This window comes from Triturus cristatus, chromosome 2_2, assembly GCF_964204655.1.
Source record: "Triturus cristatus chromosome 2_2, aTriCri1.1, whole genome shotgun sequence".
NCBI classification, from domain to species: domain Eukaryota; kingdom Metazoa; phylum Chordata; class Amphibia; order Caudata; family Salamandridae; genus Triturus; species Triturus cristatus.
Window position 1 is genome coordinate 193221231 of NC_140582.1, and position 72089 is coordinate 193293319.

Genomic DNA, 72089 nt, shown 5'->3' on the forward strand with positions numbered 1-72089 from the left:
GCGATTGATGGCTAAAAATGGAACTTGTGTGTATTACACGAGAACAAGACAGTTTGAAAAACATGTAGCAAGCATAAATTCTGATTCTCGTCACTGGAAGATGTATATGAAAGATACAAGAACACCAAAATGAATACTTGTGTTGCAGGGTGAGCCTCGCCATGTTGTGTAGTATTATGCTTAACTATAAACAAGTCCCCGCGATTATCTGGTTAAATCCGATATCACTTTACTCAATGTTATCCCAGAATGAATTGACCACTATATTAACTGGGGCCACCTGAATCTGACTATGATCAAAAAAAAGTGCTTGTGCTAATGTGTTTTATGAAAAAAGGGATTGGTGGAGGGGCAACGGTGAAGGATGACAATTAAAAACAGAAGGAGACGAAAAATGATATATATATATTTAGGACCGTGTTTCCATAGGAAATCCGCAACATTCTATTTTGAATAACTTTGGCGCCGATTGACGAATCCTCGCAAAATTTTCAAAATAGGTGGGGCGCTCCGCTCAGCTCCTATCCTGAAAGTCTCGGGGGGATTCGTGAAGCGGGGGCTGAGAAAAAGGGGGGTCCCAAAACATGTTTTCCCCATGCATTTCTCCATAGGACCTTTAGTCCAAGCTACAGCCCGAACGGCTGAACAGAATTGGTTGAAATTTGGCAGAGAGGTAGTCCTCAGGTCAGGGATGTGCCTTCTGCAGGTCTGGTGTCAATCTGTTCAGTATTTCCTGAGAAAATAGCATTTAAATCTATATATATATCTATAAGCGCGCTCCGAGCGCGTACGGTAAGCTTACCGTACGCGCACGGCAAAGGTGGAGAACGTGAAAAGGGGGCATATATATATATATATATATATATATATATATATATATATATATATATATATATATATATATATATTTATTTATTTTTTTTTTCCTCCAAGGTTACACCAATGCTACGCCGCACTGCTTCCTGGATGGGTGCCGCCAGATACGAAGGTGTATTCGTCAATAGATTTCTTCAAACGTTTCCTCGTCAAGGACACAAGAACGTGGCGCACACTCTCGATGGTATTCAAAATTTCTTATTTATTCCGTTTCAAGGCAGACAAACGCGTTTCGGCCATGCTGGCCTTTGTCATTGTCAACGCACACTCTGTTTGCACGGTTTAAATAATCGTTATTCAACCTACGACATTTTAGGTTACAATAGAAAGAGGACTGTCACGTTTATAGAACACTCCAAAAGGCAGATCTAATTGGCGGCCATTTTGGGCTAGTACAGAGATGTTTGTTCCTATACCTGAGTTCCACAATTAATCCATATGTACATATATACATAGCAAACATTATACTTTCATCTCCAGGTAAATCCAAAATTTATCGGAATACCGTTACTTAATGTTTTGTTACGCCCTGGATGGGCAAAGACATATGCAAGCAGTAATAGACATCATAAATTACTTCATTCATGTTCCATCTCGCCCTGGATGGGCCATTGTCTTTACTGAATCACAATTCCTATCAATCCATCTGTAGGTTTGAATATATTTACAAATAAAATCAATCAAAATTCTTTACAAAATATAATTCCTTTTAGGAGGGAGAAGTTTACTTCGAAAAATATATTTATAAGAGTGTATAACTTTTTCTCAGCAACATACCCTTAATTCATTGGGGTGCTCTAGTTTCACCATACCATATAACCTTATTGTTCTTTTCAATAATGATTCCTTATTTTCTCATTTATCACCATCAGCTTTTATCCCACGCATTGATATTTCAGCATTATCACCTGATATTATAATATCCTCTTATATCACAGTTATTTCAAGCAGTTTCACATTTCCCTTTGACTGGCGAGATGGAACATGAATGAAGTAATTTATGATGTCTATTACTGCTTGCATATGTCTTTGCCCATCCAGGGCGTAACAAAACATTAAGTAACGGTATTCCGATAAATTTTGGATTTACCTGGAGATGAAAGTATAATGTTTGCTATGTATATATGTACATATGGATTAATTGTGGAACTCAGGTATAGGAACAAACATCTCTGTACTAGCCCAAAATGGCCGCCAATTAGATCTGCCTTTTGGAGTGTTCTATAAACGTGACAGTCCTCTTTCTATTGTAACCTAAAATGTCGTATGTTGAATAACGATTATTTAAACCGTGCAAACAGAGTGTGCGTTGACATTGACAAAGGCCAGCATGGCCGAAACGCGTTTGTCTGCCTTGAAACGGAATAAATAAGAAATTTTGAATACCATCGAGAGTGTGCGCCACGTTCTTGTGTCCTTGACGAGGAAACGTTTGAAGAAATATATATATATATATATATATATATATATATATATATATATATATATATATATATATATATATATATATATATATATATATATATATGAAACACCTACTGGCTATAATTAGGATAAACATTTCCATAGGACAAGCGTTTTATGTTTTGTCAGTAACTCTGGTGCCGCTTAATGCATCTCCACACAATTTTCACGAAACGTTCCCTTTTTGATTCAGCTGCTGTGTTGTTTTGGGGTGATTCGTCAAGCAGGGACCGATAAAAAAGGGGGGTCCCAAATTGCATTTTCCCCATTTTAAGTCTATGGGAGTTTTTCATTTATTGAACACAACTACAGCCCGAACTGCTGAACGGAATTGCACCTAATTTGGCAGAAAGCTAGATGTTAGTATAGAAAGCATGCTATCTGTGATTTGTTGTAAATCTGCTCAGTAGGGTTTGAGATATCTATCTTTAAAAAAAAATAGATGTCTGGGGGTTCGAGTCCTTGTAGTGGATTCGCGAATCCTACAAAACTTTGATTGGCTATCAACACTTCAACCAGAAATTGTTGGCTGTCATCTTGGGACTGGGCTTGAAGCCGGGACACAGAAAAAAAGAAACAAATGAAGAAAAGGGGGTAGGGTAGGAATACCCTGACCCCCAGATATGGTGGGGGGGATCCACAGGGACCCCAGCTGAGTTTAAAAGCTTTTTGTTTAAATTTGCCTCAGACTCGCAGGTGAATTTGTGATTCTTAAGCAAAATGGTTAAAAAAGACACACAGGAGGATACTGGAGGTAACAGGAGAGGTAGTTGGCCCCCAAGGACATCATTCGGGGCCAGCTACACTTCCTGTTACCTCCAGTAAGCCCTACACAGTGGGATTGCTAAGAGGTCTCTGGAGGCCAAGCCCTCTTTCTCCACCACTCTGCAAACATGGCTCGTGGTGCACTTCTGGTTAGGGATGAAGTCCACTGTACTCCTGAGGGACCTTGAGAGTCATGAAGCCCTCCTGGTACCTCCTGTCCTACACAGCGGGATTCATGAGAGCTGGTCGGAGTCCCAGACCACTTTCTCCACCGCTTGCAAAAGCGATTACTAGTTAAAAGACAATTGAAATTTACTGAAAAAACAAAAGGTTCCAGAGATGTTAAAGTTAGGAATTCGCTTTTAAAAAACCCTACACATTCACTGAAAAAAAACAAAGGTTACAGGTACGTAGTAGTTAGCAAATAAAATTAAAGAAATCTTAGAAATTCACTGAAAAAACAAAGGTTACAGGAACATATAATTAAGGGCAGATTTCACATGTACAAAACCAGTGAAATTTGGCAGTTATAGTTACACCCCGCAATGCACTGCTTATGACTTCACATATTACATCACTCATGACATGGTCAGTGACATCACTGATAACATCACTATTGACATCACTGATGACACCATCCGGTGAGTGTAAGTATTTTGTAAGAGTTTATGATTGTTAAACATATATATACTAAGGTACTACAAAACTTAAAGTTGTATACTAGGTTTACTACTAATGAGTGATACTACTTTTATTATACATCATGTGATTGGCTGTGTGACTGTATGTATCATGTGCCTATGGGTCTGTGAGTGGCTGTATGGGTGTATAAGTGATTGTGTAAGTAGCTGTGTGGGTGAATGAGATGATGTGTGAGTGGCTGTATTGGTGAGTGAGTGGGTGTATCAGTGGATGTATGGGTGGGTGATTTACAGTGTAAGTGGCTCTATCAGTTGGTGAGTGCATAGTGACTGTATGGGTTAGTGAGTTTGTGTCTTAATGGCTTATGAGTAAGTGTCTGGGTGTGTCGAGTGAGTGACTGTTTGAGTAGGTGTTTCATTAAGTAACTTTGTGTGTGAGTGACAGTATTGGACAGTGAGTGTCTGTGTGAATGGCTGTATGGGTTAATACAGGAATGTGTGAGTGCTATTATGGATGTGTGAATGGGTATGTAAGTGGATGTGTGAGTGAGTGAAAGAGGGCTTCTGTGGGTGGGTGATTGAGTGAGTGGCTGCGTTGAGAGGCTGATTGGGTGAGTGAGTGAGTGAGTGAGTGAGTGAGTGAGTGAGTGAGTGAGTGAGTGAGTGAGTGAGTGAGTGAGTGTGTGAGTTTGTAGGTAAATAAATGGGTGTGTGAGTAGCTGTATGGGTGTGTGTGGTTATGTGGTTGGCTGTATTGGTGAGTGAATGGTTGTGAGTGCATGTAAGAATGAGTGAGTGGGTGGCTCTATGGAGGTGTGATCAGGTGTGTGAGTACTGGTATAGGTTTGTGAATGGGTATGTCAGAGGTTGTATGGGTGTGTGAGTGGGTATACACAAGGTAGCATGGGGGTGTGAGTAGGTATGTGAGTGGTTCTGTGGATGTTGTCATCAGTGATGGCATTTAAGATGTAATCAGTGATGTTATCAGTGATTTTGTACAAGTGAAATCTGACCCTAAATATAACGTCCCTGTAACCTTTGTTTTTTCAGTGAATATATATATATATATATATATATATATATTCACTGAAAAAACCATAGGTTTCACACATGTTATAGTTAGCGGAAATTTTACTGATAAAAAACCAATGAAATTCCCCCGTTATAGTTAGTGCAGGCAACTATAACTCACGCGACCGCAATCCTCTGCTGATGCTAATACTGTATTTAGACACTTATTTGCCCATGTCTTCTTCCATACATTTTTAGCTATACATATATTACAAATATTTTTTTTTCATAAAGACACATATGTCATCAGCAGAAGATTGCGGTCGCGTGAGTTATAGTTGCCTGCACTAACTATAACGGGGGAATTTCATTGGTTTTTTATCAGTAAAATTTCCGCTAACTATAACAAGTGTGAAACCTATGGTTTTTTCAGTGAATTTGCAAGGTTTTTTAAATGCTAATTCCTAACTATAACGTGTGTGAAACCTATGGTTTTTTCAGTGAATTTGTACGGTTTTTTAAATGCTAAGTTACTTTACGCCATTCGTGGCGTGCGCGCCCACTTAACGCAGTTCGTTCCGTGCGCGCACGGTGCGCGAAGCGCACCGTGCGCACATGGAGGACATATGATGCACTTCGTTTTGAAAGGTAATATTTTAATTTTTCGTATGTTTTATAAGCCATGCACAAATGGTGCCCTTCGGGCACCATTTGCACACGGGGTGGAGAGAGTGTGGATAATTTTTTTTTTTTTTTTTTTTTTAATATTTTAGTTTATCTCATGTGTAATAAGCGATGCACAATTGGTGCCCTTCGAGCACCAATTGCACACAGGGAGGAGAAAGTGTGGATAATTTTTTTTTTTTTTAAATTTTTTACCGTACGCGTACGGTAAGCGTAATCGGCGAAATTACCGAAAAAATAAAAATTCAGTTTTTGGCCTTGGGGGATCTTTGGGGACTCCCTCAACATGGCTATGTGTGTGGGAGCTGTCTAAACAGCCCCTTTACATGTTTTTGGGCTTTATATTTTAAAAATCACTCTCAGTGCGAGAGAGAAAATGGCGGCCGCCGCTTCCTGGTTTCGGCCGATTCGAATGTTTACTAAGATCTAAGAGCCAATCAGAATCGCGCTCGCGCACGCCACCGTACGCGTACGGTAAGCGTACCGTAAGCGCACCGTAAGCTGGCTCAGATATATATATTGATTTAAAGGCTATTTTCTCAGAATCTACTGAACAGATTTACACCAAACCTACAAAAGGCACTTCCTTGACCTGAGGACTACCTCTCTGCCAAATTTCTAGTAATTCTGTTCAGCCGTTCGGGCTGTAGCCCTGTCTAAAGGTCCTATGGAAAAATGCATGGGAAAAATGCATTTTGGGACCCCCCTTTTATCTCAGCCCCCGCTTGACGAATCCCCCCGAGACTTTCAGGGTAGGAGCGGAGCGTAGCGCCCCACCTATTTTGAAAAATTCGCGAGGATTCGTTGACCGGCGCCAAAGTTATTCAAAATAGAATGTTGCGGATTTCCTATGGAAACGTGGTCCTAACTATAACTACCTACTGGCGACCGCCAGTAGGTAATATATATATATATATATATATAAATGAAGTTCGCCACCGACACCAGTCTTCCAAGGACCAAAGGACGAAAAGCGGACCACAAAAGTCTGTGAAATTTCCAATTTTATTCCAAGCCAAGCAAATCCGCCATTACGCGTTTCAACCCCCACTCGGGTCTTGATCACATGACGAATTGCGTAATCAAATCATGACATTTAAAGGGAAAGGTGCGTAGATATGACGACACAAGATCAAAGTGCAAGTGCATGGTAACTGAAAAGTTACTACCAGCAGCAATTGTTATTAAACACGCATGAAAACACAATCAATGGATAAAGTGCATTGTGAATAAATATATAAATATGTAAATAAATATATATACACACACGCTGTTAAATACTTAAAAACATTTGCTGATAAAATCACAATATGTTAAAAAAGCGAGAAAGAACAGCTGTATAAGTAAATAAAGTTGGTTGAGAAATTGAAAAATCCTTACACATTTGTGACTGGAAGACAAAACATATGCAATTGAAATCTCTTAAAATGTTACCAATTGGTTTTCAATAGAGTTAAAATTGCTAGCTTACTAATTTTGTAAGAACATATCGTTGTGTCTTAATTCGTCTCAACCAACTATTAATGCGTGTAATACAATTCTGCTGTTTTAATGCTGCAAAAAATAATGCCCGAGTGGGCTTTTTAGGTAAGTGTGTGTCATATAATATCACAATATATCTAATCCCTCAAGTCAAATTTGAATAAATACAAACATATGAATAATGATGTGCAAAACAAAGATTGTTTAAACAAAAAAATGTTTAAAAAAATATTTAAAAGAGAATCAGTCTTACAGTTGCGATGTTTGATGCCTAAAAGTTTTTCTATCATTATGTATACGATTAATCATAGATATTATTAATCACTGCTGTACATGTAATCAAGCCCACATTTTAAATTACAGTTTCATGCTGAGATTGACCTTCAGAGACATGTATAAAAATCTTCACTAGCATTCAATCCCGAAGGTTGTTTAGTATCTAATTCCAATATATACCGGGTTTCCAGCAAGCGTAATTTAGCCTCTCGATTCCCCCCACGTTTCAGTGATAAGATGGTATCAATTACATAGTATTGAAGAAACAAGGGATTGCTATTATGATGTTGTTCAAAATGTCTGGCGACAGGGTATGCCTGATCTTTGCATTTGATTGCTCTTATCTGCTGGAGTACCCGCTTGTGGGCTGGAAGTTTGGTACTTCCAATATATTTGAGCCCACAGGGACACTCCAGCACATAAATCGCAAATTCTGTTTTGCAAGTTAGCCTCTTGTTTTTTGCAATGGGATTTTGTCTGAATGGGCTATTGTATTGGGTTTTATTGCAACCAAACTGACAAGCTTTGCAATTAGAGCATTTTCTGAAACCCTTGCATTGTGATAACCAGGTATTGGAGGCTATCACTTCAGGACTATTACTCACCAGAGAACTGTTCATTGATGGTGCCTTTCTGAAAGTCAACGCGGGCTTAGTTGGAACTATTTTGCCTATAACCGGATCACCTTGTATCAGGTTCCAGTTTCTGTAAAAGATTTTTCTTAGTTTTTGATGTTGTTTGTTAAATGTCAAAATAATTCTAGGTTGCAATGATAATTCTGTTGGCTCTCTTTCAACCTTATTGACTTTTGGGGTGAGTGCCTCTTTTCTAGACAAATTTTTGACTTTGTTAATGGCCGCATCAATTATTGTCTTCGCATAGCCCCTTATATATATATATCTATCAAAAGAAGCGACAAGCGTTCCCCTGTTACGTGAGCTTCTGGCCCTTCAGGGTGGCCTCACAGAAATGGGTACAGGGAACCCATCAACACCTTCCTGGCAAAAACAAACAAGGTGAGGCCCAATACGGTTGCAATGGCTTTATTTCCAGAGTCTCAAAAGCGCCTGTTCCATGCGTTTAACGTTTCGGCTCCTGCCTTGCTCACAAACTGGAACACAAGCGCCCAGGTGCGCTCAAGCGTTATTTAATTCGGTGCACCACGTGACTGAAGTCATGAACTACTTCTCCCAAGGTGCATTGTGCATATTTCAATACTGGCAATAGTTCCATCTTTTGCATAAGCACGATGTCAATAGAATTTCGTTTCAAACAGTCAGTTAAGTGCAATATTACCGCTGCTCTTGTTTGTAATCTTTGACTCTGGAGTGGCCATTAACTCACTGCACGATCATGACAGGGTGTCCCCCTGCCTGAATCCCTTCCACACGCGGACCTTTTTGCTAGAGTAGCAATCCTTCGTAGGTTGGGAGGCGCGAGTGAGCCCAGCTCCTCATTAACATACCAAAAGAAGCGACAAGCGTTCCCCTGTTACGTGAGCTTCTGGCCCTTCAGGGTGGCCTCACAGAAATGGGTACAGGGAACCCATCAACACCTTCCTGGCAAAAACAAACAAGGTGAGGCCCAATACGGTTGCAATGGCTTTATTTCCAGAGTCTCAAAAGCGCCTGTTCCATGCGTTTAACGTTTCGGCTCCTGCCTTGCTCACAAACTGGAACACAAGAGCCCAGGTGCGCTCGAGCGTTATTTAATTCGGTGCACCACGTGACTGAAGTCATGAACTACTTCTCCCAAGGTGCATTGTGCATATTTCAATACTGGCAATAGTTCCATCTTTTGCATAAGCACAATGTCATATATATATATATATATATATATATATATATATTCACTGAAAAAACCATAGGTTTCAGACATGTTATAGTTAGCGGAAATTTTACTGATAAAAAACCAATGAAATTCCCCCGTTATAGTTAGTGCAGGCAACTATAACTCACGCGACCGCAATCCTCTGCTGATGCTAATACTGTATTTAGACACTTATTTGCCCATGTCTTCTTCCATAAATTTTTAGCTATACATATATTAGAAATATTTTTTTTTCATAAAGACACATATGTCATCAGCAGAAGATTGCGGTCGCGTGAGTTATAGTTGCCTGCACTAACTATAACGGGGGAATTTCATTGGTTTTTTATCAGTAAAATTTCCGCTAACTATAACATGTCTGAAACCTATGGTTTTTTCAGTGAATTTGCAAGGTTTTTTAAATGCTAATTCCTAACTATAACGTGTGTGAAACCTATGGTTTTTTCAGTGAATTTGTACGTTTTTTTAAATGCTAAGTTACTTTACGCCATTCGTGGCGTGCACGCCCACTTAACGCAGTTCGTTCCGTGCGCGCACTTTACGCAGTTAGTGCCGTACACGCAAGGTGTTTTGAAAATGTCTATCTTTCCTAAATTGCTGTATCTGTTTCGGGCCATCCCTATCCTCTTTCCAAAAGAATTATTTGACAGAATAGAACGGATGTGTTCACGATTTCTTTGGGGATACCACCGCTCTAGAAGGGCAATTAAATGGCTTTACTTGCCATCGGAACGTGGAGGTCTGGCACTCCCAAATTTGTATTTGTATTATTCAGCCTCGCTGTTTCAATTAATGGGTGTTTTGATTTGGGGCAGGATGACGGTGTTGGATCCTGCTTTCTCTCCATCTATTTATGAGTGGTGTTTGGGAAATTCAGCACAAGGGTTACTTTTAAAAGTATTAGAGCCAAGCTACTACAAAAAGACAAGGTTTAAAATCATTCAGGCGGCCTATGTAGTTTAGAAGAGACTTTGCAAACTGTTTTCTATTCCTTGTATTACACGGTATACACCGTTAGACTCGTCAGTCTTATCCTATGTGGTGTTTCAGGACTCCGTTATGCGTAGGTGGTCACAGCTTGGTATTAGGTTAGTAGGTGATTTGCTGGAGCAGGGCGAGATCGTATCTTTCTCAACTTTACAAAGCAGATGCGGGGTTGGAAAGGCGGATTTCTTTAAGTATTTGCAATTAAGAAGTGCCTTACAGGCCGCAATTGTGGGGAGAAAATGTTACCCATTACAAATCCGTGTCTTGGATTTAATAAAAGGAAAATGTAAAATAGGGCAATTATATGCAGAGCTTATGCTAATACAAACTGATGACTTAGGAAGGCAGGAGGCAATATGGGAGGAGAAAGCGTCGATAGTTAATTTGGACTTACAATTAGTAATGCGAACGGCTAGCTCTATCTTGCTTTCTGGTAGTCTTAGAAGTCAATCATATATGGCCACGTTTAATTTATATTATACGCCAGGAAGGATAGCAAAGTGGAAGGCTGGTAAGGGGGCTAATTGTTCAAGGTGTGGACTTTATGCAGCAGACTCACTGCACATGTTTTACTCCTGTCCTGCCTTACAGCCACTCCTGCTGGATATTGAACGGTTCCTGTCACAATCTCTGGGAATACCAATATCTGTCACGGCCTCTTTGGTTTTGTTTGGAATAGAATTCAGTACAGATATGGGTAGGCAGTCGTTATCCGATAGAGGATTTAAATTTATCTGTATGTCAGTTTTGCAGTCTTGTATAACATCTCAGTGGCTGGATTCTGAGCCTCCTGCCTTCACAAGCTGGAGAGCAAAACTTATTGCTATATATAATATGGAATGGGCATTATATAAATTGAAAGGGATTGCAAAGAAAAAGATGGGGGCGGCCATTTGGGAACCGATCAGAATTTGGATACAGCAATGATATATTTAATAATGCATTTTTGGTTTGATTGCTTTGTTTTTTCTGTCTCTATGTACGGGCTTTGTTTATTTCTTTGTTACAAATAATGGTCTGTAAATAATGAATTGTGCTGCTGAATCGAGAAAAAAAAAAAAAAACGAAATGACTGCCACACCTGTAAATGGATTTAGTAAATCCATGAACACTTTTAAGCAGTCGCAAAACCTCTGATTTAGTGAGTCAGAGGGTTAGCGAGGCATGAGGCACAGGTTCAAGATTGATTTGCATATAGCTGGGTCTGAACTGAGGTGGCGTAGTGAGCTAAAGAATGATGATGGATTCAACCCAGATCTGTGACTGGGGGTGCGTGTCTGAAAAGTTTCAGTGCTCCGTCCATCATCTCCTTGTGTTTGCTTTGTTCACCCTAAGCTGGCAGGGTATGCCCAGACGTGGGTTGCTTGCTTACTTTACCACTGGATTCAAGCTAGCCTGGCTGATGAAGGGCGTTACCGAGAAACCGGTCCCAGAATGCTTGTTTCCAGTTCAGGGAAGACCTGGCTTGGCAGTTCGGGCTGGACTGTTTCCATGAGGCACAGGGTCAAGATTGATTTGCATATAGCTGGGTCTGAAGTGAGGTGGCGAAGTTAGCTAAAGAATGATGATGGCTTCAACTCAGATCTGGGACTGGGGGTGAGTGTCTGAAAAGTTTAGGCACTCCGTCCATCATCTCCTTGTGTTTGGTTTGCGATCATTAAAACATTTTGTACATTTGGCCCAAAATGTATAATGTTGTTCAAATTGCTGTAAAAATGTCCTCATTAAGAAGACCTAAGGTTTAATGGGAAGAATTGTTTTATGAAGACCGAAGAAGTTGCACATCATTGATTTCATTGATATTTGCTAAAGCTCTTCTTTTTTTTAAAATAATAATGTTTTAAAGTTCACATTTGAGTTTCAATGAACACTTGGAGGCTAAGGGCCTTCTTAGAAGTTTGTCTCTCCTCCCGTCGGCTGCCAATGCCGCTCCGACAGGAGGACCACCATGCCCATAGTGCGCTGGCCCAAGAAATTACGAGTGCAATCCATGGCAGATGTGCGGTGTTGCGGTGGTGCTGCAGGCGTTGGGCTGTAAGGCTCATAGGAGAGTCTAACATGCAGCCCGCTGCTGTGACAGCGCCTGCAACACGTTCCTATGTGATGTGGTATGAATGCCACACCATGCAGGAACGGGGTGCAATTACAGGGACAGGCACACATCTGTCTCGGGGCCCTATTAAGACCAACTTAATTGCCTCTCTACCACCCTTTTAATGGCTGGCTTACTGCAGTGAAAAGGCAACTCGTAATATGCTCAGCAGTGACAGCAGCGGCACCACCAGCATATTCAGGTCGGTTGCAGACCACCTGCCGTCTCGTGACAGTCAAACTGCCAAACTCATAATACTGTGGTCGGGCTGCCACCCCAAGTATGGCGGTCTAGCTAGGAGCACCGTACTCATAATAAGGCCCTAATTATCTGAAAGTTATTGCCAGGACTATGCTTTCAAGATGGGGTTAATATTTTTAAATATGCACCTCAGCAATACTGAGAACCAGTGTTAGGTTGACTAAAGACAACTGGCACACAAGGAAATAAAAAGGTAAGCAAAAGTTATCCGATACCCTCTCCAGCAAGCAAGGTCTAAAATCCCATATTATTATATGGTTATGAAAATATTAGTCATGAGCAGTTGAGATTTAGTTAACTGGAACTGGTCATTCACTGATATCTTTTGTAAATACACAGGTCACCAGCAAGAGTTCAAACTGCGATGGCACGAGATACATACAAATTTAATAGTGTATATAGGCCCTCCTAAAGAGTGGCCTTTTATGTTCCCAACCCCTGTTTGCATAGAGATCGAAATGACAAGTTTTGCGGTGAATAATCAGTACATGCCAGTATACATGCAGTTTTTGGTGTGGGAAGCACAAACCTCCACACAGAATTTCCCACCTTGCAGTGGGAATTTTGTAATAAGTGATATTATTATAGGGCCCAGGGTGCCTGTGTAAAAATTGTTTTGGGCACCTCATTTGCACAGCTGCAATCACGTTCCTGTGATTTATGCACCTAATCACCTGTTTGGGCGCTTGCCATCTTTTGTAATTAGCCCAGATGTGCAAACTGTATTTTTTATTGGCTAGTACGCATTTTATGAAGTTGTTCCAAATTGAGAATATGAAAACGAAATTACATAGTGCATTTTGGTCTCCCAGAGGTCGCTGTGAAAAAGGCCTCAAATGGCAAGAAAACAGGAAGGGATGTGGGTTTGCTTGTACTACCATTCAGACTGGACGCGGCCATGGTTTGACTGGAGGGTCCCTGTGGAACAGGGACAAGATTGATTCCATAGAGTTGCCCATTATCTGCAATAGCACACAGACTAACTAGAAACGATGGCAGGGAGTTCTGCTTAGGGTAGTTATCAATAGCTGAGTTTGATTTGAGGAAATAGTCACTACTTAGTTCCATCATTTCAGTTTGGTAGATACACATGTTGAAATGATGCCCAGCACCTATTTTTCCAAATCCATTAATCTGTACACTTTCCATGAATCGATAAAACGTCTGTCAGCATGTGTCAGAACTTGGCCCACTTTCAACGATGAACGATTATCGAGTAACAAAATGTCCTTGAAAGCTGAGACACTGTTGCCTTTAGATCAATATTTCGTGTCATTTGGTATAGCTCAGTATGTTCACCCCCCTTCATTACTCTTACACATGCCTGCTTTATTTGAGCATATTTCGGGCATTATTCTTCGTATAAAAACAGATATTTTGCTTATTTCCTTTTTAGGGTTTGCTTGAAATATGAGAAGTAGCATCAAAAGTGGGTAAAGCTTAAGACTGGTCTTTGTATTCTATTGTATATTCTCCATCATGTCAATTACAGGGATTTTTTTATTTTTCTGTGTTCTTTTTTCGTTCAGATGTTTTTCTGCTTTGTTTGCCACGATGTTCTGCAGAACGTAGGGATCTATTCACAAAATCATTATGGAGAACTTAAAGTAGTTCCTCTGTAGTTCTCTTCTATATACTCTTAGATGATTTTAGGAATTGGTCTTAAAACATCTAAAATGAGAATGACGCCGGAGCAATTGGAATAATTTTAGTAATTCTGCATTATTCTTTGATGCATAATCTCCACCAATCATAAGATTTCTCCTGCTGGCATAATTTGGGGAAAACATCCTACTGCGAGAGCGCGAGAATCCACTCACGCTCACTAGTCATGTCCTGCTGCATTTAGCACAATTTATTAGCACAACAATGTATCCTGGCGTCCATTAATATGTAGGATGCATTTTGGGCTAAGAAAATGGCTCTAAATGCAGAGAGTAAGTTGGGGAAAAATCCTATCCTAAGAGCACATAGTGCGAGCGGTTACGTGTGCTCGCTATTCGTATTCTGTTGTATTTAGTCCTATTTCTTAGCGCAAAATGCATGCTTGCCTCTATTTTGGACACTAGGGGGCATTTTTGCACCAAGCAATAGCGCTAAATGAGGAATTACTCTTTTTGCATCACTCTGCATAATGTTGCAGATCTCTTAATAAATTCCACATGATTACGCCACACTCAATTACGTGAGTTATGCGCACCCCGAGAATGAGTGAACAAGTGTATGAAAGCATTTTATGGTAAAATATGCTGTGATTTGCAAAACCACTGGGTTCGCACCACAAAATGCCTATTCCAATGTGCTAAACCGGTTTTACAATTAGAGAAGAATTTCCGCCATGTAAAATAGGATGTGCAACCCATAGAGATTTGGTATTAGGAATGGGTGGAATAGTGGAATTCCCTTCTAATTGTGAGTCAATAATCATTATATCTATGGTTTGGTTTGGAAATACAGTTCTGGTCATAAACCATTGAACAGTTACCAACATTAAAAAAAAAGTGGTAAATGATCTCTAATCGGAAGGGATCTCCTTGGCACATCTGCCTCTCTTGGAATCACCTTAGCAGCCTTGTGGGTAGTAGGTTGTGGTCAAGGGGACCACTGCCTTTTCAACCTGATGTTCTCCCATACAGATAAGTTTTGTTTTTTAAAGCTGCACTTTTTCCTTTAAGGGGAAATGGTTGATTTAATATTAATTCATCAGTTGTTCTATAATTCCCTATAAATTGTGATTTTATGATGTGACCTCTTAGTACATAGGTCACTTCACAAAATCTAATCACAATACCAGGTGCACAATTTGGGGCCACCTTTTGCAACATAATCTCAGGAGGTCTAGCTCAAAATGGGAGTATACATATACAGCCAGCACAAATCAAATGGACTGTGCCTTCTTTGCACTTCTGCTAATAGGGAGGTGGACATTTAAAAAATAATCTAAGAGTATGTAGAATAGTACTCCAGTTGTACCACTTCCAGTACCCATAATTGCTTATGAGAATCAATGCAAAAGTCCAAATATTTCCCAGCTCCATTTGAAGCGAGTAGTAACAAGTGGTCCATCCATGGCAGCGTTAGACAGATTTTTGGGAGAATGCTAACTTCAAGAAATGTGCTTTAAAATGAGTCCGGAATCTGAAATGTATAGACTGCACCTACTGTGACTAGGAAAGTGCATTCTACAGAGTGGAGCCTATCCCCACCAGCCTTCAATCCACCCATCACCCCTTCCTTGATCTATGCACTGCCAGAAAGTGAGCTCACCATGACCTTGTGGGTCTAGTTAGCCTGTAGATGCTCAAGCAAGGTTTGTGGTAGCTGCTTCCCACAGACTGAAGTATGGATCCATCAAAGTTTACTCAAGTGGAAAATGGAAGGTAGTTGACACCATTGATTGATAATTGTATGTGTTAAATAGTCTTACCACTTCTTTTGGACAACTGGGAATACCCAGGTATTGTCCGGGGTGGGATTCCCCCAGTTGCAATCAGTGTTCATTTTTGGGGACGGACACTTACTTTTCCTCATCAGACATTTACAGAGAGTAAGGGAGGGAAAAGCACAGAAGGGGGAAGAAGCAAGAATGGAAAGATGGAAAAACCATCACAAAGGGACAAAACAGGAAACTGCAAGAATAAAATAAAGGTGCAGGGAGTGCTTGGTAGTTAGTAATAGAGGCATGTAGTAGATTCAAGACTGCCAGCTATAGTATTTAGCATGCTTACATTTAATACCATCTGCCGAAGACTTCGGAGCAGAGCTTTGGGCACCAGCACTCACACTTTTATAAAATTAAGCACTGGTTGCGGGACACTTCCTTTCCGGTAATAATATGTATGTGCAGCTTGGAATTTGCTGGTATTGGAGTGAGTTCAAAATTTGATTGAAAATAGTGAAGGAAATATTATCTAAATTAATTATGTGGAAGGCACAACAAAAAATAGCACTACACGTATATGTCTACTTGACAAGCGGAAGCTGTCCCTTGATCATACAAAATATGCCATCCCTTGCATCAAGACTCCTAAGAGTGGATATGGTTTATAATTAGGAAATAACATTTCATTTCCCTTCAAACAATTTCACACCAATTATTATGAGTTCTTTCAATCCACATGTGCAATATTTATTAGCGTTCTAAAATCTGTGGTGACATGATGAAAAACATGTTTTTCTTTTGATTGCCAAATGAAAAGTAAAAATAAGACCCACCTAGAAAGAAATATGAATATTGTAATATAATCAAGGCTCACAGTTTTCCATTTTTACAGATAAATGTAGACAGAAAGCCATCTATGTTCCTATCTGTATTTATTATTAAATATGGATTACTACATAAAATAGGTTTTCTTTTGGATGATTCTCACTACTGTCAATCATGAATGCTAGGTCAATAGCTGTGCAGGTTTACATGTAGGGGAGTAAAAAAAAAGATTTTCTAAAGAAGCATATATATGACTGTAAAAGTTCAGCCAGTGGCGTAACAATACTTGAGGGGACCTGCTGCAAAGTACACAAAGGGGGGACTCCTTCCCTTCCCACAAACTATCACTTTTGCAGAGCAGTCTCTTGGATCTCAAGGGCCCCCCCCTGCACCTTGGGGGATGCGGGGGCTTTTGTTACGCCCCAGAGTTCAGCTGTCTACTCTGTTCTTCAAGCAAATGCTTTCGTATCGTATTGTATTTTAATGTAAATGTCTAACACCCTTTAGACATTCAAACATGAGTAAACATTTGTTGGTAAAATAAATGTGGGGATATATCTATTGCACATTTGTTTTTTACACAAAAACATAAATTAAATATGGATGAATACAGATAAAATGAGTAAAACTAAATATTGATATAGACTGAAATGTAAAAAAAAAAAATACCATAAAGCCGGTAGCACTAATTATAATTCAGCACGTCTGAGCAAAAGGCATGGTATTATATAACTGAGTTTTGGGGCATGGTGAAAAACTGTCTTGCACCCCACATCATCCACCACCTGCTGATGCACCGAGTCCCAAAACACAAGAACTGCACCTCGGTGGTCCTCTTGGGCAAGGTGTGCAGGTGTATTGTCCCAAGGTGCTTATATGAAAAGCCATGCTTGCCTGACTTCATATTTCTAAGTCGGGGTTGACGTGGAGTTCATAATGGGCGAATTTGTCAATAAAGATGTGACTTCATTTTTATAGATGAATGGATCAGTATTCATACTGACATCAACTTTCTTTCATTTTAATATCTCTTATGCTCAATTCTATGTTTAATTGCATAACGATTATAATTGTTATTATTATTTATCATTTTTGTGTCTTTCTGTTCTGTTTTTGTATGCTGCAACAATTCTAAAATTCGAACATACCGAAGGATAGTTCAAAATAATAAAACTTTGTGAAGGTAACACTGGTGACATGGAAGAGTACAAATTGTCAAATTTGTTGGCATGTGATGGCTAATAGGAAATGATGACACTGACATTTTCAAGCTGTGGCAGAGTGTGCAAGCTGTATTGGCCTCCCGTGAAATACCTTGGACCAGGCCCTTTTTTTTTTTTTTTTTACAAATTTAGCACTGTGTATTCCCACTTTTGAAGGCTTTTGGGCCAGATGTACGATGTGCAAAATAGTGCCTCGCAAATTGCGACAAATTTGCGACTCACAATTTGCGAGCTGCTATTTGGCATTTACAACAGTGTGTTTAACACTGTTTGCGATTCCCAATGGGGTCGCAAATTGCGAGGCTCATGAATATTAATGAGCCTCTCGCAATTTGCGAGCCCATTGGGAATGGCAGGCCCTCCCAGGGGTGGTGGCCTGCTGGGCTCAGCAGACCTCCATGTCTGGGACTGCTCAATGCAATTGAAAAACAATTCATTTTTTAAGGGCAGGCACTGCCTGCCCTTAAAAAATATTTTTAGAGACAGTCGCAAAGTGGAGATACAGTCGCAAAGTGGAAGGGGTCCCCTGGGGACCCCTTCCTAATTGCGACTGCATTACCACCCTCTTGAAGAGGGTGGTAATTTACGAGTGTTTTGCGACTGCAATTCCCAGTTAGATCCCAGTGATTTGACATATTCAACACGTTGGGCACACATATGTATACATTGTCAGATAATATGAGATGCAGCTAGTAACCTTACATGGATGAGGTGGATGAATGTTGATGCTCAGACGTATCTCACATCCCATGCTTGAAGCATGCCTCAGGCATGTGAATGTTTTATATACTGCTGGGCATCATCATCTAAGGGCCCCTTGCACCATAACACAAAGGGAGAAAACCATTGGTTCTAGGCAGGGCAAAGTAGTGCTGGGATGGAAAAGAAGTATGTAAGAATATATGACGATACTTAGCATGCCATTACTACACATGCTTTTAGTGCGATGTTTTTACATCGCAAATGCCTTTACTTTGCATATTTTTGATGCGCAATCCATTACTTCGCAAATGCATTTATAATATATTAATTTACTTTTACAGTGCATATCCTTACTACGCATACCACTACTTCGCGCACATTGTCAATTTTTAATATTTTAAATTTTAATTAACTTACTCCCTGGGACGGGATTTTTTGGAAATAGGGGTTTTGTGTGGGGGAGTAATTTAAAATATATTTAAAAATTAAATACTCGTGTATGAAATTAAATATACAGCTTTTTTTTAACATTGCATTCTTTCTTTTTTTAAAACACCCCAACACCTAGAAACGTAATAAAATATTTTTCAAACATTAAATAAATAAATAAACACCCCAACACTACGCAAAATATTAAATGCAAATTCACTACACTACACAACACAAACTTCACAACACTACTCTAATCCCTTCAACACTACCCCCAGCACAACCCTACCCTGTGCCCCAGTCCTGCCCCTACACGCAAACACTTCCCTACACGACCCCCTGACACTACCCTAAACCCTAAAACACTACTGTACAGTACATAAATACTACAACACTACCCTAAACCCTAAAACACTACCCCCAGCATGACCCTACCCCTACCCTCAGTCCGTCCCCTACACTGAACCACTACCCTACACAACCCCCTGACACTACCCTAAACCCTAAAACACTACCCTAAACCCTAAAACACTACCCCCTGCACTACCCAACACCTACCCCCAGTCCGTTCCCCACACTGAACCACTACCCTGCACAACCCCCGACACTACCCTAAACCCTAAAACACTCTCCCTACACTACACAAACACTACAACACTACCCTAAACCCTAAAACACTACCCCCACCACGACCCTGCCCCTACTCCAAATCCGTCCCCTACACTGAAACATTACCCTACACGAGCCCCCAACACTACCCTAAACCCTAAAACACTACCCTACACTACGCAAACACTACAACACTACTCTAAACCCTAAAACACTACCCCAAGCACGACCCTGCCCCTACTCCCAGTCCGCTCCCTACACTTAAACACTACCCTGCACGACCTCCCGACACTACCCTAAACCCTAAAACACTACCCCAAGCACGACACTGCCCCTACTCCCAGTCCGCTCCCTACACTGAAACACTACCCTGCACAACCCCCCTACACTACTCTTCAATACACAAACACCACAACACTACCCTAATCCCTAAAACACTAACCCCTGCACAACCCTCCCCATCCCCATTCCTGTCCCTTCACACAAACACTACCCTGCACAACCTATAACACTACCCTTAAACTAAAAACACTACTCTTAAAACAGAAACCCTTCAAAAATACACAGTCCCTCTTACCTCTCCCTCCTCAGTGCACGTCCTTTGTCCTCATCTGAGATGATTGTGGGAGTGCCCTTTGCCCCTCGTGCCCCTGCTTCGATACTGTTCTCACCAGGTCTCCTTCCACCATGCCGTCTTGCTGGCTACCACGTCACTGCAATTCCGTGCGTGCCTCCTCCTAACTCCAACAGCTGCCGTCATCCATACACACATTACAACGCATGCATTGTAACAGCGCATGCGAAGTAATAACATACGTAGTAAAGGCTACGCGTTATTACAGCGCATGCGTTGTAATGCTTGCGTAGTAATGGTACGCAGTGTAATGACCGTGTGCAAATGGATGTTTACCGTATGTAAGATTGTAAGGGCCATATCAGACTATTCATGTCACTGGTGCACAGAGTGCTGACTAGCAGAAAGCATGCTGCCTTGGAACATGGTGTAAGGCAGCATGCCTTGGAAGACGGTATACATTTTTGTCCTGAAAGGGCTGCCTTCCTGAACAAATACAATTGCCTGGGGCATGTTAATCTGCCTACATGTGGTAAATAATGCAGCACACATAAGAAGGTTAACATAATAGGAGATTGAACTTTACATTCCTCCTTACACAACACTTGTGCCAGGTTTAAAAATGTTGGAATCATGCCCTGCAGGCACACTTATGTGAAATCAGGTCATGTTTCAAAATACAAGCATATATTTTGTAAATAATAAACCCACATAACCTAGAACAGGCCCATGGGGCAGGGAAACAATTTCACAGATTTACACTCGATTTGTTCCAACACGACATTGAATGATCAGGCCCTTACAAGTTTACAATTTTTTAAACTGTGATAGTTACACAACTACAAGCGCAGGTACATACATATATATCTAGGTTGCCACCAATTTCCACTTCAAGCTGGGGTACCAGAGCTGCCTTTTGGGACACCAGATCAGCCCATCAATGCTTCAGCTGGTGGACGGTGGCCTCTACCCCAAACACCTTGCCATGCGCCACCGCACCCATTGCCAGCGCTCCTTCCTTTCCTTGGTGGGGCATCCCTGTCTGACTCTACCCCCCCGATGCAATCATTTTCAGTATGTAATGGGCCAGCAGCCATAGCAGGCCCCCAAACTCTTGCTCTTTAAAGTTTTTTGCTCTACCCTTTCACGACATGGCCAAACCAACTCTACACCCCCTAAACCCCCAACAAACACCCCTTAACTTAACCCCTGAAAAATAGAAAATAGTAAAACGTAAATAAACAAACACCTGACAAAACAATGACAATAAAAATACAAACTACAACAATACACAATCAACACAATTTGCAAAAGAGGACTGAGCAGACACTGACAAGGCCAAAACTCACACCAATCCACCAGACACTCTCCAAAAACACCTCCAACTCCCAGCACAAACTAACAGACTATAAGAAAAGTGAAACTAACTTTCACACGTCCTAGTTGGCAGCCTGCCACACCAATTGCGTCATTCCCTGTGTGTATCCCTCCCGTTTCTGACATTTGCGTTGTTTTTTTATGCTGGATCACTACTTAAATGGCCACAGTGTGATGCCTGCACTGCACAATGGCACTTCTGCTGTCAGTTCCATGCATTGGCTTAAATGCACAGCTTCCTACCAATGCAAGTGTTGCAATGCACTGCACTATAGGGACAATGCGCAGATTGTGACCTACACAACTGGCCTAATGTGTTGGATCAACTGTAGAAGTCTGTGTGATGCTGGATCACACACCTTGGCCACACTTCCATTGGGATAAGACTGGGGTGTCGACACTTGGCAGGTCTGTGAGACACAGGGTAGGGTCCAGGTGGTGAATCTGGGTAGTTACTCTGTCATATACCTGTAACTTCATGACAGGTGGCACAGCAGATACAGGTGGCACAGCAAGTTGCCCATGGAGTCAGCCTGGGTCCAATGACTGCATGTGGAGTCCCTATCACCATGTTATGGGAAATAGTAGGCAGCATGGCAGCAAAGCAATGAGACATTATGAGCTATAGGATCACACATCAGTTGTCACAGCCACTACCAAGGGTACACACCAGGATGTCCTCCACAGTCATATGTGCATGTAAAGATGGCTCCTGTGATCTATGTGCCATGCTATTGTATTTCATATTCTGACTATGCTCTCTATTCATGCAATGTGTGGGGAATCCATCATTGTGATGGGTCACAGATGCAACACATACTTAGGGAAACACAAAGACAGGCTGACTTACCAATACTACAGTGTATGTCCCACCCATCTTGCACATTTCCAGGATTTTAAAACATCAGTAGGTGCAATTTCAAATTGCAATATGTTTTGGGAGTGGACCATGTCTTACGCACAAAGCTAGTCAAGGTCCTCCATGTAATGTAGTGGTGCAGGCACTTCAGCACCCAGGAGTTTATATAGTACCTGAGTTGTGTGGTGATTGCACAATGCAACATGATACATGTGCAATGCACATCTAATATGATCTATTCACTCCAAAACAAGTGCACCTTCCGTAGCCCCGTGAGAGGTCATTCATCCTGTGTAATGCAATGCAATGCAACACAACACACTGTTTTGCCTTACTAAGCACCAGAGAGAGGTTCCATGACTGTTGCATGGGTGTACCCATACATTTTTCTGTGACTTTTGACATGGACACTTCATGCGTTTGCCATCTCTGTATTCTTCAGGTTATGTCATGTTTGCAAGGGCATCTCCATTGTCTTACTTCTCTGAGTAATGCCACATGTTGCAAGGTCATCTGTTCATAGTGTTGTGTTACAGACCTTTGGACCCTCATTGCATTGCTGTGCAATGCATGAAAAATGTGTATTTTGTAAACCTTGATCTGATGTGGTATATAATAATCTGGCCAGAAATTGAGTCAAGTGTGTAGTGTTTTGAGGATCCCCACACATGCATGTATGCCTTCTTTACAAATAAACATTTTACATGTGCAGATGTTGCTTGGCCTTTGCCCATGACAACGGTCACTCATGATCTGTGATGGTATCTGCAATTAGATTTGCTCATGCAAAGTGCTGCCATTCGGTGAGAAACACTACAATGAGGGATTTGCCTCAGGTATGGACATATTGGGTGAATTGTGTTCCAACACAGTACACTGCATCTCATTGCATTGCCGAGTTGATTGATTAGTTATGTGGAGCCATGGCCCCATGTTGCTCACCTGTTCTGACACCATGATTGTTGCATGTTGAGGCCTATTTCTATTTGAGAAGATGTGAGGATTGACTTGATGTTTACATTGACTGTGAAATAAAGACAGCACAATGAATGAGTTCAAACATTTATTCTCATGTTGAAAATTTCAGACAATTGCAGACAGTTTGTCCATCAAGTCAATTATTATTTAAAAAAAGAATTGGCCACAATGTTGTCACATCGCCGCAGACCAGCCACTGTGTGGTGGATTTATCCTCCGTCATCATTCTCCATTTGCTCAGTCTCTTCAATCTCTGAGTCCCACAGGACATTTGTTCTTACACATACATTGTGGAGAATCGCACAGACAAGTATGATTTTGCACACCACAGGGGGGAGTATAGCAATCTTGTCTCAGTCATGTCCAGGCATCGGAACCTGGACTTCAGTACTCCAGATGTCCGTTAAACCACATTCCTTGTCTTGATCCGCGTCTGGTTGTACCGTTTATGTGGCAGCGTCGGGGATGCACAATTGGGGTCATGACAGTTTTACAAAGGTTACCATGACACACAATTGTGCACTTAACGTGCAAGTGGCGGTGAACGGCGCATTGACACAAGGGTGAAAAAAACAGTGTGAACGGCGAAAAACAACTGATACAAATGATTGAGTGGTCAATAATACAAAGCAGATATACACAAGTTAGGTATTTCGATTTGGACTGAGTTGGTTGACCACTTTAGCACCACAGTTTGCGCTGAATAGTCAACGGCATTTCGACCTGTTCAATTCCAGGTCATCATCATAACAATGGTTACTGATTTCAAAATAGTGCTGTACATAAAGGAGAGAGGAAAAAGGAAATGAGGCCCTAGTTGCAGGTAAGTAAAAGATCAATGAGCGGTTCACGCAGTTTTTTCACCCTTGTGTCACTGCGCCATTCACCGTCACATGCACATTCAGTGCACAATTGTGTGCCATGGTTACCTTTGTAAAATTGTACTGTAGTGCTGATATAACTACGTGCATATAATAATCTACACTCTATGAAATGTTCTCGTGGTCTCCATTTCTTCTCCTTTCAGTGATTTATACAGCCCATGTAATTATCCTCGCTAATGATTACCGGTTGAGACATTGTTGTTTTCTTATAGTTTCAGAGAGTGCGCAGTGGATTGAGCCCAGGTGTCGATGTCCAGGTGAGGAGACTGTGAGACCGGGGGTGGAGGAGGCCTGGTGTTCGTGTTGGGCCCAGGCCTAGTGCCTGTGGGTGGTGCACACCATGCCATGAGCAATCCCTGCACTGCGGAGGACCCACATCACCATGTCTGGTAGGGGACTCCACTAACTGGCTCAAGTCACTGATACCTGCCGTTGGTGGTAGCGGGTGCCAGGGGCATGGGGGTTGTTTTGGCACCAGGCCCTTGAGCACAGAGCTTTATCCGCTGTTACTCGCTGGGGCACTGGGGAACACGGGATCTGGTCACAACTGTTAAATCGGAGGAGGCGGCTGGGTGGTGCTGCCTTTCCTCACCCCCTGTTAGTGCACTTTTGGGTGTATGGGGGACTATCCCTTAGTGAACTTGGTCCTTCCACAGTGCAGCGCCGTCTGGTAGCTGCTGCTGCTGTCCCCATCTGCTGCTGCTGGTTCCCCTGACCCAGAGGTCAGGAGTTCAAGGTCATCCTCCACCCACAGGCTCCTGCCTATGCCTCATCCCTGGTGGTCCAGTGGTAGAGTGTCACTGCTCTGCTGATGACTGCCCTCCTGTCCCACTTTTCTGCTATTTCTGTCCCTCTTTCTGCTCTTCTCTGTTGCTTTTCTAACTCTGCCTTTGTTTTCTTTGTTTGGCTTTGTTTTTTCTGTCCTTTTTTCAGTTCCCTTTTCCCTGCCCTCTCCCTTGTTGCTGCGGGAATCCCCTGTGGCCCTGGCACCCTCCAATGTCCTTTCATGCTCCCCACGTTTCCCACCTCCCAGCTGTGCAGCCCCCCCGCAGTACTACTGAATGGCGGCCACTGTGGGGGCGCATGCAGCATGCGCTGTGCAGGTGCACCAATGGCAAGCCCGTTTGCATCTGTCCGTGCCTGGACCGCACCCAGCGCCAGGGACTCTGCCTCTAGAACACACCACCGCTACAACGCCAGCACCATCCTCACCCTCAACCCTAGACGTCACACTGTCTGCCATCTAGCGTCACCAAAGAATACCCTTCGACCTTTTTACTGCCGAAACTGCAACTGCACTTTCTGCGATGCCAGCAAAACAGCTCCTCTCGCCGCACAGCCGACCAACAGCACACCCGACCGGCTCAAGTGCATCCTCCTCAATTTGCAGTCCCTCCAAAAACACGCTACAGAAAGCAAGGACCTCCTTAACACCACCTCATCAGACATCGCCTTCTTCACAGAAACCTGGACCAACCCCTGCTCCGAACCAGACATCGCCATTGTCATCCCAGATGGCTACAAAACCATTCGCATGGACTACCCCAACCGCACAGGAGGAGGCATCGCCATCGTCCACAAAAGCCCAGTCTGACTGACCATGCACTCTAATGACCCAACAGCAACTATGGAACACCTCCACTTCCAGATCCGGACCAACCCCAACACCACCCTCCACTGCACCCTCGTCTACAGGCCTCACCGTCCCTGACCCCCTTCACCGATGCCATCATAGACCTCATCATATTTATTTCTTTTATTTTGAAGGTTTTGTATAGCGCGATCAAGACCCTTGCGGGTATCAGAGCGCTTTACAGGCAGATGTAAGTGATAGAAACACGTATAGAGAGAAAAAAATTTAAATAAAAATATATAGTTTAGACTAATACAATAATAGTAGCTAAAATAGATTGGCAAATATATACAAGGATATACAAAATGTTCAGGTGAATTTGGAAAATGCAGTGGAAGGGTTGTGTCTCGTTTCTGGGGGCAAGGCATTCCAAACCCTGGGAACCATTCCAGAGAAGGTCTGGTTGTATGTTTTCTTCAAATCGTTGTGGTTTCAGTAGAAGATTTGAGCTCCTAGAGGCTCTGTTACCACAAGAGAGTACCAGCTTGTCAGCTAGGTAACTTGGTGTTTTGTGATGTAATGCCATGTGTGTCATGCAAGTGATTTCCAGATTAATTCTAGCCTCGAAAGGTAGCCAGTTGAGAACACGAAGGTCAGGGGAGATGTGACAATTTTTTTGGAGCCTGTGATGAGTCTAGCAGCTGAGTTAATTGAGGCTCTTATAGGGACTGTAATTGATCTTGGAAGGTCGCAGAGAGCGACACTCTCATAATCCAATTTAGGGATTACTAGCGCTTGAACTGCCTGGTTGAAGTCATTTGCGGGCAGGAAGGGTTTGAGTTTTCTCAAGGGTGTTCATTTGAAAATGTGCTCCTTTTGTGGAAGCGCTGATGTGTTTCTGCATATTTAGCTTACTGTCCAAAGTTACACCCAGCGATTTCGCTGAGTCCATAATGAGAGGTTGACAGTTGAGTGCTGTTAGGTGTTTCATCCACTCGAGGATGATGATCGATTGGCTGGGGTGAGCAATTAAGAGGAATTCAGTTTTGAGGGTGTTTAGTTTCAGATGGTTTTTGGTCAACCAGTTCTGCATTTTTTGTAGCGTTAATCCACCAACTACATCCTACTCAGAGACTGTTGTGTAGATCCTATATTACTCTTACAGGACCTGCGCGTTCGGATAACATAAACTGTAGGATTGGTGGCAGACTAACTCTGAGCACCCCCACCGGATTTGTTAGCCTGTTTTGCAAATATCTAGCTCACAGTGTCTCCTCTTATTGGAAAGAAAATAGTTTCTGGCAACCTTAGACCATGACAACCCTGATCCACCAGGATCGTGGAAACAATGTACTACTTTTCACTCAGTCACTTGTGCTCACTTAGTTTGTCTCTGAGATACACAGAATAAACAGTCTGGGCATTTCAATAAGGATTTCTTAAACAGTTGTTATTCTTGTGTAGATATATGAGCTGTAACAACCATTAGACAGTAGAAGAGATATATGATTAGCAGTGCAGTGAATAAAAAAGGATAGTACAGTTCTACCATCTTGCAATACGCATGAATAAATATATGAATATAAAATACAGGCTAAAAGTGTGCATACTTCTACGATGCCTAACTAGATGTATCTAAGTGTACCTAGCATGTGAGTAGGTGTAAAGCCAAGAATCCCTCTAGGTTTAGTCTAACCCCATTACCTGAAGCAAGAGAGTGTGGGACCCAGTCCTGGTCTCGAGTTGGACACCCTGCAAGGGATGTTTAGACTGCTGTCAGCTGGAGCGTCTGCACTCAGGAGCCTCAGCGTCTCTGGTCAGTGTGTCGGCCTGGAAGTCTCAGTTCCCTCTAACTAATGCTAGCAAGAGGTAATGTATTTATACAGAAAGTATCTAAGGTTCCTTTGTCCCTTGTTCTTTGTGTTAGCCATTATTCGAAAGAGCATGACGTATGGGATGAACCTTGTACGTAGATATTATGCAGGTGGATTATAGCCCCTGCCTGGTTTCCAAGAACACTCATGAATATTCATTCATACTGTGTCCGTCTAAAGATGAAGTCATACAACACTATTGTTAAGGGAAACCCTTCGTCTGCACCCAGGATTAGAACTAGGTAAAGGTTCAATCCTAAAAAGGCTCATTACTGTGTAGTATAGGGGAGGTGATGTAGGTGAAAGGGTATGATGTTACCCGGGCCTATATTAGGGGACCTATATGAAACATAACACCCACTCCACTTCCGAATAGTCAACAAAAATAAAATGCTAGCAAACCATAAATTTATACTAGGTAGCAGCACATAAAATTATCAGTGAGCCATTTAAAAACAATAAAAAAAAATAGTAAAAAGGGGAAAAACGTTTTCTGAAAATTAGTTCTTTGGAATTATTCCTTAAGTCATAGTCCTAAATAGGTTTGTTTATACAATTCAAAACACTACAAGCTTTTTAGAAGGCCATGCCTTTCCAGCGAAAGTGTCAATTTTAGGAAATGTTCCAATTTTAGTTGAGTTTGAAATGAAAAGGAAAATCTGAATTCTTTCCTAGCACACGATGAGCCAATTATAGATTAAGTGTCCTGGCTGGGAGACGCAACATCGTCATTGCTTGCTGCTGCAGTGAACAGACCTTGTAACACCTCGCAGAGTACGTCAATGGAGCATAGATGAAATTCAGTGCTGTCAATAGCTGGTGTAGAGGCAGCCGGTGCTGTAGTCGATACCTGGATGCTAGTGGTGCTTTTGGTGGAGCTGAAGCTCACCCCAGTTGTAAAAGGCACCTGCGGGTTCTCGAGGAATGCAGTCGTCAAGATAGGAATGCGCTTAAAAAAATTCCAAGACTAGCACTCAGCACTTTATATCTTCCAACAACGCAAGGAGGACTGTCCCTCCCAAATATTAGAGACGATTATTTTGCTACTTTTGCACACCACAGTTTCAGATTTTTTTTTCTAAATGACTATGTGGCAGATCATTTTTTTATGAAGAGGATGCTGCTGGAATCTAAAATAATGGACCCTGTCAGAATTACGAAATATCCAAAGAAAGTCCGCTATAAGTTTCTTCAATGGCTATTTAAAATTAAAACCCAACTCCTGACATTCTATGGTATTTTTAACTTAAGCAGCTCAACTGTGTTAACTAATCTTAGTTTTGGCGAAGAGGGCTGCTTGGATATTAACATAGCGAGACTTTGGAGTGAGAATGGCTTTGAGACAATAGAGGACTTTCTTGTGGGAAATAGATGGAAAACGTGGGAAGAGGTTTTTAGACAAATCCATCATTCGAGCACAATCTTGCAATGGTCTTTTTGTATGCTACATGGGGAGCTTAGACAATGCGATAGAGCTAATTTATTTTACAAAAGAGATGTATTAACAGCATTAAACAATCCCTCATTAAAGAAAATTAGTATGTGGATTAAAGTATTAAAAGAGGATAATGCAATCGAGGTATTTGCTAAGGTCAGAGATAGGTGGAAAAAGAGGGAAGACATTGAAATTAGCAAATCGACATGGGATAAAATTAAAAAATCCTCCGCGGTGCGAACTTTCAACGTATGCAATTTTATAGTAAATGGCTTATTTATAGAACTCCCTCATTTCTCCATAATGTCTACCCCCTGGTTGAAGATAAGTGCTTCCGATGCGTAGAGAAGGGTACCTGGAGTCACATCATTTGGGAATGTCAGAAAATAACGGAATTTTGGGAAGAAATAGGAAACTACCTCTCTACTACGATCAAAGTCAATATCCCGATTGATACATCAATAGCGGGTTAGGCTGCTCTCCGAGCCCTACTCCATACGATGAGGCTTTGTTTATAGCATCCTTAATAGTTAGATCTCTAATCCTACAATCTTGGAAATCAGAGAAAACCCCAACTGTTCAAGCATGGAAGGCAAAACTACTTCGAATCCAGAGTAGGGAAAGAAAATATGCATTAAGAGCAGGAGCCCTTAGAAACTACCATAAGCATTGGAACGTGTTCGATAGCTAGATGGATTGACATTTTTTGTTACGAGATTGGCACTTTCCATACCATATGTTCAGACAGGTTTTATAAGAGGTGAAACCCACAGTAGAATCCCCTTTTTTATTTATTTATTTTTTTATTTATCTCACTTATCTCACCATGCGCTTTACTCACTAAAATGGCCGCTAATGTTTAATGTATTGCATATGTCGTATTTATATCGTTGCTATGTTACAATAAATTGCTTATAATGTACGTATGCATATCCATCACATTCCTAATTCTTGATGTTAAATCTTACGGCTGATGAGCCTTGTAATGTTTTTTTTGTGTCTATGAACTCTCAATAAAAATATATATTTAAAAAAAATAAATAAATAGGAATGCGCTGGGGATATTGCCAAATATGGGACCTCAAGGGCTCCAGCCTTGCGTTTAAGTCTGCAGGCGTGTCGGTCGTTAGTGTCAGATAGAGGTCCAAAACGAATACATCACCACAAAACAAGCATCGAAGCACAGGTAAGATGCAGTTCATCCAGACTGGTCTAAACGATAGGAACCAAGAGGCGCTCAGTTCCCGTGGGCGAGGCGTTCCCAGATGTTGTACCATGCATTCACAGTATTTCCGCTGCAGGAGAGCTTTTGCCATCTCGTTGGCGATTGGGCCGTCCATTGCGTAGCAGGTAAATGACAATCAGGATTCCAGCTATTGAGAGCAGGATCAGAGGTAGCCCTCCAAAAATGCTTCCAAATACTGAGTGTATAAAATTTGGAATAACTCCGAGGATAGTCTGAAAGGTGCTTAGAAATCCTGACCCTATGGTCTTAAATAGGTGTACAATACCACTCGTATCAGACATGTTAAAGCTATGACTCACCATTTCTGTGAAATGAAGGGGGCAGTTTGTACGTAAAATGGCCTGTATCTCGGGTCGAGGTCCTTGCGTTTTGAAGATCAAAGGACTCTCGAGCGGAGGTTAAGGGTACGGTTTACTGCAAAAGCATGGCTTTCAGTCTGCTCAAAGTATCAAACTGTATAAAAGAAACATTCAACGAAGGCCATAGCGGCGCCTCCCTGACTGTACTCGTTGGGGGTAACAATACTTGCATACAGCAAGTAACCCTGGAGTTCACAGTGACCAGATAGGCAATGCCCGGAAGCATACCGCAGCAACCTTGATCGTTCAGCATCAAGTAACTCTCATTCGAGAGCAACTCGAATAGTGTTGTAATCACAGCAGCTGGAGTCCCTTTCATGTGGCAAGACAAGTTTGCTACCGAACCATTACATTGTCCGTGCAATTGAATGTCCTGGCACATGAGAGAACCGCTTAAAGCGTTCTTGCAATTTATACCACCAAGAAACACTTCACAATCCCCACGCTGGCATCAAAATATATACAGTATTTCCCAGGATTCCTTACTGTATTCCTTACCCATTTTTTCATATCTGCCTGCCTGCCTGCCTCTGTTCAAGGCGATATTGAAACTGAAAAGTAGTAACCTGTAGAGTTATATGGCCATGGATTAGCCATTCAGTAGATGGTGATTCCGCCACTGTAAATGGTAGTCTATCCAGTTTTTCATTATGCAGCATTGTATATTTAGCTCCCCTTTGTGCCATTTCAACCTGTTTATCTGTTAGATTATATTCAGCAAACAGAGACCTAGGGGGTCATTACGATAGCGGGCGGATCACCACCGCATGTATGGCGGTGGCGATCCGCCCGCTAAAATCCACCGCCCGCATGACTTTTGCCCCCGCCACATTACGATGGTGGGGGGACCCCGGCTGACGGGAAGACCGTCCGCCGGTTTTCTGCCGGTAGGCAATCCGCCAGGAATATGGTGGCGGTGCCTGCAGGCACCGCCATCCATATTCTCATCGTGGCGGTGAACTGCCTTTCCATGGCGGAGACTCTGCCATGGAAAGGCAGGCGGTTTTGTCTTTGGGGGCCTGTTGCGGGCCCCCAGGGTGTTCGGGGGTGCACGGGGGGTACCTATGGTACCCCCTGCATTGTCATGGACATGGTGGCAGGCCCCTCGCGGTGCCTGTCACCTTGTGCATGACAATGCACACAGTGCATTCCCAGCATTGTGGCAGGTGAATGCTGGGAATGGAGGATGCCACCGCCACGGTGGCATCCTAATTGCAGGAGCGGGACCGCCGCACCACTGGCGGCCTGTCCCAGCACCGCTAGGGTGGCGGGCAGACTAAAGTTCGCCCGCCATCCTAATGGGCCCCATAGTGTTGAGAAAACGCTAAGGCACATAGCCTGCACGCAAAAATTGCAGCGTCCAGCTTAATAACATAATAGAACGTAACTGAGATTGCCCTTGTTGTAATATGGCCAAATCTTGTTCTAGTATATCTATCGCAGAAGGCACAATGTTGCCTAAAGAATAAATCCTGGAGGTCAAAGTTGTTAAACCATTATCTACTACAGCCAGAGATTTCTCTAAGTTGATAACGGTCTATTTCCTGTTTTCTCTCTGCGGCCTCATGTTGGGATATTTTACAGATTTCATTGTAGGTGGCATAGATGCCAGCATATATGAAATGTTTTTCAGGATGTTTCCTGGAACCTTGTAGAAAATCCCTAAGATCCATGTCCTGTGAGAGTAAGAATAAGTGAGTGAGTGTTGATGTTTCTAGCCAATCAAGGCACAACTTCCCAACACTATAGGATGTCACTACCCCTGGGTGTTCTCTTTTTACATAACGTGGGTCTGGCCTGTGGATACTAAACCCTTTGGTAATACCCCAGAATCTTTTATGACATATGTTTGTGTCTAAGGGCCAAACCACCCATTCTTTCCAATTAGAGTCTGTTCTATTGTACTGTATTATGTCATCTACTGTTGCCCCTTCCTGTGACGTTGAATTCTGCCACCATTCCATCTGTGATGGTGTTGGAAACCGAGGTGTGTTCATGTCCTTGTTCTTGGCTAGTCCAAGACAGTATGTCTGTTGCACAGTGTCATTTAGAAACATCATCTGCTGTGGAATGAGGCATGCTCTAAATAGCACTTCTGTTTCCTGGACTTGCCAGTCCCTAGAACCCCAGACCGATTTTAAGTCTATTGTGTCCTTCCATAAGTCAAAACCCTGTTCAGACAGTTGGGCAATAAAGGAAGCAGAGTAAATCTGTTTGGTGTTAGTCAGCATAATTTTCAGTGCCGATGTTGGTGTAACCTTATAATAAAATGAGGTCGGGTCAGTGGTGTTAAATCCTGAAAAATATGGAAATTTCTGTGCAAATGTCTGCAAACTACCTTTTGGTGGTGTAGGGCAATGTTCCCATTGATGTTACTCAAAAACATTTCTAGGTGTTATTGATTTGTGTTAAAAATTATGACCACAATGTTGGTAACAGTACAATGTGTCATATTCTGAAGAACCTTCTAAAATTTCAGTATTAGAAAATGCTGCAGTTTTTTCCAAATCAGACAACATGTTATTAACAGTTTCAGTGTCCCAATCGTCAGAAAATGTACTGGAGGTAAGGATATCACTTAAAGAAATTTTAAATACATGAGATAGTTTTAAAAGTTCGGTCGGGCCGCATACGTCGAAATCAACCTTGTCCCATACTATAACGTCTGGTTTAGGAACTGCTGTGATGTTCACTGATGACAAGTCTCTTTGCTCACCATGTGATGATTGATGTTGCTTTAAAATCAAGTTGACCTTTTGGGCTGTAGAGCTTTGCTGGAGGTATCTTCCATTGTTAAGCATGCTAAAAGTTATAACTAATCCTAGCTAGAAAAGAAAAAACAGTATCCCAGTAATGACCCAGAGTTCTACCCAAGACGATACCAGGTATGTCTTTTGAAGAAAGTGAAGAAAGTTCTTTATTTGTTGCTTGTATGTTTGTTTGGCTGGCCTCGTTTCTGGTTCACTTGGATCCAAGGAAAATGTATCATAGTTCATGAAATAGCCAGAAGCAATTCGATCAATTGTTGGAATTGCATCAGGATTTTTTGAAATTGCATTTTGCTCTCGTCAAGGCATGTTGACGTCGACATCTGTATTAGGTCTAATTGCAACTTGTGAATTATTTTGACTTTGGTTTTGAAGTTGAACTTCTGGTTCAAGAGGAACGAGTTCGATAGCATTGTTGCATAGTCCTTCATTCCGTACAGGAGGCTCTTCAAACGTGATGAGTCTTTCTGTTTGAACTTCTTGAATTGTAGCGAGAGGAGGGTATCTGCTACTGTGGAGTCCACGAGGCCTACTGCTTAGTATTGGCCACATAGTGTGGTTTGATTAAGTCGATTGAGACAAATCTTTTCTCCTTTTTCCCGGCAAGAGGCGGCAAAAGTACAGTTATTGTTCCTTGAATTGCTAGGACAGGTGCAGGTTTTCTGTAGGATGGTCCGAATTCTTTTTTGTCCGCTATCTTCTCTCTGACCAAATCCCTGACTTTTGGGATCCAGACAGGTCTTGCCGTGAGTGCCATGACTTCCCCAGTGGCGGTCTGTTTTTTGTGGACGTTGCTTTGTTGTGTCCTTGATTTATTTAGATCCTGTAAAACAGACAAACGATCATGGATATCAAATGGTTCCTCATCCGCCCCCGTGCCTTCACAATCAAGATCAGGTACCCACATCCTCATCCCAAATAGGACCTCATATGGACTGACACCCCTTAGAGAACTTCTTGGCTGATTGTTGGGTGCTCTCTGAACCCCATATAAATGATTTACCCAACTAACGCCCTTGCCTAATAACCCAGCTGTTAAATATTGCTTTAAGTCCTGGTTTTTCCTCCCCACAACCGAATTTCCCTCAGGATGGTACGGAGAGGAGTACCACAATGCTACATCCATACTTTCCATGGCCTCTTTGTAAGCCCGAGAGTTAAACGCCGGGCCACGGTCAAAATGTAACGTGCCAACTGTGTATGTTCCTATGAAGACTCGCAAATCTTTTATAACAGTTCGAGTGTCAGCCGAGCGCTGAGGCCAAACCCATAGGAATCTGGAGCAAGAATCCACTGCCGACAAGATATACTTGAAAGCCCCATCAGATTGTAAAGGGCCGCAGTGGTCCAGATATACACAAGCCAGACGTTTGTCTGATTTTAATAATGTTGTCTGTTCCGGGCGTGTTATAGTGGAGCCTTTCATCTGCTGACAGATGTCACATTTCAAGACATATTCTTAAGTTTGTTTTGCTAGATCTGGCCACCAATAGTGCTGTTTCAACAAGGAAATAGTCGCTGTAACGCCTGTATGCGCAGAGCCCAAACCCTCGTGTGCTGCAACAATCAAACCTTGTCTATGATCCATATTTGGTATTACTCTATCCCCTACTCCAGGAATCTGAGCATATGGATTGTTGCTCGCATCTAACTTGTAGGAGTACTTGAGTGGACATTTGTTAGGTACTGCTGAGGTGCCTTTGCGTTTGTTGAGCTGCCTTTGCGTGAAGCAATGACAGTGACCATAATCTCGCTGTCTATCCTCGTTTTTGCACGAATGATTGCAGCTAAGGAAGCTGTACGTACAGCACCCTTCGCGGCTTCATCAGCCAATGTCATCACGTTGGTGACTCAGTGTATGAATCACGTGAGTTCTTGGTAGTTCGTTTTTCAACTCTCCTACCTATTCCCATATCATTTTATGCTTAATTGCACCACCTTTTGCATCGTTTTGCTCCCAATGGTATAAGTATTCATTATACGATTGCACACAGTAAAAGGAATCACACACGATTAATGTGGGCAATTCGTGATTCGTATTCACTAGTGCCAGTATTAATGCTTTTAACTCTGCCAGCTATGCCGTGCAGTCTCCTAGAGACTGCGTTTTAGTGCAACTTGGATGGAACTTTCCATCCCGCATGCGACCTTTAATGATTGCACATGCTGCGCTGTATTGTTGCTTACTTCCTATGGCCGGTTGCTCAGATCCGTCAATGCAAATTATATATTCATACTGATCTAGAGGCAGTATTTCATTAGGTAGAAGATATTCTTTTTCGTATTGCAGGAATGCTTGTGTTTTTAAATTTGGATCAAATCTGTATTCAATGTCCGTTGCAGTAAGAGAATTAGGCCATTGTATCCATCTCAGATGTAAGGTTTTTGCATTCAGAATGCTAGCCTTTGTAACAGCTTCTAAAGCCAGTACCGGGGTTACCACAAATATGTGATTCCCCTGAGCCAGTGCTCTTTCTCTTGCTACTGCGGTCTGAACTGCTGTCAGGATTTTTTCAGTTGAAGTGAAACGCATTTCTGCATTTGTGTACAGGTGTGATTTATATGTGATTGGTACCGTTTCGCCTTCATTGAAGGTTAAGTAAGTGTACCCACATTGACCCGCTATTACACAGATCACCAAGTTGCGTACGTTTACGCGTGTTTGTAAGTGTTTTGAAGCTATCATGTCTTCTTGTAGTGAACGTAGGATATGTGTGTGTTCCTGTGTCCAAAGTCTAACTGAAAAGTCAGCTTTTAATAAATCGTAGAAAAGTTTTACTCTTTTTGCGTAATCCAAAATGTATGTTCTGCTGCAGTTTAGGAATTCCAGTATTGATTGTAGATATTTTAATGTTTTTGGAGGTTGGAGCAGCGCACACTTTTCTAAAAAGTTAGCTGCCAGACTTTTCCCTTCACTTGACAACTCATATCCCAAAAATAGGACACTCAGGTGGGCTATTTTAAATTTTTTAAAGTTAAATTTGTAGCCCTCAGAGGCGAATCCCATAATAATAGTGCTCACCCTAGTCAAGTGCCTCTTTAAGTCATCTTCCATTAGATTGATATCATCCATATAGGACAATGCTTCTTCATCAAATTTTTGGAGTAATTCTGTTACCCTTACTGAAAATACCCTAGGGCTATTCTTATACCCCTGGGGGGGACGACAAAATTGTCCCTGTGACCCCAGCGCTGAGAATGCGGTCAGATACCTGCTTTCAGGCACTATATTTTTGCAGAAATATCCATTTGAGATATCAAGTGTCGTCTGTATTTTTTTCGCTCAATGTTATTCATTAATGCAGCACTGTGTGCATTTTGGACAGCGAATGTCTTTGTGCAAGTGTTTAAATGTCTGTAATATGAAACTAGACGATATGTATTGTCGGGTTTTGATACAGGAAACAAAGTATTGTTCATTGGTGAGGTGTATGTTTCAATCGCCCCCTGGTATTCAAGTTGATCTAAGATCTCCCTGGCCTGTTTTTTAGCTTATTGCTTTATTGGGTTTTGCCTTTGATCATTTGCTGAAACTTTTAATGGGATCACGTGGCGGGTTGATTTCTCATCCCATCCGGCATGATTTTTGTATAATGCTGGAGCTTGGGCTACTGCCCACTCCCGTGCATATGTATGTTTAAGGTGTATGGGAACGAGGTCGGAGAAGCATGGAAAAATTATCATTTCTCCCCTAGGGCACTCCCTGACAAATGCTGGCGGCCAATCTTGTTCGGCTAATAGGATGTCGTAACCAGATGACAGGTTCTTCCAAAAGAGACCTTTTACTTTCCTGGGCTTGTCCCCCTCCATCCGGAGTGTTATTTCATGTAACTTATGTGGGACGCTCACCCTTTTATTTGGTGTTTTCACTGTGATGTAATCGTTCAAGTCTGCTGTCACTAGAAATTCCTTCAGGTTCTGGCGAGCTATTGTTACTTCTGCCGCACTGTCTAGCATCGTCTGAGCCCATTTCCCGTTCAGAAGTTGCGTCCACAGAATTCTTGGCATGTCTGATTTTCAGGCCTGCAACTTTCTTCTTTTTGAATTGAGGTTTTGATTTTGGCTTTTCTTCTTTTTTGGAAGTATGGTCTTGAGCGTGCTGTTTGTCTCTGGACTTTGTAAGCTCTTCTTTATGTTCTGACCGTCCTTCTCTCTCTCTTTTTTGTCGAGCCCTGCGAGGATCGAGAGGAATGTGTATCAGTATCCTGATTCCTGTCAGGTTTCCTAATATTATACCTATTCCTAAGGTTGAACCTCTTTTCAGAGTGCTCCTGTGGAGGAGATCTACCTCGGGACTGAGATCTGTCTTTTGTAAAGCTTTGTTGTTTTTTATTGTCCCACTTCTTTTTAGAAGCAGAAGGTGTCTGCTTAGAAGTGTCTTTTTCAGGACTGCCCATCAGTTGTGGTTTAAAAGCTTTCCTACCCAAACTGTCTCTGCCTAATTCTGTATACGCAGTTTCAATTATTTTGGGTAGTTCGTGTTGTTGTTCCAACGGGTTGAACTCCCTTAGGCGTTGGCGTATTTCCACTGACGCTGCTTCCCCTTTAATATTAGCTAGTATTATGGCCGATACCTGGCCGAAGTATTTAGTAACAAGACCTCAATTCCACCTGGACAACCCCAGTTACCAGAACACCACATCCCTCCTGGAGAACCGTGCCAACATCGGACTCAAGCAGCTAGTTACCGCACCAACCCACATAGCCGGACACACGCTTGACCCCGTCTTCTCCGTCAGCAGGAACTTCAACTACAGCCACACCACTGAACTCTCCTGGACTGACCATCATTGCGTACATCTCGGCTTCCTCACGCCTGCCATGCACCACCACCATCATCACCCTCCCCGTCGCAGCTCTATCAAGGCCACCGAAGAAATTCTCATCAACTCTCTCAACACCACAACTCCGCCAACGCCTATGGACTTCAACACGGCAGTGCACAACCTCCACTGATTGATCTCCAAATGCACCGACACCCTGGCACCCCTCAAGAAAAGACCAGACAAACAACACTCCAAGAATGCCAGCTGGTTCACACCCTCCCTCTATGATTCCAGTTGCACATGCAGATGTCTCAAGAATAGATGGAGGCACAACAAAACACTGTAAACTCACACAACCTTCAACTCTGCCGTCAACGCACACCATCTCCTCCTGAAAACTACTAAGAAAATGGCCCTCCAAGACAGAATCAAAGCCAACATGCACAACTGCAAGGAACTCTTTGCCATCATCAAGGAGTTCTACAGGCCTCCAGGCTTTGCCCCGATGGATCCCGGCCTGTACCACATCTTCCACAGAGCTGCCGCCATCCCTCCCCAGCTTTGATGCACCATCAACTGCTCCACTGAAACCGATACCTTCCCCAATGACTGGAAATACGCCAAGATCAACCCTCTGCTGAAGAAGCCATCCTGAGACCCTACAGGACCTCAAGAACTTCAGAGCGATCTCACTCCTCCCCTCCCCTTCCCAGCCAAGGTCATAGGGAAGGCCATCAACACCCAACTCTCTGAGTTCACCTATGTGAACCACATCCTGGACACCTCCCAATCCGGCTACCGAAGCAACCACAGCACAGTGATTGCAATCCTTGTTGCCACAAAGGACAATTCTCTCACTCCTCGACTGGGTCGAGACCACAACCCTCATCCCTCTAGATCCCTCGGCTTCCATCGACACCATGTCCCAACACACCCTAATCACAAAACTCCACAGCGCCGGCATCAGTGACAAGGCTTTAGACTGGATCCACTCCTTCCTCACCGGCTAGACCCAGCGAGTGAGACTACTGCTGTTCATCTCAGAACCCACAGAGATTAGCTCTGTAGAACCCCATGGTTCCTCCCTAAGCCCCACCCTCTTCAACATCTATATTGCCCCGCTCGCAGCCATCGCTAGAAGCCACGGACTTAACATTGTCTCCTATGCTGATGACACCCAGTTGATCCTCTCCCTCACCAATGAACCCACAGCCACCAGAACCAACTTCCACAGTGGAATGAAGGCTGTTGCTACCTGGATGAAACACATCTGCCTCAAGCTAAACTCGTACAAGACTGAAGTGCTCATCCTGGGACCCACCCCTTCAGCCTGGGAAGACTCCTGGTGGCCACCCACTCTGGGATCTCCGCCCACTCCCAACGGACCATGCATGCAACCTCAGCATCATACTAGAATCATCACTCACTATGAAATGCCATATCAACGCAGTTTCCTCAGCCTGCTTCCACACGCTCCACCTGCTTCGAAAGACATTCAATCAATCAATCAGGGTACTTGTAAAGCTCGCTACTTACCCGTGAGGTTCCCAAGGCGCTGAGGGGTGGGGGGGGTGGGTGCCGCTGCTGCTCGAAGAGCCAGGTCTTGAGGAGTCTTCTGAAGGCGAGTAGGTCTTGGGTATGTCGTAGGTGGGTTGGGAGGGTGTTCCAGGTTTTGGCGGCGAGGTAAGAGAAGGATCTGCCGCCGGCGGTTGTACATTGGATGCGGGGGACATCTGCGAGGGTGAGGTTGGCGGAGCGGAGCTGGCGGGTGGGGGTGTAGAAGCTGAGTCTGCTGTTCAGGCATTGTGGAGTGCTTTGTGTGTGTGGGTGAGGAGCTTGAAGGTGATCCTCTTGTCGATGGGGAGCCAGTGCAGGTCTCTCAGGATGGGGGTGATGTGGGTGCGGCGGGGGGCGTTGACGATCAGTCGGGTGGAGGCGTTTTGGATGCGTTGTAGCCGCCGTTGGTGTTTGGCTGGGATTCCTGCGTAGAGTGCGTTGCCGTAGTCCAGTCTGCTGCTGATGAGGGCCTGTGTCACTGTTCTTCTTGTTTCGGTCGTGATCCATTTGTAGATCCGGCGGAGCATGCGTAGAGTGTTGTAGCAGGAGGAGGAGACGGCGTTGACTTGCTTGGACATGGAGAGGGAGGAGTCGAGGATGAATCCTAGGTTGCGTGCGTGGTCGGTTGGTATCGGTTCTGTCCCCAGGGCGGTCGGCCACCAGGAGTAGTCCCAGGCTGAGGGGGTGGGCCCGAGGATGAGGACCTCCGTCTTGTCCGAGTTCAGTTTCAGACGGCTGCTCCTCATCCAGTCGGCGATGGCCTTCTTGCCCTCATGAATGTTGGTTTTGGCGGTGTGAGGGTCCTTGGTGAGGGAGAGGATGAGCTGGGTGTCGCCGGCGTAGGAGATGATGTTGAGGTTGTGGTGGCGGGCCACTTTTGCGAGGGGGGCCATGTAGATGTTGAACAGCGTCGGGCTGAGGGATGAGCCCTGGGGGACGCCGCAGATGATGTCGGTGGATCCCTACAGAATCCAGAAAGACGGTCACCTATGCACTCATCACCAGCAGACTTGACTACGGCAATGCACTATACGCCAGCATCACCCAGAAACAGCTCAAGAAACTACAGAATATCTAAAATGCCGCAGCCAGACTGGTCCTTGATATCCCCCGCCGCAGCCACATCAGGCAACACCTCTGACAACTCCCCAGGCTCCCAGTCAACACGAGACTCACTTTCAAACTCATCACTCATGCCTACAAAGTTCTACACGATGAAGGACCCACATACCTGAACCACCGCCTCACATTCCACCCAGACAACTACGATCCTCTCAACTCGCCCTTGCCTCCATCCCCAGGATCCACAAGACCAGAACAGGAGGAAGGTCGTTCTTCTACCTCACCGCCAAGACCTGGAACACCCTGCCCCTGCACCTCAGGCAATCCGTGTCTCTGACCCAATTCAGGAAGGATCTCGAGACCTGACTCTTCAAATGATCCTCCACCCAGTCGGACCAGCAGTCCCTCTCCCACAGTGCCTTGAGACCCTCACGGGTGAGTATTCATGCTATAAAAGTCCCTGATTAATTGATTGATTTACCTCAGTGCCACCCAATCAAAGATTCCTGGCTAGCATTCACCTGACTGGAGAAGAGGGGCTGGCTGGCCGCACTGCACTGCATGTCCTAAATAGTGCCTGGGTGTCTGGTGAAGCAATGAGCTGCCTGCACACGGGGATTCTGTCGACACAGGGCCACTCCTCCGTGTCGGTGGACTGAGTGGCTGGGGGCCACTGGCCACCAGGGCAGATGACAGTGGACACACTGGACTCCATACTAGACCCTGTACTCATGGCTGTTTAGAAAATAGGTACCTCCCTGGAACAAACGCGCACTTCTCTTGAGGGCCACAGCAACAAAATCACAGTCAACTTCACCCAGAGTGCGCAAATCATCATAGCTTGACAAACAAGTAAACGACATTGAGCAAGAACTGGCCGAAGTCCACCCTATTACCTGGAAGGCAGCGTACTCGCAGCTAATGGCACGTGTGAAGTCACTTGAAAAAAGAGCGGGGGATGCGGAGGGCTGCTCCTGGTGGCACAATATGTGGGTCGTGGGTCTGCCTGAGGGAACAGAAGGAGCTGATGCAGTGAATATATTGTGACACGGTTGCGTGACCTACTGCCAGCAGGTGCGCTCTCCCCATTCTTTGTTGTTGAGCGGGCCCATCGAGTGCCGGCAAGACGTCCGCTGCCGGGGACAGGTCCTAGACCCTTCTGTCTCCTACAGGGATCTTGACGCTGTCCTGAGGGAAGTATACAAGCTGGGCAGGTGAAAGTGGATAACGCAACAGTACTTTTCTTCCATGACTACGCCACCAGGCTACAGAGGCAGAGGAGGTCATTTCTAGTGGTTAAGAGACACCTCTGAGAGTTGGGCATCAATTGCTCCCTCCTCTTCTCGGCAAGGGTGCAAGTGGTCTCAGATGGTAACACGTGATTCTGTGACAATGCTAAACAGGTTTGGATCTGGCTGGAATCTACCGATCGCCAGGTGCTGTGGACAGGGAGTGAAGGGTCTGCACAACAAACTTTCATTCATGGAGCCAGTTGTAGTGGGAGGTGTGGGAGGAGCAAACTCCCCCCGCCACAACTACAAGCCACCCCCAATCTGAAACAGGCTATACAAGATAGTCGGACGGCGCTGCTTGCGGCAGTGACGATGGGCCATTGCACACACAGACAGGATCCTGAAACTTCCCCTGGACACTCCCACAGCAACAATGGCTCCACTGCAATGTGGACCTCAGGGACAGAGTCTGGGGGCCCCCGGATGTGACTCCTCAGACGGCAGATGACCAAATTTAAAGTTGACTGATTTTTGCGTCTCCAGGCAGCTGCGGAGAGTCTCTGGCTTTCTGCGGTTCCCCGTTCTGCAGCTTGCTGTGGCAGACGTTCCGGTTTACGAAGGTCAATGCTTATAGGGGATCAGGTCCAGTCATCATCCAAAGGGAACTGAGAAGTTGTTCAGGTGAGTGACGCATAACAGGAGCGGTGGTGGTCTCTTTGTTGCTCCTAGCTGCAATGGCATGAGGTCCATAGTGTTGTTGACCTTGCCAAGGATGAATTGTGGGAGTTCTTTTATTATCCAAGGACCTCATACTAGCAGCCCTTTTGCACCACTGAAATGTCACTTTTTTGACGTTCCAGAGGCGCAATGTGCCACAGCATATTTACAAAGCCATGCAAAGCCACTTTACATGGGTTTCAATGGCCTTGTAAATATGTGCCCTTTTCATGCGTAAAACTGTGAAAAAGGGGCGTTCCATGGGTGTTACTGTGAGCGTTCCCAACAAAAACCAGTGGAATATTAAGCATTCCCAGATTTATGAGGAAAAAGTTAACTTGGAAATGCGTCAGAATCTAACACCGCCCCAAGGGTAGCGTTTGGGAGGCACCATGAGGATAAATGTTTTTATTTCTCCTCTTTTTTTCCTTTTTCTATGTGTGCCGCATTCTATTTTGCTGACATGGTTCTTTGTTAGAAATGGATTCTCTAGTTGGCAGTGGATTGCACCCTATCCAATTAGGGACCCTCTCTCTAGTCAGGGCAAGGGAGCAACGTACAGCTAATATAACCCCTGCTAGCTTGGTACGAGCAGTCAGGCTTATCTCAGAGGTAATGTGTAAAGTATTTGTACACACATACACACACAGTAACACAGTGAAAACATTACAAAAGGAATCTACACCATTTTAAAAAAACTGCCAATATTTAGCTGAATAAAAGAAGACCAAACGTCAAAAATCTAACATACACAAGTCAAGATATCACTTTTTAATAATTAAGCAAGTTTAGTCCATAGAAATCAATGGATACGCTTGTTTAGGACAAAGTACCTTAGATTTGTAAAAAATCAGAGACTAGGCAAGGCACAGGGGAGGTGAGGCACCGGAAAAGTAAATAATGTGTTGGTTCCTTACAATGCAAGGGAGGTGTTGCATCATTTCCTTACTGCTACAGGGAAGGTGAGGCTTTGGTTCCTCACTGCTAGGCAGTGGAGGTGATGTGTCGGTTCCTTATTGGCAGGGGAGGTGATGTGCAGGGGCGGCTCCTTTGCTGAGGTGGAGTAGTGTCGCCACATTGCCTTTCAGCAATACAAGTAAGGAAAAATAAAATGATAATGCAAGGTTATTATCATTTTATTTTTCTGTGCTGAGGCAGTTTTGAGGGAGGGCTGGGCAGGGCAGTGCAGGGGGAGTAGAGGTGGCACTATGTAGGTGTGGGTGAATGTTTGGCCAGCTGTCTTGGCCGGCCAAACAGTCATGCACCCTTTGCATGTCCTTCCCCCAGGCTGTACTACAGCCTGGGTGGAGAACAAGCCCAGGCTCCTGTTCCCTGTTTAAGCGCTGAACCATGGCATTCAGACCAATCATAACGCTGCATTGCAGTGTTGTGATTGGCTTAGGGGAGCCTGGGTGTTTACTGCTTCCTGTTTGCACAGAAGCCAGGAAGCGGACGGAGAGAACAGAGGAAAGGCTGTGGCTGCCCAGCCGGCCGGTGGACAGGAAAGTTATCTTTTTTAACCCCCTCCTTTCCCCATCCTCACCTCCCTGCCCCACTACAGCTTCCCAGGAGCAGCCGCCACTGGTGGTGTGTCGGTTTTTGGACTTGCGGCCTAAGTTTCTTACTGCGGTGTCGAGGAAGAGTCGGCGCCCAGGGATGATGCAGCAAAAATCCAGACACACTGCGTCGATTCAACCATGGCAAAGCAGGCACTGCGTAGATTCCACAACTGCAAAGCAGGCTCTGCATCAGAGTCGGAGCGAGCATCATGGACGTCGGTGATGCTGTGCTCAAGGCTCATGCAGCGGAGATTCTTCTGAGGTGGTTGGACAGCAAGCTGGGGGTCTGTGGTGATAGCAGTGGTCAATGAGTCAAGCAGGAACCACGCTTTGGGGCAACCAGCAGTGATGCACCAATCTTTACAGTGAGGCGTCAAATTGGACAGATGCTGGGAGTCGGTCCATTGATTTTCTCCTTAAAATCATCGGATTTCACTTCCAAGAGCCCAGGAACTAGATTTGTCATTGCTTGGTAACTCAGATCTCTCAGTAGATGAGCCCAAGCACTGGCAAGTGAAGTCTTTAATGGCCCTGAGACTTCTTAACAGGAGGCAAACTCCAGGGGAGAGGAAGTGGCTTAACTGCTAGAGCGGCTGACTTTGAAGCTGGGGAACCAGGTTTGATTCTGTTGGAAGGCTCAAGCATCCTGTGATTCTGGGTAAATCACTTAATCTCCCAGTGTCTGAAACAAAAAAAAGAATGTGTCCAGTCTGTAATGCAACTGGTGCTCATGTAAAGCTCTCTGATACCTTTGGTTCGAGTTCGTGCTATATAAAACTGAAAAAAAAAACCCTCAAGCCATTGGAGAACATTAGAACGTTAGAAGCAGAATGCGGAAACCAAAGTCCAGCCCTTTCCCTCCCAGGACAGAAGCAGCAAAAATCAGGCCCACACAGCAAAGGGAGTGCACCTTTAGGCTTAAAAAGGAGTGATTTCATTGCACACAAGATTTTGTTTATTTCAAGCAGCTAGTGTGGTGGAGCACAGTGCTGGAGCACTGGGGCCTGAGGTTTCAGTCTGGGAATCATGTGGGTTTTTCATTAAGTTTATGCACCATGTTTAGTTTGATATGCTCCTAGATTAATTTTGCTTGGATTATTTTGCACTTGCTTGACTTTTTAGCTTGATGTATTTGCATGCAGTTTCTTTGCACAGAGCACGGCATAGGGTTGGGGTAGATGAACTGTATCTTGATTAGGGTGTGTTTGAGGGAGCACTTTGGGTTCATTTTCAATTGAGGCATGTGTTTCTTTGATGTGTTCTTGGAGTTTGTTTCGTTAGTATTAAGCGCATATGTTTTCTTTGCTAGTGCGATTCTTTTACTAAGCACATTTCCTTATTGAGCATGGTTTTTTTCATTAAGCATGTTTCTGATTTCTGTCACCAGATGCAGTGTATGATGGTAGTTGTAGGCTAGGTTTTTCAGACATTAGATTCTTTACGTTTCTTATGGGATGTTTTTATGTTCTAGTGACCCCTGGGGAAGGGCCAACGGCCGGAAATGCATTGGGATTTTCTGACATCATGGATACCCAGGATAAAAGTGTATTCTGTCATGCTGTGGGATAAAGGACTGGATGACCATTTCCTAGGCATTTGAAGTTCAGAATTACAATGCCTCTGTATTAAATAATCAATTAAAATACATTGAATAAGTTTGAATGAAGAAGCATTATCTGGATTAAAATTGGTTTCAAGTTTTGTATCCTTGTGGAGACTGGAATGAACGCAGTGCAACGTGAAGCTGGTGAATGACGACGTATCAGACAACTGTAACTTTCTAAAAGTGGCATTTTTAGACTTGCAATTTAAAAAACAACTTCACTAAAAGATGTGTTTTTAAATTGTGAGTCTGGAGAAACCAAAATTCCCAATTGGCAGATATACTTGAAAGATGTTACAAGCCAGTTCCAATGCAAATCTATGGGAGGGAGAAGCCTTGCTGTAGTGAAAAACTGAATTAGCAGTATTTCACTACCAGAACATGTAAAACACAACTGGACATGTACTACATTTTAAATACACTGCACCCTGCTAACTCAGCTACCTTGAGCCTACCTTAGGGGTGACATATGTAATAATATGTAACATTTGGGCTTTGCCAGGTCAAAATTGCAGTTTAATCCTGCACACATACACAGCAGTGGCATGTCTGAGACATGTTTGAAGGGCTACTCTTGTGGGTGGCACAAGCAGTGATGCAGGCCCACTAGTAATATTAGATTTACAGGCCCTGAGTACACATACTTGCGACTTACTGGTAAATCAAATATGCCAATCGTGGAGAAACCAAACTGTTAAGATAATAAATGCCATCTAGCCATGTAATATCTTGAAAGATTTATTCTCCAGTATAATATTACAACCCTCACGAAACTCGATCCAGTAGCCAACTGCCAAACCCCCACTCCAACATCTAGAACCTGGAACCTCTTATGTCACCACCATGACATATTTAGAATTCTTTAAAACAAACATTGGCAAAGACATAACACATCTTCCCCCCCTAAAAAAAACAAAAATGAACATGTCTTATACAACAAAATTCACATAAAGAAAACAGTAAGGTATAAAAATAAAAGCACAATTAACAATAACTAGGAAACATTTCTAACTCATAAGAATTGACAAATTATACATGTCAAAATACATATGCTATTCAGAAAAATATATAATACAATCTATGCGCCATATTGGTTTAGATCCAATTGCATGACATAGTCTTTATGCCAAAAATCTAATTACATGAGATAGTCTTTGTGCCATATAGGTTTAGATCTCAGTCTATCAGTATTCGTATCAGTGGTGTATCTATGGTGATCCACACACACACGTTGAGAAAATCTAGAATGTGGATTTGACATTTTCACCAATCTGGACATATTCCACACATCTCCTGAATCCAACACAACGACATTTCTCTTGACCTCAGAAATCACAAAAGGACCCATAAATCTAGAATGACCCTTCTTTACAAATCCAGGTCTTCTGACCAAAACTGTGTCACCAGCTCTCCATACCACATGCTTGGTACAATGTTTGTTGTCAAAAACAGTTTTATACCTGTCCTGATGATTCCTTCTTCTCAAGTTCAACTCCACATCAGAAGGCTGATCATGAGTAGAAGTATCCAAATTTAACCATACTGGATTTAACTTGCAGTGTGGTTTCCTGCCTCTCAATACAGCAAAAGGTGTTACTCCAGTTACGGCATTCGGTGTAACCCTATGCGCCCACCATGTTTCCCTCAAAGATATTTTCAGAGATTCCTTATTCAATAAGGCCCTTTGAGCACAACTCTTGACAATTTTGTTCATACTCTCAGCTAACCCATTAGCTTGGGGTGAATATAGAGCAGTTTTAAAGTGGACGATTGCCAAACTGGAATGAAATTGCTTCATTTCAATGGACACAAATTGTGCACCATTATCTGTGATCAATGTCTTCGGAATCCCTTCTCTAGAAAACTCATCCTTAAGAAACTCGATCACCACATTAGTATTTACAAATGGAACACATTTCGTTACTACCCACTTAGAAGTGTAGTCCACTAACAATATAACATATCGCTCATTACGAGACAACAACTCGAACGGACCAGCAATGTCCAAACCTAATTTAGTCCAAGGCTCAACCGGAATAACTACAGGTGAAATTGGTGCAGAAAAAGTTTTCTTAGATTTGTCATTATTAGCACATTGATAACAATCTTTAACCACCTCCTCCACATCATGATCCATACTTGGCCACCAATACCATTGACGCAACCTGCTCTTTGTTTTGTTACGCCCTAGATGCCCTTCATGAGCCAAATTGATTAACTTACTCTTTAATTCATCTGCTGCTACAACACGTTTTCCTCTCAAAATTTTGTCGTCAACAATGCTTAACTCATCTTTTATATTGAAATAACTCTCCAAAGAAACCGGTAACATTTTCTTATCAGGCCAACCACCCACAATGAAACTTTCTAAATCAACAATATCCTTATCTTTAGCATAAGATTCCTTCCATTCTTTATCCTCAAGGGCGTCTTCACAAATCCAATTAATACAACACACACCCAAATTTACATGATCAGAATGAATAGGTAATCTTGACATACAGTCAGCCATGCAATTCTTGGAACCCGGAACAAATTCCACCGCAAAATTGTAATTTGATAACCCATCTACCCATCGTGCAATTCTGGGAGAAAAATTGTCTACCTCTCTAGAGGAGAACATTTTAGACAAGGGTTTGTGATCTGACCTAACCGTGAAAGGTATTCCCCACAAAAAAAATTTAAAGTGAAGAATAGCCCAGTACACAGCAAGTGCTTCACGTTCAATAACTGAATACCTCGCCTCGGCATCCCTCAGTGCACGTGAGGCAAAAGCAACAACTCTTAAGTCTCCATCAACTACCTGCGAGAGTATAGCACCCAATCCAGCAATACTTGCATCAGTAGACAAAATCGTTCTTTTATTTATATCAAAGTGACCCAATGTAGGTAATTTTGAAATACTTTGTTTCACACATTTAAAAGCGTGATCACATTCACTCGACCAGACAAACTGTGACCCTTTCTTCAATAATGATCTCAAAGGTAAGGAAATGGAAGCAAAATTCTGGATGAACTTTGAACAAAACTCGGCTAATCCTAAAAAGGAACGCATTTGATCTTTGTTAACCGGCTCAGGGGCTTCAATTATGCTTTTGGCTAACTCCATCTTAGGACTAATTCCTTCACCAGAGATTGTATGACCTAGATAAGTTACTGGTGTAACTCTAAATTTACATTTTTCCTTCTTTATCACCAAACCCGCTGATTGTAGTTTTCCAAGAACATCCCAAAGAATTTTATCATGCTCCTTCAAATCTTTGCCATACACCAAAATATCATCCTGGAAAATGAGCACTTTATCAACACCTTGCAAAACTTGCCTCATAACTCTCTGAAAACACGCCGCAGCAGATGCAAGCCCGAAAGGCATTCTAACAAATTGAAAAGCACCCAACGGAGTCACAAATGAAGTCAGATGTTTCGAATCAGGGTGTAGCTTGACCTGGTGGTAAGCAGAGGACAAATCCATGACACTAAAAATTTTAGCATCCTTTATCAAAGTCAAAGTTTCAGTGATGTTCGGTAGCGGTTGCCTGTCTACCCAAATGAATTTATTTAGGCCCCTCAAATCCGCACATAACCGAATCTCCTTTCCGCCATCCTTTGGTGCCAAAACTATCGGAGCCAACCACTCCGAGCTCTCAATCTCTTCAATAACACCCCTTTCTCTGAGTTTCCTTAGCTCACTCTCCAATGGCCCCATCATCATATTTGGAACTTTTCTTACTTTGGCTACAAAAGGTATAGCACCATTTTTTAAAATTATTTTATGTTCAAAATTTTTTAAAAGTCCAAGACTATTGCTAAAAACAGTAGGAAAACTCTCACAAATATCTTGGGGTAACGTCTCACAAGAAAGTACAAGAACCTTTTGCTCACTGTTAGGATTGAGTGTAATACCCATATCCCTCTGATGTCTCCACCCCAGAAGATTATCACCCCTCTTAGCTACATAGACTTTTCCCACAGTTTCACGATCTTCGAATTGAATTCTTTTGACACAATAACCCAGGACATCAATTTTAACTCCACCATAGCCTACTGGATTGATATCTGTTGGCAATAGTTGTACCTTATCCGCCCCAAATATGTCCTCCCAATTCTTGTCACCTATCATAGTATACGGTGATCGTGAGTCAGCCAAGACCATTATTTTTTTTTCCTCCCACAACGATCTCACATTCCGGCATCTCAATAGGGTCCACATCCACACTACCATCCTCTCGTAAACTGGATACTATCCTGACATCATCCCCAGTATAATTCACATTTTGCTGCTTCACAGTCCTACACACACGAGCGTAGTGACCTTTCCTTCCACAAATCTTGCATCTTTGCAAATCTAGCAAAACAACCTGGGCTATTCGTCCAATGCCCCTCACTCTCACATCTGAAACATTTGGGTACATTAGGTTTGTTTTCAGGATGATTATAAATTTTCTTTTTCTCAAATTTCTTTTCCATATCTTTACCAGCAGATGTACTATTTTTTTCAACATTCTTTTCACCTTGTTTATCAACTCTATAAATTTCATTTACAGATGACTCCGTAGTTGTGCCCTCCTTTTCCACACTATCTTTACCTTTTTCTTCTCGCATTTCACGTACCCACATACTAGTGTTTTCCATTCCTTCTATAATAGAGACGGCATCCTTCAAACTCGGATTTTTGCTTAGAAGTTTTTCTTGTACCTTTACATTGTTTGTGCATCTCACAATCTGATCTCTAATTAACGAATCCGTCAGGTGTTCAAAGTCACACGTACGGGCTAATGTTTTTAACACCGCTACATAACTGCTAATTTTTTCTGACTTGCCCTGAACCCTAGAGAAAAATTTGTGCCTTTCTAAAACTACATTAATATGTGAACCAAAATGTTTCTCAAGCATTAATACGGATATATCATACACATTGTTGGGTTCACCTGCTTCGTTACCTATCTCAATCAAATCAAGACTCTCATAAATGCTTCTCCCTTCAATGCCCAAATTATGTAGAAGAATGGCTTGCTTACGAAATGCAGAAAATTTCTCTCCCCCAATGGCCACCAAATAAGAATCAAAAATCAGTTTCCATCTCTTCCAAGGCAACACTGGATCACCCTTTTCAGTCAAAAAATGAGGTGGTTCCGATGAAGTGGCCATAATGCTTCTGAATAACTAACAAATAATAAATTCGAGATAAAGAGAGAAAGTAAACAATTAAACAAATAAGTCAAAATGATAAGTGACTATCTATGTATCTCTATGTATATGCCACACAGTTTTTTTCCTTTTTTTTTTTTTTTTTTTTGCACCGAATGTCTTCTTATAAGTGTGTGCATCACTGTGTGCACGAAGATTATCCACAAAATAAAAAACGGTAAATATACTTCACCATGTAGTCTTATCTTCCACTCCCAGCGTTACTCACAGCCACACTGAGACGATCGTTTCACAAAAATATGTGTGATCTTTATGCTCCTTCCACGATAATGTGCGCGTCATCCACCACACAAAACTACAATAAAAATGAAAAGAGGAATTTAAAATGGCCGCCGCCGTATGTGCGTCACCACGTTGAAAGAATAGGCGAGAATTTGGCAGTCTAGTTATTATCCTCCAAGATGCACTGCAACGCCGCGACGGTTGATTCACGTATACGTCATCATACTTGCTCCCGACTCAATGGTGAACACTTCGGCCGGATCCCAGGTCAGTCTCACCTCTTGTCATTCAAATATTCCACACGAACCTCCCAAAAAGTATAACCGCCTATTCCATGTCAGACTCTTACTTTATCGCGTTGTGTCGCAGAATGCTTTCATAAATTCTGTATTTCTTCACGCATTTCCATCACCATATTCTGCAGCATGATACAACAAATCTTCGGAAATCTGACACTTAGACTGAAATACTCTTCGAAAAGGCTTCACCGAGCGACGGTGTGGTGGTTTCAATTGTAAATAAATATTAAAATCCAATGTTCCAATTGTCACGCGTAGGTTCGTTTCTGCTATATTTGTCTTCTCTTCTCTCGTGTAGGGTTGTCATCAGTAAAATCGTCGCCAATGTTAAGATAATAAATGCCATCCAGCCATGTAATATCTTGAAAGATTTATTCTCCAGTATAATATTGCAACCCTCACGAAACTCGATCCAGTAGCCAACTGCCAAACCCCCACTCCAACATCTAGAACCTGGAACCTCTTATGTCACCACCATGACATATTTAGAATTCTTTAAAACAAACATTGGCAAAGACATAACACAAACATCATTACATTTTAGGAGAGAGCATATGCACTTTAGCAGGGTTAACAGTGGTAAAGTGCCCAGAGTCCTCAAGCCAACAAATAGGTCAGAAAAATCAGAGGAAGATGGCAAAAAGTTTGGGGAGAGCCCTGTAAAATGGCCAATTCCAACATTCTGCATTTACAAATTTTATTTTCACGCACTGGGAACGATTCATTGGTAGATGCATGTTTTGCATCATGTCTGAGCTAGAAAGGGTGAGCACGTCAGGTGTGCTGATTAATGCACTGACAGCAGCACTGCCATTACGAAAATGTGTTTTTTCAGCACTGAAAGACACATGTGTTAATCATCCATTAAACTTCAAAATATCTAGGGGTCTATTAGGATGGTGGTCGGATCGCCCCCGCCGGGCCAGCGGTAGCCACCGCTGGCCTGGTGGGGACGATCCGCCCGCCATCCATACCTGAATGACCCCCCGCCATATTAGTATGGCTGGGGGGTCCGCGGCGGATGAAAGACCGTCAGCCGCTATTCCGCCGGTCGCTCGTCAACCGGGCGGAAAAGGGGCATGATACGGTGGCGGTGTCTGCAAGACACCACCATCCATATCATGATGGAGGCGGAGAGCAGCCTTTCCATGGCCGCATTTCCGCCATGAGGGGTGGGGGGTGCACATGGGGAGTACCTATGGTACCCCGCTACATTGGCGTGGACAAGGTGGCAGGCCCCTAAGTGTCTGTTTACAGCACACAAAAATGGATACGCGCACAGAAGCTGAACAACTACACAAGGACTTTGTGTGGTTCACTGACAAAATATCGATGTAAAAAATATAGAAGTAAAAATTATAGATGAAAACTATAGCATGCAAGAAAATCGACTCCCTATACTTAGCAGGTAAGTACAAAAATATCAGAAAAAAAAATATCGATGTTAAAAATATAGTTGTCCAAATATCGATTTTTATATATATATATATATATATATATATATATATATATATATATATATATATATTACCTACTGGCGGTCGCCAGTAGGTAGTTATAGTTAGGACCCCTTTTCCATAGGAAAACCTCAACATTCTATTTTGAATAACTTTGGCGCCGGTCGATGAATCCTCGCGAATTTCTCAAAATAGGTGGGGCGCTACGCTCCGCTCCTACCCTGAAAGTCTCGGGGGGATTCGTCAAGCGGGGGCTGAGATAAAAGGGGGGTCCCAAAACGCGTTTTTCCCATGCATTTTTCCATAGGACCTTTAGAACGAGCTACAGCCCGAACGGCTGAACAGAATTACTAGAAATTTGGCAGAGAGGTAGTCCCTAGGTCAAGGAAGTGCCTTTTGTAGGTTTGGTGTAAATCTGTTCAGTAGATTCTGAGAAAATAGCCTTTAAATCAATATATATATCTGAGCCCGCTTACGGTACGCTTACCGTACGCTTACCGTAAGCGTACGGTGGCGTGCGCGAGCGCGATTCTGATTGGCTCTTAGATCTTAGTAAACATTCGAATCGGCCGAAACCAGGAAGCGGCGGCCGCCATTTTGTCTCTCGCTCTGAGTGTTGTTTATCAAACAAGATGGCCAAAAACATGTTACGGGGCTGTTTTGACAACTCCCTCCCACATAGTCATGTTGAGGGAGTCCCCAAACATCCCCCAAGAGCAAAAACGGTTTTATTTTTTTTTCGGCAATTTCGCCGAGTACGCTTACCGTACGCTTACCGTAAGCGTACGGTAAAAAAAAAAAAATTAAAAAAACACTATCCACACTTACCCCACCCCCTGTGCTTTTGGTGGCCGTAGGCCACCAAATGTACAGGGCTTATTAATAGGTAAAAAAAACTAAATTTTGGCAACATGAAATTATAAAATCGAAATAAAAAAAACACTATCCACATTGACCCCACCCCCTGTGCTTTTGGTGGCCGAAGGCCACCAAATGTACAGGGCTTATTAAAGTTGATAAAAACCGTGCACGGAACGAACTGCGTTAAGTGGGCGCGCACGCCTCGAATGGCGTAAAGTAACTTAGCATTTAAAAAACCGTACAAATTCACTGAAAAAACCATAGGTTTCACACACGTTATAGTTAGGAATTAGCATTTCAAAAACCTTGCAAATTCACTGAAAAAACCATAGGTTTCACACATGTTATAGTTAGCGGAAATTTTACTGATAAAAAACCAGTGAAATTGCCCCGTTATAGTTAGTGCTGGCAACTATAACTCACGCGACCGCAATCTTCTGCTGATGACATATGTGTCTTTATGAAAAAAAAATATTTGTAATATATGTATAGCTAAAAATGTATGGAAGAACACATGGGCAAATAAGTGTCTAAATACAGTATTAGCATCAGCAGAGGATTGCGGTCGCGCGAGTTATAGTTGCCAGCACTAACTATAACGGGGCAATTTCACTGGTTTTTTATCAGTAAAATTTCTGCTAACTATAACATGTGTGAAACCTATGGTTTTTTCAGTGAATATATATATATATATATATATATATATTACCTACTGGCGGTCGCCAGTAGGTAGTTATAGTTAGGACCACGTTTCCATAGGAAATCCGCAACATTCTATTTTGAATAACTTTAGCGCCGGTTGACGAATCCTCGCGAATTTTTCAAAATAGGTGGGGCGCTACGCTACGCTCCTACCCTGAAAGTCTCGGGGGGATTCGTCAAGCGGGGGCTGAGATAAAAGGGGGGTCCCAAAACGCGTTTTTCCCATGCATTTTTCCATAGGACCTTTAGACACAGCTACAGCCCGAACGGCTGAACAGAATTACTTGAAATTTGGCAGAGAGGTAGTCCTCAGGTCAAGGAAGTGCCTTTTGTAGGTTTGGTGTAAATCTTTTCAGTAGATTCAGAGAAAATAGCCTTTAAATCAATATATATATCTGAGCCAGCTTACGGTGCGCTTACGGTGCGCTTACCGTACGCGTACGGTGGCGTGCGCGAGCGCGATTTTGATTGGCTGTTAGATCTTAGTAAACATTCGAATCGGTCGAAACCAGGAAGCGGCGGCCGCCATTTTCTCTCTTGCTCTCTGAGTTGGGCAGCAAAAACGATGCCAAAAAATGTCTAAAGAGGCAGTTTCTTGAGATCCTAACCACCCAGCATTGATATAGGGGTCCCCAAACAACCCCCAAGCCCAAATAAAAAAAAAAAAAATTTTCGGAAAATCGCCGATTACGCTTACCGTACGCGTACGGTAAAAAAATTTTTACAAAAAAATTATCCACACCCTCCCCACCCCGTGTGCAAATGGTGCCCGAAGGGCACCATTTGCGCATGGCTTATTACAGGTAAGAAATAAACAAAGAATAAATTTCACAAAGATGCGCATAATATGTCCCCCATGTGCGCACGGTGCGCGAAGCGCATCGTGCGTACATGTCCCATCCCGCATAACGTGGGCACGCGGTGCGCGCAGCGCACCACGTGACCACCGTGCGTGCACGGCACTAACTGCGTAAAGTGGGCGCGCGGTGCGCGAAGCGCACCGCATGCTCACTGTGCGCGCACGGTGCGCGAAGCGCACAGTTCGCACACGGAACGAACTGCGTTAACTGGGCGCGCACGCCACGAATGGCGTAAAGTAACTTAGCATTTAAAAAACCGTACAAATTCACTGAAAAAACCATAGGTTTCACACACGTTATAGTTAGGAATTAGCATTTAAAAAACCTTGCAAATTCACTGAAAAAACCATAGGTTTCACACATGTTATAGTTAGCTGTACATTTCACTCGTAAAAAACCAATGAAATTCCCCCGTTATAGTTAGTGCAGGCAACTATAACTCACGCGACCGCAATCTTCTGCTGATGACATATGTGTCTTTATGAAAAAAAAATATTTGTAATATATGTATAGCTAAAATTTAATGGAAGAAGACATGGGCAAATAAGTGTCTAAATACAGTATTAGCATCAGCAGAGGATTGCGGTCGCGTGAGTTATAGTTGCCTGCACTAACTATAACGGGGGAATTTCATTGGTTTTTTACGAGTGAAATGTACAGCTAACTATAACATGTGTGAAACCTATGGTTTTTTCAGTGATATATATATATATATACACAAAATAAAATAGTAAATATTAAATATATTAAGTATATGTAATTTTCCATAGAAGTAAGTGAGGTGGTGTGTGTATAACTGTATATACAAGTAAATGTATGTTTGATTCTTTATTAGCATAAGTGACTATGTGTGGATGAGTGGCATTGTGTAACAGGATGTATAGGTGTATGTATAGGTGTATGAGTACATATGATGAGTGAGTACATGTATGAGTGACTGTATAGGACTGTTGGTGAATGAGTGGATGTGTATGTGGATCTTAGAATTACTGAAGAGGTTGTTGTAACTGGTATTGGTATGTCCATTGTTTTGAAAAGTTTAGTCTCTATTTTTGAATGTGCGTATCAAAGATTATATTAGGGTGAGAGGAGGTCTGCCACTCTATCACAAGGATGATGTCATCAGTGATGTCATCAGTGATGTCATTTGAGATGTCATCAGTGATGTCATGAGTGATGTCACTGACCATGTCATGAGTGATGTAATATGTGACGTCATCAGCAGTGCATTGCGGGCGCGCGAGTTATAGTTAGCTGAACTAACTATAACGGGGGAATTTCAATGGTTGTGTACCAGTGAAAAGTCCAGCTAACTATAACACCCCTGAAACCTATGGTTTTTTCAGTGAATATATATATATATATATATATATATATATATATATATATATATATATATATATATCCAAACAACGTCCCAACTCCACACAGAAAAAGGGAACACACACACGAAGATTTAAAATTGGATAATTTAATCGTGTAAGGTCACTCCAGGCCCAGCAGAAAAACAATGAGATGCGTTTCGGCTGTCGCAAGCCTTTCTCAATCCTAAACAATGAGACACTTTTCTATATATACCGGTAACATAAAATCTCTTAAAACAAACATGCCATTATGAATTAAAACATTAAACTATTTAAAAACCTTTAAACTTGAATTTGCCACTACAGTCAGTGCAACAGAAGGAAAAGTGTTGGATAGCGGACGGGTAAAAATGACTATTCCAGTGAGTGCAACAGTAGGGAAAGTGTTGGATAGCGGACGGGTAAAAATTACTATTCCCACTCCAGTGAGTGCAACAGTAGAGAAAGGGTTAGATAGCGGAGGGGTAAAAATTACTATTCCCACTCCAGTGAGTGCAACAATAGGGAAAGTGTTGGGTAGCTGAGGGGTAACATTTACTATTCCCACTCCAGTGGGTGCAACAGTAGAGAAATTGTTGGATTGCGGAGAGATAAGATTTACTATTCCCGCTCCAATAATTGTAAGAGTAGGGAAAGTGTTGGATAATGGAGAGGTAAAAATTACTATTCCCACACCAATGAGTGCAACAGTTTGGAAAGTGTTGGATAGTGTAGGTGTGAAAAATGACTATTCCAACTCCAGTGAGTGCAACAGTAGGGAAAGAGTTGGATAGTGCCGGTGTAAAATGTACTATTCCCACTCCAATCAGTGCAACAGTAGGGAAAGTGTTGTATTGTGGAGGGGTTGCAATCAATATTCTCACTCCAGTCAGTTCAAAATTAAAAACAAACAAAATATTAACAACAACAAAAATATTTAAAAAATAACAACTATATAAATATGTTAAAAATCAGAATACAAATATATTGTATATCACAAATTTAAAAACCACATTATAATGTTAAATGCACATGACACATACCTACAAACATTATATTAAATAAAATAAAAAATAAATTACAAACAAATATTTTTAATTAAAAATTATTTAGAAACAAAAACATTATTACATAAATTTACTTTTTTATTTCCTACCCAATAACACCACACAATTCACAACCCACATCTAAATTAAAAAGGAATACGTACATAATTAGCATAATTAATTACCAATTAAAGAAATATTTTTAATTAAAAAACAAATTAAAACTCATTAAAAATTCATCAACTTCCCACACTTTACCCGTGTAACCCCCACAATCCACAGCTAAAATTAAACTATACAAATCTTTATTACGCAATTAAAAGTTATTTTAAATTAAAACATTAATATTATTTTACAAATAATTATAAAGTAAGTAAAAAATATTTACTCCCCAGCCTTTACCCCTATAAAAGAAAAAACCCAACCAAAAAAATATAAACAATTACCCTACTTAAATATCAATTAGTTAATTAATATTGATGATCAACTAATTATTAATTAATTAAACATAAATTAATTCCCAGCCTTCACCCCTCTAAACCCCACACCTAAAATTAATTACACAATTTAAGGGGACTGTATTGTTGTCATAAGGAGACTGTATTATTGTCAAAAGGGGACTGTATTATTGTCAATTTTAACAACCCAAGCACTGTAAACCATATTTTAAGTTCAGTAGTGCTGTTTGAATTTAGCGGTTGGAATTATGCAATTTTGACACTCCCGTTAGGTTTCTTTTATAGACCCGATGATTTTTACCCAGGCCCGGCCCGCGAGCGGATCCCTGAGGGGTAATGTGGGTCACATGGAAGGGACTTCTCGGGTAAGCATCATGAATAGGTTTGCCCCATTGAGCACGCTAGAAGACTGTGATTGACGCTGCGCAGGCCTGTCGGATGCTATGGTCCATACATCACATGGATACGTTCCTTTCCTGGTACAGGCATCATTTAAGAACGGAGAGTGTAATTTACTTTCTTGGAACATTGCAGGGCTGGCAAGTAAGATAGACAACCCTGGGTGGCTGGATCTTGTGAAAACATTTGAAGTGATTTGCCTTCAGGAAACCTGGGCCACTGAGAGCAATTATTATCTGGACGGCTATGAAACTCTCTTCATCCCAGCAACTCCATCCTTGTCAGGGAGAGCAAAGTGGGGGCTAATTACCTTTGTTTCGTTGGCCGTCCCTGATATTGCAGTATCCGTTCTTCATGCCTCGCCCAATGTACAAGTGTTGAAACTATCTAGTGGCAACAGTAGACTTCTCTTGGTAAATTTTAATAATGCGGGTGCCATTTTCGAGGGTGAGGGTAACATAACGCAGCTGGGGTCAGTATTACAGGGTTGTACCCTGAATGTTCAGAACTGTCATCATATCTTCTTAACAGGGGACATTAATATCCACATGTGTGGGGATATCAGAAATGGAGGATTGGAAGCCATGGATTGTGCACGACAATCAGGCCTGCACATGGAGCATAACCCCCAGGGAACCGAACTTAACTCTTTTCTGCTCAAATTCGACTTAACATCAGTATTGAATAAGTTGCCCCCTGGCAAAAACGACATCGGCCCTACTTTTACTGGGTGTGAGACTTTTATAGATTTTACTTTTGTATCTACCCCCTTCTTTGCTTTAGTTACAGACTTCTTAATTCAGACAAGTGAATTTAGTGACCACAATCCTATCTGTATTACTACAGACTGGCCCCCGAGTACATGGATGTTCTGAGGTGGGCGGGAGAGGAGCCCTTTTTAAAGTGGCCGAGGCAGGGAGGAGTTTAAAATGGGGGTGCATAGCCCCAGAGTCCTTTCACGAGTCCCTCACAACTCAGTGTCATAGGGAGTTTGTCACTTGTCTTGATGGTGAGGCCGGCGCCTCTGACATCTTGTGTGCTTTCAGTACCATGTCAACAGTCATACGGAGGTTACTGTGTGCTCAGGATGGGGACAGGGAGCCTGCAGGCCTAAGATGGTTTGACTCTGCATGCTCCCAGGCATCTAGGAAGTTGAGGCAGGCTCTGAGCGACAAGCCCCATTACATGTTGGTGGTCAAAGGTCTGCGTAGAGCATATAAGGCTGCGTTAGCAACCCGCAAGTCCACCTTGAAAGATGAGGCTTGGTCGGATTTAGTGGAGGCAAGCACTCTGAGAAAAAGCTCTAAGTTTTGGGCTATTATTAATAGCCCATTTCTCTCAGAAGAGAGTGCTCACCTATCGGACGCCCACATCACGGAGGACGATTTGGTTCATCATTTCGAGGGTATCTTTCAGCCAGATTCCACGCCTAGCAAGAGGCAGAACAGGGTGGAAGGTAAGGTGGATCTCGTCTTCTCAGAATTAGAGGTTAGAGCTGGCATAGTGGGTCTGACTAAGAGAAAAGCCTGAAGGTCTGATGGGATACCGCCCGATCTCTATCTCGCCCATATAGAGACATGGGCGCCTGTCCTCACTGCTGTTATTAACGTCTCGGTTCGGGCTGGCCACCCTGATTCCTGGGCCTTATCGACCATAGTCCAGATTTTCAAAAAGGGCGACCGGGATAGCACCTCATGTTATAGGCCCATCTCCCTCCTGGATTCTGTGGTGAAGGTGGTGGGCCGCATGACACTTGAAAGGCTGGTATCTTGGGCGGACAAAAGTAATTTCTTTTCTGAGATCCAATATGGGTTTCGCCCTGGACGTTCCACTATGGAGCAGTGTCTTAACTTGTATCTTGTCTTGAACAAGTCCTCAGCCTTCAACTGTGTGAACAGGTCCAAGTTATGGCAGCTGATGGCTTCCGTCTGTATTGATAACAACATCATCTGGTTTTTGAGGGATCTTCACCGAGACTCTAGGGCAGTAGTACGCTACTCAAAGGATTTGAAAGTGTCCCGCCAACTCAACATAAAGAGGGGGGTGTGTCAGGGGTGTATCCTCGCTCCCTTTCTTTTTAACCTTTATATTAATTCTTTAGAGAAGGCTCTTTTAGACACCAAAGCAGACACTCCACAGGTAGGTAAGCATAGTCTGCTGGTCCTCTTATATGCGGACGATGCAGTCCTGGCAAGGACTGCAAGGGGCTTACAACTTCTTCTCAACTCTTTTGCTTCTTTTATGGAGGAGTTGGACTTATCAGTAAATCATTCCAAGTCATACATTATGCAAATGGGTCCTGGTAAGGCGAAGGCAAAGCAGCCCATTTTTAAATTAGGATGTTCGCCAATACCTAAAACTAATGTCTTCTCCTACCTGGGAGCTGTATTTGATGACTCCCTGAGCTGGCACCCCCTGATTAATCGCAAGAAGGGGACCTCTGCAGCCGTTTTTAACTTTGCCAGTAGAGTGGGTAGGAAACCAATAGGGGCCCTCCTGAAGATTTATCAAGCAAAATGTATCTCAAAGGTTAGGTATGGGAGCGATATATGGAGTCATATTGAACTTGGGGCCATGCAGAGCACCGAGAACTCATTCTTGCGAAGAGTTTTCTCAATTCCGCAATGTACTCCATCCTATGTTGTACACGAGGAATTGGGGATGTCTTTCCTTGCTGATTACCTAGCTTTCCGCCCTTTGACCTTGTGGCTTAAAATTTGGTCAAAGCAGGAGAATACACTTAGTAAAGACATCATACGGGATTGTCTCTCACTCAATTATGCCTCACGCGTCTGCTGGCTCCAGTACATAAGTGTTGTCCTCGCCAGGCTAGGAAGAGCAGATCTTTATACGAACCCAGAGGGTATTTGCAAAAGGGACCTCGTTTGGGTCAAGGAGGGTTTTTTAACATATTGTCATCATGTTAGACAGGATAAAGAGTTGTGTAAACCAAGTGTGCGAAAATATGTCATATTGAAAACTGTGCCAACCACTGAGCCTTACCTTCTAGGGCTCAAAAGTACCTATGAACGGTTTCTACTGACGAGGTTCCGGCTCGACCTCTTGCACTATTTATTGGCATACCCCCAAGGTTCCCACAGATGTCAGTGCCTCATGCCCTATGGCTGCTACAGAGAGTCTCCTCAGGACATGATGCACTTTTTAATGTTTTGTACCTTTTATGTTGTACCCAGCAAATTATTTATTATTTCCATTTTTAAAAAATTGGGTTTTAGGAGGGTAAGACCAGCTTTTATCTTTTTACAACTTCTCTCTAGCGATACTGTTTTGTACACTCTTAGTTTTTTACGGGATGCCATTAGACTTAGGAAAAGTTGTGGCTAATATTTGTATTGCATATCATGTATTTTACCTCGTGTCTTGATTATTCGGATTTTGGTACATCTGTGAATTTGTATTGTATGATGATATTTTGTAGCTGTTTGACTTTTATAAATAAAGCTGAATAAATGTTACTATTTATTGAAAACTACACAATTTTCATATTGAATTTTCAATTAATTAATTAAGAACTAATTATTAATTAATGAAACATAAATTACTTCCCACCCTTTTCCCCTATAAACCCCACAGCCCGCACCTAAAATATTTACACAATTTCAATAATTAATTTTCAATAAAGTAATTATTATTAATTAGCAACTAATTATTAATTAATCCCCCAAAAAATACTTCCCAACCATTACCCCTATAAACCCCACAACACACACATAAACATTTTTATACAATGTCCATATTTAATTTTGAATTAATTAATTAATACTATTAACAACGTATTAATTAATTAAAATTAAATTACTTCCCACCCTCTACCCCTATGAACCTCACAACCCGCACCTAAAGAAATTACACAATTAGCAATTAATTAATAAATATGGATTAACAACCAATTAATAATTAATTAATAAAACAATACTTCCCACAGTTAACACTATAAAATCTCAGTTAAATAAATAATCATTAATTTATTATAAATAAATTACTTCCCACCCTGTTCCCCTATAAACCCAGAACCCGCTAAGGAACTAAAAAATGCAAAATTTCATTAAAATAAAATTGATAATTACAAAAAATGTAACACACATATTACATAACATAAACAATTCTTATACAAAAAATACATCATATACATTTAAAATGTATAATAAATGCATAACACAAATTAGAAAATTGATATTTTAAACAACTATATTTTTGCAAACGATATTAATGACTTCTATAATTTTAAAAACGATATTTCTTACTATAAAATCGATATTCTTGTCTGCACACCCTTTGTGGACTATTGGTCTAGTTTTTGTGGAGTGTTTTGGCAGGTAAAGGGAAGGAAGAAAGGATGGGCCCTTTAGATTGTTGAAGTATTTCTATATTTAGACTTAAGACCTAATTAAGAATATTGAGGAGCAATATCATTGTGTGGAGTTTTGCTCCGCCTGACCACATTTGGCCCCTTGTTCCCACATCCAGTTATTCCATCCATTTTAACTGGTATAATCTCAGTACGCTTTGGCTGAAACATCTATCAAATCTTGTCCTCTGCCTCAGCCCATCTGTTTTTTTCTGGCTTTCACTCTTCCGGCCTGGCAAAACTAATCTTTTCCTTCGTCTTCAACCATTCCTCCCCCCCCTCCCCAACGATGCCCCACACAGAAATCCCACAAACATTTATCACATGCTTAGAGCATTTGGTAAATGTGTGTGTTAAATTCAATGCCAATGGAAATACCGTAAAGATACCACATTTTCCATGTCAAACAGTTATTCCCCATTCTGAGGGATTTAACCCGTAACTGCACTGTACTAAGAGGGTGTTACCAAAAGTTAGTTGTATTTGTGTGGACGAAGACTGCACCCCACCAATCAGGTCTTTGGAATACCCAGTTCCTGCATGGCGAACTGTACTCACTCAGCACACTAGTGGGGATTGAGAGTAAATAAGGAAACACCAAAAAGCTGAAAATCACTGAATAGGCATAACAGAGAGAGAATTAAACCCTCAGAACAAAGAGCAGATCTATGACACCAGTGGCTAAAGAGAGGGGACATTAAAACATTGCATAAAGTAAATAAGAATGGCTTCGAGAAGGTCCTGGAGAAGGAGCAGAGAAATAATCCATATATGAAATTGAAATGAGGCAAAAATAGGAGCCAGAATAAGAAAACAGGCTTGGTAGGATTATGATAAATGAAAAAAGAACATCGTATAAGGTATTGGTGAAGTAATCTGAGGTTCAAGTGTATGCTTGATAAAAAGAAAAAGCACATTAAATATGTATTTTGTTTTTACAAGATTTGCACAATGACACCTTGTAACGAGACCTGGAATTCCAACCTCCAGTTTAAATGATGCAGGCCTGACACTGGAATTCCAAGAGGCTGAATATCACCCAATTTTTATATGAGAATACGTATAGACTGTGCATCGCTCCCAACAATTATTGTACTATGGGCATCATCTATAGGCCATGTTCGTATTGCATATTCTTACTTTTGATTACTTTCTAAGATGGTCAGTTGTGGCTGTGTATGCTGCATGTTGGCTTCTAAGTCAGGTGCTTAGTCCTTCTTCTTATATTTTAATGTATTTTCTGGGGGCAAAATGGCTGCTGCTTTTGTTGCAATGAAGTTAGTTTCCTTTGCCGAAGCACATAGTTGGGCAGCCAATTATTTGATGCCTATCTGCAGGTTTGGGCCCTTTGTAGCCTCAAAACCTCTAAATGTTGCCTAAGCCATTCCTACCTCACTTCACAAGCCCCATGACTACTGCAAGAATATGTTCGGAGCTCTAGAGAACCGGATATTCAATCATACAGCATGATGTGTTAAATTAAGCCCTGTATCCTGTGCTCACAACTGCAGTGGCAGTTCACTTTCATCTGTTTTAGATCACTATTGCAGCTGTCAATAGCCCTGCTCTTGACCTTGGTATTGGAGGAGAGACCATTGACTCCCTTTATGCAAGACGTGCCCCATTGTGCTTTTTGGGAATCTGTCACCCATCCCCAGATTCTCCATCATTCACAAAAAGATGACACTAGGGCCCATATCTCAACAACACTTGCTACACAGCTGTGATCTCATGCTTGCCCTGGGAGCAGTGTACTGGTGAAAGGTGTACCTATGTTTGAAGTAATTGCTCTGCCTTCTACTGTGCAGGTGGAAGCCGGCCTGCACTTCAAACAGGAGGAGTGATTCCCCTGTAGGCCTGTGCATTGAGTGATTGTACCTGTCTGCAAGGTGAGCTCTTTGGGGTCCTTGTGATGTACACTCAGGGCACCCCATGAGAGTTCTCTTGCCTCTGAGCCCATGTCTGTAATACAGCATGGTTGCAAAAATAAAGCGTTCCCTCATTTGAATAGGGCCACATGCCTCATGGCAAATATGGGAATGCCTCTTTGCAAAGGCGTCAGTTCACATTAAGGCCCAGCTTTAAGGTGACGCAAGGGCAGCGCAAGCCCTTAACTGAGATTTACTAAGCCACGCAGAGCCATCTTCCATAGCTCTGCGTGGCACAGTACATTTGGAGCAACGCAAGGCAGTGCAAGTTGCTACTTTGCGTTGCTCTGCACTGGGAAGACAATCCATGGGTGGAGCGTGGGTGTTCCTACACTTCCATCCATGGTTTTTAGCACATTCCCAGATTTACTAACAGTTGTAAACCTAGGAATGCATCAAAATGCTACACATTCCCGGCGGGGCCTTAACAAGAAATATGTTAATTTCTCCTCGTTTTCACCTTCCTACATGCGCTGCATTCGGCAGGTACTCATAGAAAGAATTAAAAGATTCAGAGGACCGTTTTTGTGCAGGAAGATATTCCTTCCCGCACAAAAACAATACTGCCTGCAATGCAAGCACCGTGCTTGAATTGCCGCTAGGCAGCCACAAGTGCGCCAGAGCAGAGAGCCGGAATGCGCCATATCTTAGTAGATGTGCCACATTCCTGCCCTTCCCATTTGACGCAGCACAGCAAGTTGCCTTCAACGCTCTCTCAAATGTTAGTAAATCTGCCCCTAAGTTTGGGTGCATTCTGTATCACTGAAGAGGTTGAGCAACAATCTGTAGCCCTTTCTGCAATATCAAAGTGCCCCATGGGGCAGAAAGTCAACCCACACAACCTTGGTGCCCCCAAGGCATTCAATCTAATATAATCCCATTTGTCAATAACATCTGTTGACCAAGTCATGCACCAAGAAGATCAAGTTTAAAGATGGACATTACAAAGTTTATATTGAATTTTGCATTTAAACATAGGAGGTGGCCAGGTAAAACAAACTCTTTAAGGGGAGAGACTCCAACAGCAATGGTGCAAGGCAGCCATCAGTTAGGCTCAAACATTTGATATATGTATACTATATTTTGATATAATTGTAGAACATCTGTGCAAAACGTATTTTAAATTCCCAGTATCTCTGCACCCCAAACCTCGGGGTGAAGTTCCTCAATACTGATTTTAACTCAAAAACTCCTTCCAATGAAAAACTTGTGAGATCTCCCAGAAAATGATGTAGGCTTCGGAGTAACTTGGGGAGGGATTTAAGTGAAACATAGCATTCCAATTGCGTAAGGGTGGTGGCTATCTGATATTGTAAAATTTGGGACATGCTGATTGTGCTGAATACTTGCTATCTAAAGCTTTAAGGAAAGGGGAAAATTCCATATTGCTGTTTGGCAGCAAGGCAGACTTCTGATCTGGGTTACTGTGTCCTCCAGTGTTCGCCCTCCCCTCTTCCCAGTCACACTGTGCTAGAGAGGAGACCAGTGGGTCAGGGCCAGTTGTAGGACAGTGCGAGCGGTGAAGGCGCACTGGGCGCTGACCTGGGGGGGGTGACTGACCTCAGTGGGGACGCTGTGTTTAGCAATGGCATAGGATTTAAAATCGCCTGCTGCAGAATATCTTGTGCATCCAGCTTTCAGGCAGCAATAAAAATGTCATGATATCTCTTGTGATTAATAGTCCTGCTAGAAAGAGGGATCAGAATTGTGTCTAGTGGCAGTTTTGACTTGCCATAAAGAAGTGCAGAGGGTTAATATGCCTGCTGCAAAGAACAGATCTGTATTTTATGTGGATAGCTGAGTGCATTAGTAAAGCCAGCCTTTATCAGCGCTTTAAAACAAGTGAAATGTATTTGAGAGAGGGGCTATAGAGTGAGGAGGGGCATTTGTGCAGGGTGGTAGTGAGAAATTGATGAGGAGCTCATATGGGGGTGGGGCCAAAAAATATTTTTCCACCGGGCACCACCAGCGCTAAAGCCGGCCCTCTGGCGTGTTACACCCAAGGGTTGACGCAATCCTGCTGCCTAATGGGAAATGAACAGCCCACCCTCAGTTGAAGGGGACAGAGAGGAATATATCCATGTTTTCACAGTATTGTGGCCTGCCTTGTGCAGCAGTCCAGAATTAAGAAAAGTAAACAGGTGCAGCTGGTATAATAATGAAGAATGCTTTGCATACTGGGACCAGTAATGATTTGAGCAATTACTACATTTGAAAGTTGCCAATGAAGTTATGGGGCTTGTATCAGTGATATATTTGCTCATGCTTTTTGATAGGTTTACATGTTTTTATAGAATTGTATTAAAATCTAAATACTTGGCATAACACATAAAATCAGAAAACATTTTCATATCCTTACTTTCACTTATAAAAATGAAATCGATAAATATTGTGATTGCATCAGCAGCTGGAGGGACAGATCGCTTGGACAAATATCATTTTGGATTGGATGTTCTTGGCTATGAACATACGTCTTTTTTTCAGACTCGTTTAAAGATAATACTCATGCCGGCTCGTCAGTCGTATTAAATGCAAATAAATGTCATAATTCTCATGAAAGTTACCTTCTCCTTTGCTTTTGATTCTCAGCAGAAAATGAGACGATCCATTCAGATGCCAAAATAAAATTACATACCATTCTTAAGATATATCGAACCAATAATAATACTAATAATAAAAAAGGATTAAACGAGGAACACAAGTAAATATACATCTATCACTTGTTATTTTACGGCAGAACCAATGTGACTAAAAAGCAATATTGCATAGAGTTCAATACATCAGAAAGACTAACAAGAATAAGGTCTATAGACCAGTACCTCTTGAACTTTTGACTTCTGTGAACTCCCACGGAATCATTACTGGAATACATAGTCACTGGTCTAAGCAATGCCTATAAAATGAAGACAGAATAATACAGAAACAACTATACCTTAAACAGATTGACAAAGTATGAAATATTCTAATGAATAAAAAAAATTACAAAAATTAACGGGGCATATTATCAAGAAACGGCGTTAAAATTATCGCCGCTTCAGCGGCAGAAAACTGACGCTAAAGCGGCGATAATGGGCTTGATAATATGCCCTTGAGAATTCCCATAGAAGCCCATGTTCTGGTGTCAACATGGGCTTCTATGGGAATTCTCTGCGGCATATTATCAAGCCCATTATCGCCGCTTTAGCGGCAGTTTTCTGCCGCTAAATCGGCGATAATTTTAACACTGTGCTTAATAATATGCCCCAACAGTTGGTTCTATGTCTAAACGATGTGGGGGGAGATTCTCAAACATTTTGCACTGGGTTAGCATCACAAAAATTACACTAACTAACACAAAATGTTTTTTTCCTGAATCACTTAAGTACCCAAAAGTAACACAAAGCAGAGCAAAATGCTGCTTTACATTACTTTGCATCAAGGGGGTGTTACATGGGTGGTACATGTGCGTTCCCATGCAACCATTCATACTTTTTCATGCTAAAACTAACTAACATTAGTAGACAGGGTTTAGCACCAAAAATTAACGACGATGAAAAGCAGATGTTAAAAGGAGAAATGTTTCCATTTCTCCTTTCTTTTCTGACTTTGCATGTGTGCAGCACTGTACAGTACATATACAAAGTAAGAAAAGGAATTTCATTTGTCTAGCCATATATTTTGTACAGGAAGGGTATCCTTCCTGTACATAACCTATGGTAGACTCAGGCATGCACCCTAGCCCTATGAAGCTAAGGTGCGTGCCTGGAGCACTGCAGCTGAAATCAGCACCTGTGCTAGGCACAGTGGCGGCTACTGTCATATAAAGAGGGCAGGCGTGCAGGAACAATAACAATTAAAAAGACTTACCTGACTCTGCTGCCGTCTATGGAGCTCATCTGCCGGCAGCCTTGGCACTCCTCTGCCATGTAGCACACAGAACAGGCTCCCAGACTCACCCATCTAATCCCGAAGCTGCTCTCATGCTATACCATAACTTTACGCATTAGGAATAGTCAAGCGTTATTCAGATAATATACGATATTCTACTGTAAGCAACACACAAAACAGTTCATATGCAAATCAAATTCTTTATATATAAATTACGTCATTCATATATATATGCATCGATATTTCATGAAAGGCCGTCAAGCAATAGTGTAATAATAAAAGTGACACAGTGAATAGTAAGTACTCAGTGACAATGTGCGTGATATGTACAATAGTTTAAAATCGAGAATATTTGAAAATGGCCAGCGGATTCAATAGTAAAGCTGCGTGATGGAAGAGTTCCTTTTGGCGCAGATTCTATGTAATGGTCCACATAATAGTCGACGTTTCAACCCTTGTGCTGCGCTAATGTAAGGTCAGTACGGGTCTTCATCAGGACAAAAGGCAAACATTGATGGCCTGTGGGTAGGGAGAAGACTTAATCAGGTGTGTTGCTAAAAAACAAACAAAAAGGACCTATGGGCTATAGGTGGCGGGCAACTCACCTTGTAGCGATTGAAATTCAAAAAGGGGCCCTTTGTGGAGGCGCCGATCCGGTAAGATCAGGAAGGACTTCAAACGAATGATGGGGCCTACAAGTGATTCAAGGGGCAGATTAATATCTACCTACGGTGCTTATGGATAAAATTAAGTGAAGAAGCGGCAAAAGTGCTCACCTCAGAGGTATATCCGATGAACCACAAGTCAGGTATCAGTCGGTGCTTGTCAAAGATATCTATAAGTAATGCAGTATATTAGAAGAGATGCGAAACGTAATCGCTGCTTTAGACTTTCCTTTGTCCCCACAGTCATTCCTGACTCGTTCCAGATTAAAATTGAGCTACAACGCTTCTTTCGCAAAATCAGATTGAAGTACTATTTTAGCAGGAATACCTACAACCCTGTGCCTGCTGCCACAGGTTTTAGACCTATTTCGACGTTCACCCCAGGGGCACACATGGTGAGTGAGAAAATACTTGCATATGAGAAAATTGTACTCCAAGAAACCATGCAAATTGTGACAGAAAGGAAGTATATAAAATACAACATCAGCGAAGAAGAAAAGTGTGCCTTACGTTCCTTGAGTGATAACAAAACCATTGTCATCAAATCAGCTGACAAGGGTGGTGCTGTGGTACTACAAAATACAGACGATTATGTGGAGGAGCTTGAACGTCAACTCAGCATGGTGGACAGTTACCAACCAACCCCACGTGACCCTACGCCTCTTCTGAAATCCATGATAGAAAAAGTGACCAAAGGAGGTCTCTCTAAAGGATTCCTGAGCCAGCATGAATATGAATTCCTCAACAGCAAAGAGCCTCGAATACCTACCATCTATACTTTACCTAAAATACACAAACGAATGGAGAAACCACCTGGAAGACCCATTGTTTCGGGATGTGGCTCGATCCTGGAACCACTCAATCAATTCATAGACTATTTCTTACAACCCTTCATACCAAAAACAAAATCATTTGTAAGGGATACGATGCACGTTATACAAATACTAGAAGGTCAGGCCTTTGATCCCCATACTCAACTCTTGGTCACACTAGATGTGTCCTCCTTGTACACTTCAATTCCCCAAGACGCTGCATTGGATGTTATCAGAAGCACCTTAGACTCCATATCAAGACCACATTGGATTCCTGCCGAATTTTTGATTTCTCTACTGGATATTGCCATGAAAAAGAATTATTTCATCTTCAAAAAACAATTCTATTACCAGTGCAAAGGCGTAGCCATGGGTGCTACATATGCCCCAAGTCTAGCAAATCTGTACATGGACCACTACGAAGAGGAACATCTGTACAGTCTGGACAACCCATACTTGAATGCCATTTCAGTATGGAAACGTTATATTGACGACGTGATAATGATCTGGTCTGGGAACAACATCGAACTCAATAATTTCTTTACCTGGCTAAATACGAGATCAACCGACATCCAGTTCACAATGACATATAACAATGAAGCCATTGATTTTCTGGAATTAACATTCCATTCACAAGATAATTTACTATACTGTGATCTGTATCGTAAACCCATGTAAAGAAACTCATTACTTAAATACCAGTCCCATCATCCACGCAGCCTGCGAGACAATCTCCCGTATGGCCAATTCCTCAGACTGAGGAGGAACTGCACAAGAAGGATAGACTACTTCAGGGAATCTGAAATACTGGTGACCAGACTCAGAGAGAGAGGTTACTCTACAGGTCTACTCAAACGGGCAAAGAAACGGGCATGGTATTGCCCCCGGGAACAACTGTTAGAGATTAACCAAAAACAATTGGAGACAGACAAAATAGTCTGTGTGACAACATTCAACACCAAAAGCAATGAAATAAAGAAAGTTGTGAAGAAATATTGGAACTTAGTCGCGAGTGAACTACAGATATCGCAGGACCCCACATTTGCCTTCAAAAGAGGCAAAAACATTAAGGATTCGGTGGTGAATGCATACTTGGACACACCTAAACAACCAGACCTTAGGAATCTCCTGGGGCTTGCACCTGTATCTGGACACCACAAATGTGGGCAATGCAAGGCATGCGATTTATGCTATGAAGGAACTACATTCACGTAAACTGGTAGAACATACAAACTTTCCCAGTTTACCAATTGCAACAGCATGAATGTTATATATGCCATCCAATGTCCCTGTGGCCTCATATATGTTGGACAAACGACTCAAAAAGCAAAAGTCAGAATTCTACAACACATGAGTAGAATAAGATGCAATGTACATGGGGCTCCCATGGTGGAACATTACACATCACACCAACACTCTCCCAACAACCTCACTTGGTGTATTCTAGAAAAGATTACTCCCAACACTAGAGGAGGGTCAACTGCAAAGAACTTGAATTATAAAGAATGTAGATGGATCCATCTGCTTAATTCAGTCCACCACGGGCTGAACGAGATGGAGGAGATCTCGAAAACAAATGGGTTTACTCTAATCTGCCTCTGATGCCCCTTAAGTCCTTACACGTGCACCAG